We start from the raw sequence: 72,089 nt of genomic DNA, 5'->3' as shown, positions 1-72,089 counted from the left end.
CTATACGGTGCTACGCAACAGTTTAGTCTGGGTTCAGAACTGTCTGGCACCTCTCTACACAGTAGCAAACTAATATGTTTGAGGAAATAAACAATTGCATGGGTGGCCCCAACTGCATGTTCAAACTGGAATTAATATCCCCAGAGTTCTTTGAAGCCCTGACTTTAATAACATAAACAAACAAGGGAAGATATCAGTAGTTGCAACCAATAAAATGTAACTTAATTTAAAAATTACCAAAGAAAGTTAAGCTGTTTCAAGTAAACAAGCAATGAAAATAAACACATGAAGATAAGTGAGCAAAAGCAGTCAAATTAATGTCTCTTTTATAATGGTTTATTATCAAATACAGTGAACACACATACACACTCATAGACATACACACATGCACATACACACATACACACACAAACAGCATTTTTAGCTGAGATTTGGAACAGTCTTGGGTAAATAAATGGCCCACCCAAGAATTGGAAGATTGGGGGATGGAAGAGTTTAGAATTAGACTGGATCATAGATTGGGTCTGAACCTAAGGAACCAGAACCTGATGGAGGTTATTAATTTGAAGTTTAATACAACAAGTAGTGGCCAGCATAGTTAACTTTAGTAGGCATGAAGAAGGTCCAAATTAGGGAAAGCCTATTCAAACAGACAGTGATCTGTAAATTGAGTTCCCACACAGATCATAATGGAGATGATTATCATAAAGTAGCAGAGTGTCAGTTACTTGATAGAAGTATAGGATTAGGACCTTAGTACTAGGAAGATACCAGGAGGAGTAAGATGCTTTGATTCAGCTCAGAGTATACAATAAAAGACCATAGGCAGAAGTGAGATGTACATCTCATCTCTGGAAATAGGCATTAGTATAAGTACTGCAATACAGCAAAAAGTTAAGGGGGACTATATTGCCAAAAATGAGGGGTAAATTTGAATTACTCATCTGACTCCTGAATGGCCATAGTCATTCTTCCATCATAAAGATAGAAGAGAAACAAAGTGTAAATGAAAGCTCAGTGTTTCAGCTGTGGATAAAGAAGTCTGCAGAGACTGGGTGTCAGTCTGGGTCTAAGTGACCAGAAACTAAAATAAAAGGTTTTAATCACTTTATTCATTAATTAATCTTGATAGATAGGAATAGAATTATGGATAAGCATATAGACATACAGATATATTCATTTATATCTTAAGCTAGTTGATTAAACGTAAAGCATTACATTTATCACAGTCTCTCAAATATTAACTGGTATCTTTATGTACCTAATACTTAAAATGTCTCTAAGACAGGAAACAACAAATGTTGGCGAGGATGTGGAGAAAGGGGAACCCCCTTATACTGTCAGTGGGATGCAAACTGGTACAGGCACTCTGAAAAACAGTACGGAGCTTCCTCAAGATGTTAAAAATTGAGCTACCCTATGACCCAGGAATTGCACTACTAGGTATTTACCCCAAAGATACAAATGTAGTGATCCGAAGGGGCACCTGCACCCCAATGTTCATAGTAGCAATGTCCCCAATAGCCAAACTGTAGAAAGAGCCAAGATGTCCATTGACAGATGAATGGATAAAGAAGATATGGTTCATATATACAATAGTATATTACTCAGTCATCAGAGAAGATGAATACTTACCATTTACATCGACATGGATGGGACTGGAAGGTATTATGCTGAGTGAAATTAGTTAATCAGAGAAAGACAATTATTATATGGTTTCACTCATATGTGGAATATGAGAAACAGTGCAGAGAATTGTAGGGTAAGGGAGGGAAAACTGAATGGGAAGTCATCGGAGAGGAAGAAAAACCATGAAAGATTCTTAACTATAAGAGACAAACTGAGGGTTGCTGGAGGGGAGGTGGGTGGGGGGATGAGGTAACTGGGTGATGGGCATTAAGAAGGGCACATGATATGATGAGCACTGGGTGTTATAAGCAACTGATCAATTATTGAACACTACATCTGAAACTAATGATGTACTATATGTTAGCTAATTGAATTTAAATTAAAAAAAAGAAAAAAAATGTCTCTAACATTAATTTTCACTGGTCATGAATCATGTTCTCTTTGGCACTGCCCGGCTACCAGGGTCCTATTAAAATGGGCACATGGTTTGGCTCAGGTCATGATCTCAGGGTCCTGTGGTTGAGCTCCACGTTGGGCTCCCTGCTCAGTGGCGGTCTGCTTCTTCCTGTGCCTCCCTCCCCCCTGCTCATGCTCTCTTTCTCTAATAAATAAATAAAATCTTAAAAAAAATTGGGTACATGGTTTGAATGAGATGTGCATGTGAACACTGTGCAAGAAATAAAAGAATGCATTATGACCATGGCCTAGAGTTACATTCTGAATAATTTTAGATTTTTATAGATAATTATCAAATTTTAAGAAAAATAACGCCCTTGTATTAATTTTTGTGTTCATTTTTGTGACAGAGAATACATGTTCAAACTGGTCTCAGGTACCTTTTTAGTTGGGTGGCTCACATGACTTAGTAGGGGATAGTGAGTGGCCAAAGAATGCCTAGAAATGAAGTAGGATCCTTGCAAGCCCATGAATTTTCCCAAGTGATCCTGCCTTTGTATTTCCATCTTCCAGCTGAATAGAAGGACTGGAAGAATGTAGAGCCAGACAGAGCCAAAGGATGAAAGGGACCTCAAACCCATAATTGCCACTTGGAGGGAAGAGTTGTCTAATATCATGGATCAGATCCATGTTGGACTATTGTGTAAGCAAGAAATAATCTTTTATCTTGGTAAACCATTAAAATTTCAGGGTTGTTCACCCTATTCTTAACCCTGAAAGTCTTAAATTTAGTTATCATCTAAACCAAAGTAGGCAAATATTTTCAAGTTCTTTTTAAAACCCCAATAACACTAGGGAATGTAAAAGCAAGCAAGTCTTACAGTACTTTAGTGGTCTATATTTAAATGTCTAAAAACTGAGCATTGTGTAAAGAGTAGTAGCAAAATACTACAAGAATGATTGAATCTCAAATCTTTATTACATCTAAATTTTATCTAAAATGAGTATGTTATCTATAAATTGTTTTAATAAAAACAAATTCACCTTTTTGTATTTGAAGTGGCTTTTAAATTAACATATCCCGTTGTAATACAGGAAGGAAGTTCCAGTTACGTTAAATAAACTAGCTATAAATTCTAAATGACCAGGTAAGGACTATTTTTTGAAGTAATATTAAAAAATTATGTAGGGGCACCTGGCTGCCTCAGTTAGTAGAACATGCAACTCTTGATCTCGGGGTCAGGAGTTCAAGCCCTACATTGTGCCTAGAGGTCACTTCAAAAATATATAGCATGCAAAAATTTGTCAATAAACACAATGTCAAAGACAAGTGATTGACTAAGGAAAAATTTGCAATTCATGAAATGCAAATAGTATCACCGATAGAGACTTACTATAAGTGGTTAAGAGACACAAATAATAGAAAAACAGTAAAAGATGTTTACCACTACCAGAGACAAAAGGCCTCCAATATATGAAAGCGTAAACCTGCAAAAGTAGTCAAAGAATTAAGTGGAAATGAAACATTTTCAGCTCATCATCTACCTACGAAAAAAAAGTCAGTTTTTCCTTTCCCCAGTATTCTCGGTGCCAGCACGCTATCTTTTATTCATAACACTACTAGTAGTTAATATTTATTGAAAAATATGGGAACATTCCTAATGCCCTAGTGGAATAGAGATTGAATAAATTATGGCATATCTTCATTATGGAATACTGTGTAGCTTACACAGACAGTAACGGCAAAAACAGTGAAAGTAAAATGTATAGTACGATAGAGAGTGGGATGTGCTGTAACAAGGAAGTAAAGCAGCATCGCAGAAGGGAAGCCTTGGGGGAGCTAGGAGCTGCTGTTCTGAATGCAGCAATGAGGATTCATTTCAGATCACATTATAGGGATGGGGCCTTGACAGATGCTAAGGCGTGAGAACTAGGCAATACAAATCCTGATCAATAAAGATATAAAAGCCTGCAATCATCACACACCACTTAAGATTGTGAATTCTTCCTTAAAAATGGAGAACTGAAGGCGCATCTCAAGAAACTGCATGCTCTAAGACCCTTAAAATAGCTGAAGACTATCTGAAACAATAACAAAATTTTAGCAAGAACAAGATTCTATAAATTATCCTTTTGAAAAGAGGGATAAAGAGAAAACAACTAGATCTGTTACAATATTACAAAATAGTAAAAGTGTTATAAAGTAGTAAAAGGAGAGGTGCAATTTTATCCTAAAGATTTTTTATGGAAAATAGAGTATAACTTTAGCAAATGGCTGTCATCTTTTCTTATTTAGATAAAAGAACACTGAAACTCTTAAATGTTAACAAATTAAAGTCAGTAGAACAAAATGAAAGTGATAATATAGCAGAGTAAATAGGTTAAAGTGTTGGAAGTTTCAAGAAAAATCCAATTCAAAGTAATTTAACCTTTGGAGAACATACATTGTCCCACTTGAAAGTTCATTTAGGTCAGGCTTCAGGCAGGGTTTGATCAAAGCTCTTGCTTGGTGTTCCATTTTTCTCTGCGTACTTCTCCCCTTGTTAGTTTGGATTTGGTCTCACCTTAGCTTCTTTCAAGGTAGCAGAAGAGCTAAAGCAGTTGCATCATTCACATTTATAAACCCCAAACACTGTCCAGAAGAAGGAAAAGTTCCCTTTCAGCAACTTGGCTCTAGTCTGATTGAAGTAAGTCAGATTGAGTGTCCGACACAGAACCAGTGATCCCAAGGGGATAATATTTTATGGGTTGTCTCCGAACATTCAGGTTCCATCCATGGAGCTGAGAGAAGAGTGAATGAAACACACAAACCTCATGACTCCAAATCCTCATGACAGTGGGGGGTTGGTGGAATGGATGCCAGGAAGTCAACTAACCATGCCCAATAAAATTACCATTTAGAACCAGTAAGTAGCAAAAGCAGCTTCATGGAAAACACAAATAAAACAGGAGAAAGACTAGAGGAACTCTCCCAGAGAGCAGAAGGAATTAATTGGAAACAAGAGAATATTTGGTACATAGAAAAATTGATCACAAAGAGGCAATCTGCAAGTAAGAAAACAGAATATGCAAAACAAAAATGGCAATCAAGAGCATAATGGAAGAAAACTTTCCACATTAGAAAAGGAATTTAGATAGGAAAGCGGAAACTAACAAAATACAGTGGGGTAATGTTGTTAAAATCTCAATGGAAAGAAATGATCAAATATCTCTAGAAGAAATCATTCCCTAATGAATAGAAATTAGGCACTATACTATATATATTTCCATACATGACCTTACTTAGTTTCAATCCTCACTATTATAAAACTGTGAGATAAGTCCTATCATCTCCACTTGGCGCTTGATGAAATTGAAGCTGCAAAGGATTTAAACAAGACAACTGATAGAATTGCCAAGCTTCTACTTGAACCTAGGCTCACCCAAAAACAAAATCTGCATGCTTTCAGTTGTCCCATTTAAGAAAGTGAAATGAAAGAACAGCTTGCCAGAAGTTTGCATAAAAAGTAGAACTCAGTTACAACACTGTTGCTGTTGATGTGAACTTGCAATGACCATGGAAACTAAATACTCATTATACAGATAAGAGAATAGGAACACTGTCCTCTCCTCTTCCCACTGAGTGACTTTCCACTATCATGAGCCAAAACTGGTTTTTAACTAATCCACACTCTGCAAATGAATAGCGTCCTGAAGTCAAAGAATCCTCTCCTCTGTGTTCCTTATAATAGGTGAACCTAACAGACAGGTAAATAGTCATAGACTTCTCTGCAACTAATAAAAGGATATATTCAGTACTATTAAGACAAGTTAAAACATGGTAGTGGAAAGATATTTTAGCAAAACTATTTCTAACGATTTCCAACTGCCAAACCACTAGCTTCCTTTAATTTGGGCTTTCCCTTGTTAATGCACAACATTCTTAGTGGTTGGAAAATGTTCAAAGAAAAACCAAGAGAGAAAAAATATAAGGAAAACAAAACATGTCTTCTTTTTTTTAATGCCAAAGAGCATGAAAAATGTAGAATAATCTAAACAGACCTAAGTTTTGGTGTGAAAGAAGATGAGCTATTATATTCATTCTCTTTCCCAAATCCACCAGCTACTATACATTGGCTTGGGGAGGAAAGTCTTGGCATGGGATGCAAGAGTTTGCTTGTGGTGGTAGGTTACCTAGTATTAACATTGGCATTGAATGAAGGCTTTTTTCTGAGTTACCAGATTGTGATTAAGTAAATGTTTATTGTACACAGACCATTCATTAAAACCAAAATAAACCAAACCAAAAAACCCCACAAAACTTTATTCAACATCAATTGCATGTGTTGTGGGTTGAATCCTATCCCCCATCCCCCACCAATTCCTTAGTACCTCACAGTGTGAATTATTTGGAAATAGAGTCATTGTAGATGTAATTAGTTAAATGAGGTTGAAATCCTGCTGGAGTAGGGTGGGCCCCTAATCCAATATGACTGGTATCCCATACAAAGGGGAAGTTTTGAATTAGACAAACAGGGAGAACATTATGTGAAGATGAAGGCAAAGATCAAAATGATATAGCAAAAGCCAAGAATGCCAAGGATTGCCAGAAAACCTCCAAAAGCCAGGAGAGAGGTGTGCAGCCAATTCTCCCTCACAGCCATCAGAAAGAATCAACTCTGTTGACGCCTCGGATCTGGGACTTCTAGGCTCCAGAACTGTTGTCTTAACCACCCAATCTGGGTCCTTTGTTATGGCAGCCTGAGCAAACAAATACAGTATTTAACATACTATTCTTTGGGGGGGTTGTTTCTATGAAGATGATTCATAAATGTAAACAACAGACCACAATACAGGTATAACCAACAAATGTACTCCCTGGGTGAGAAAAAGAGGAGCGAAATGGACAGAAAAACTGAGAAACCAGCAGCTGTACACTCTGGCCAAAAAATGTGTTCAGGGGCCCACGTATTCAATCACTTTTAAGATCAGGCTGTTTTGGTTTTTGTCATAATAAGCTTAGTGAACAGCGAAAAGCCAAAGAGATTTTCAGGGGCCTCTAAGTATTTTTGAGATGGTGACAGACAAAACAAAATATCAATCTATATAAGTACCATCACAAATGAAAATCAATAAAATTTTGATTGATTGGGTATCTATACACGTAACACGTGAACTTGGTTAATTATGATGTTGATATGCAAAAGAAGTTTAAAAAAATCGAGAAGTGTTTGAAGGCTAGATTATGTTTGATCCAACATGAACTCCCAAGGTTGTGTGATAATTTTTAAGAAATAAAAAACCAAGCACAAATTAAACATAACTCATTCATAGTTCAAAGAGCAATTTCGAAGGAAAAATTACACAAAATTCTGTCAGCACTTTATGGCACACACTGATATTTGATTTGAAGTGTGGTTGTGTTTTAATATGCATACATATGGTATTACAAAGGATATTTAAGAGTAACAGTGCCTAGAACACAAGTGGCTCTTAAAATGGAGCATATCAGGGGTCAAAGGAAATATTCAGTAATGAAGCTATCATTATTCTTCTATAGATTTGTGAAAAACTAATTAAAAACACTTAAAAATGGTAACATTTTACAAAGCAGGTAAATTACTAGCAAACTGGAAATGGTTCACCTTAACCCTTACGTTAAGGATTTTAATATTTTCAAGTAAAAGTTATAAACTAAATAAGTCACAGCAATGATAAGTAGAACATAGGGGATATAGTCAATAATATTGTAATAACTATATGGTGACAGATGGTAACTACATTTATTGTGGTGAGCATGTTATAATGTACATAATTGTCAAATCATGATGTTGTACACCTGAAATTATTATAATATTATTTCAACTATACTTCAGTTAAAAATAAGAAAAAAGATAGAAAACATAAGATATTTGTATAAACTTTAAATGAAAAAAAGGAAATTTTCATGGATTTTTTTTTTCTAATATTTCAACAAGGCAGCTCCTCAAAATCTCCCCAGGTTTTAAATCAATGCGACATGTGGCAAAAATAAGAAATCAAGATTTGTTTCCTGGAGTGATTTTCAATGAAAAAATGTTGACTTTCCAAATTTAGCAGAAAGGCCAGAAGACAGCCTAGGCTGTTTCAATTGAGTGAACTTCATGTTCTTTGAATGTTTCTTGTTACTAATATTTTCATCAAATCAAGTATTTTGATTTGAAGAAAGTTGTTTTTGTCCCCTTTCCAAAAGTGTTTTCTTTGATTAAAATAATGCTGATTATAAGTATTTATGAGTATTTTGGCCTTAAAAAATTGTCATTGATATTTAGATTGGCTCTCAATCTCCATTTCATCTTCCTTCTTTTGAAGGTTAAGACATGTCTCCAAGATTTCTTGAAGCTTTACTTCTATTGGAAGTGAATTAGGGTCATCTAGACAGAAAATCTCAAGCCAAACCAGAAGGCAGATTTTGACAAATAGACAATCTCCCTGCAACTTCTTATGTTGTTGCTCCTTGGAAAGATCCAAGAGGTAACAGGGTTCATTCTTCAGCAATCTGGGGTGTCAGTAAAAAGAGGCTTATTGATGGCTCCCTTTCTTTTAGAATGAGGCTTTAGAAATTCCTTTTTTCAGGTTCCTAGTGTTGACATGAACATGGCTTCCATGGTGTCCATAAGCACATAGCTTCCCTTTTGGATCCATTTTAGAACTTGTTCCTTCAACCCCTCCAGTGCCCATACATCTACTTCACACCTAGTTCCTACTTATGTCCCTTTGTCCATAAGATACTTCACATGGTTTATGTTTTCTGAAGAATTCTTACTGATACATAAATTTAAATAAAAATACATCAATGTGTATCATTGAAAGACTGAGTATTATATTCTTATTGTCTTATTAATCAAACTTCCAAGTGAGATTAAAGATTGATATGAACTAAAAGCCTTGGACTATGGACCATTGCGTCTATGATGTGGAAATCTTGGATGAAGCTTTAAAGATGATAATGAGTGGAAAACGATAACCAGTGGGAACTAAAAAATACATTTTCTAGAGACTTTTAAAATAGGTTTTAAAAAGCCACTTTTATATCAACTCAATTCATTTTCCAGAAAATTGTCAAGACTTCACTTAGAAAGTCATGAGATTTTGCAGTAGTCATCCTGTGGGGGGGAAGGAAGGAGAGCGGGGAGAAGAGAAGTGATGGTTCACTGTTACCATGCTTCTTTCTTTTAAAGAAACACAATTCAGAAGCACCTTGCGTGGCATCAGTTCCAATTGAGTTCAGGGTCTCATTAAATCTACGTGACTCTTGCTTCACACATACAACTCAGTACTGTATTGATGTTCAAAAATAACGACGTTTATATGTCAATAACATGCAATAACCTAGAAAATGCTCATTCTGGTAGTTGACTATAATGATCATCCTGGTCAAGTCCAGGTATCTAATTAGACCAAACTAGAATCCTGATTTCATCTATTGGTTCTATTAGTCATATTGTCTCCAATGGTCAGCAGACTCTGTTTAATAAATTTAAAAGAGCCTTTCAAGAATGAGCCTAGCTGTTAGGTGCTATTTGGAGGCACAATCACGCTTCCAGCGTTTGGAAAACAATGAGTAAATATGAGGCTAGTAAAAGGAAACTGCCACACAAACTATGGCTGCCCTTATGCTGCACAAGCCCTTCTGTGACTAGACTTGGCTCAGCTCCAATTGCAGGAGGCACCTTAGTGTTCTCCATCAGCATATTCTTGAGTCACTCTCACCTGGAGCTGAGCATCTGAACTTCCCCATGGGCTAACAAAAATAATTTCATCACTGCCCTTCTCCCTTACCAAGTCTAAAGTTCGCTTTTCTAGTGCTCATTTCCTGCCCCTGGATTGGCTGTTTTCCAAAATGACTGGACTTGACATTTCCAACTCTCTTCATTAGAAAACAGCCCTCTCTCCATACAGAGCTTGGCTGTATCTTAGGACTTCATGAACATAATCCATCAGAATATATGAATCCTATATATCACTGCATTTGTCCATATCTGACTTACTTCCTATAAAAGTAACTCCATGAATGGATCTTTAATGTAGATTCTACCATAAACTTCCACAGTCCCAGTCAGGTCATCTTTATGGTCTCTCAGCTAGGATGGGATCCAAAAACATCACAACACCCTTGCTTTCTGTATCTCGAGCAAATGCTAGAAGAAGGCTACAGACACAACACATTTGCCAAGAAACAATAAATGTAATTAGGGGAAATGAAGTCTAAATCCATATTTATAAAAGAAACATTTCTCAGTGGGATATGAATCTACAGACATAATGAATGAAGAGTCTTGTATATTATCAATTAGCACAGTTTAGTTTCTTGGAGCCAGGATGTCTGGACAGTCAGCATCCCAGAATGGGAACTTGCTTAAACATTGCATAATTGAAAGCCCATTAAAGTGATTATCTGCAAATTGAAAGCCCATTAAAGTGATTATCTGCAAACAATAAACTTCCCTGTTCTGAAGGTAACTTTAAGTCTCAAACTCAAAAATCATAAACCTAGTTTATAGCTTTCAAGTGTTTTTTTCTGTTTTCTAATCATAAAAATTAAAAAGCAAAACACAAAACACAAAACACAAAAAACCCTGGTGTCCAAAATCAGCTGTTGCATATGGAAACCTTGAACTTTTGGAAAAGGTGAGGCATTAAACAGGAACAGCCAGGAGGGAGGGAGCAGGCTCAGTCACCACACAGAGACAGCACACATAAAATGCATTGATCTGTAATGGTTTGGTCCTCCCAGTCTTTAGTCATAGTTCAGTTGTCATATGGAGATAGTGATTTGTATAATCAGCAAATTCCCATCGTGCTTATCTTTTTATTTAGTAATTATGTTCTGTATTAGCTTACTTACAAAGTACCACAGGCTAGGTGACTTAAACAACAGAAACTTATTTTCTCTCTGTTCTGGAGGCTGGAAGTCTGAGATTAGGGTGTTAACAGAACTGGCCTCTTCTGAGGCCTTCTCTCGTTGGTTTGCAGGTGGCCAACGTCTCTGTCTGTCTGTCTTCACATGGTCCTTTTTTTGCGCATACATGTCTGTGTCCTGTTCTTTCTTTAGGGATACTAGTCTTACCAGAATAGGGCCCACCCTCACTATATCTGTTTAATTTAGTTACCTCTTTACATACTGCGCGAAATATAGTCACATCTGAGATACTGGGTATTACTCTGGGAGATGTAATTCAACCAATAACATGTTCCTTGTTCCGATTTGTCCTTTATCCCTCTAATTTCCCTAAAAATATCTGTCTTCTTGTAGCCAAATTAATGCATTGAAATTAATAAGATGGTGTATATCTTCTCTCAGTTTATACAGTGCCAGTGTTTAAAATTCATATTCTATAACTCTTTATGCGTCCTGTGATCTTTTCTCTCAAAATGAATTATAACAATACTAAATGTCAAGATCATTGCTCAGGAAATTGGAGTATAATGTGTATATATAACCACTGCATGAGATAAATGCATTGAACATTTTGATCACCCCTTATTTTGACCATGAAGGATGTACATACTATTTTCTGCTATTACAAATAACATAATGAATATACTTACACAGACATACTTGTGAGTACATTTAATTAAAGATTAATTCCTAGGAAGGCACATTACTATTTCTAAGAATGTGTCCATTTCTAAGGCATTAAAAACATTCCTCCAAAGTTGCTTTTCAGAGTGAAGTTATACATATCACAGCACAGTAAATCACTAGTAACAAAAATAAATGAACATTATTTCATAATGATATACAAAAGAGAGTGCTTATTGTTCAAGTTGCATTTCTTCATTTAACTTCATAATACTTTGCCATTTTATTTAGTTTTTTTCATCTATACACATCCTTTGCCAGTTTTTCCATTGACATATTTATCTAATTGATCTGTACAAAGTTACCATAAAGGTCCATTTGGAAATTGATTACAGTGGTTTGTCCGCACTTGCATTTCAGTAACGAAAATTCACCTACTTGAGTTATCCATAGTTTATTTTATAAGAAAAGGCATCATAGAATTTTTGAAACACGTTCTGTAAGAAAGAATTGCCTCCATTCATAGAGTCCGTGAACCTATTTTGTACATATTTCTGCATGAGACAGATTTCAGGACAGTTCAGTTAAGTCTTTGTCTCCTTCATTTGTTATTTTAACGGAAAATAAATTCTCTCTCTCCCTCGGCTGCTCTGCCTGCTTGTGCGCGTACGCTCTCTCTCTCTGTCAAATAAATTAATAAAATCTTAACAAAAGAGGGGGACAGCGCCTGGGTGGCTCAGTGGGTTAAGGATCTGCCTTTGGCTCAGATCATGATCTCAGGGTCCTGGGATTGAGCCCCACATTGGACTCCCTGATCAATGGGGAGCCTGCTTCTCTCTCTCCCTCTGCTGCTCCCCCTTTTTGTGCTCTCTCTCTCTGGCAAATAAATAAATAATATCTTTAAAAAAAGAAAAAGAAAATAAAAGCTCTCTCGTCATTTCATTTTCTTCTTCCTTGCTTTATTTGAATCAGGGAACTCTACATTTCTTTTAAGAAAGATAGAGAAATGGAGTTGCTTTACTGTCATCCTCTTAAATGAGGGTAGGTCCACTTAACTGCTGACATGGGAAAGCTCCTTTATGGGATAGTCATGGCTACATAGTATCAGGACAAGGGAAATATAGAAAGATGAGCTAGACGCAGTAAGAGTATGTATCCCAAGGAAAATTAAAAAGGTGTGTGACAAGGGCTGGAGTCCACAAGAAGTCTGTAGAAGTATTGATTGAGATAAGATACTTATGGAAGGAAGTGATGGTCCTTAATCTTGGAAGGGTTGTTGTTCAGAAAGGTCAAGCTTACACTAAATGACTACATACTGTTTTGTTTCTTTAATTCCACATATAAGGGAAATCATATGGTATTTGTCTTTGTCAGTCTCTGACTGACCTATTTTGCTTAGCATAATATATTCTAGTCCCATCTACTTTGTTGCACATGACAAGAGTTCATTCTTTTTGATGCCTGAGTGATACTCCATTGTAAATATACCACATCTTCTTTATCCATTTACCAGAAACAAAACAGATGAACACAGAGGAAGGGAAGGAAAAATAAAATAAGATGAAAATAGACAGGAGGCAAACCTTAAGAGATGCTGAACTCTAGGAAACAAACTGAGGGTTGTTGGAGGGGAGGGGAGTGGGGGGATGGGGTAACTGGGTGACAGGCATTAAGGAGAATAGGCATTAATGATAGAATGAGCACTGGGTGTTGTATGCAACTGATGATTCACTAAATTCAACCTCTGAAACTAATAAAAAAAAGAAAAAAATGACTGCATGACTGGTAATACAAACCATCAGTAAAAATTAAAGGAAGGTAGGACTTGGTTTAATATAAGATGCTCCTTCTAAAATTAGAGCTTTTAAAATAACAAAGTGTAAAGGTTTCTTTCTGGTGTAATGAAACATCTGTCACTGAAAGAATTCAAACTGTAGCTATAGGACAGTCTTTCAGTGCTAATTTAGGTTTACTTACAGTCCATAGCATTGGCTATTTATCCTATCAGGATAAATGGCTATTAAGATCATTTGCAGTTCATTGATTCTCAGTTCATCCTCAGATAATTTGGCTGTGTTTTTCTATGGTTTCATGGAAAATAACAGGAAGCATTTTATTTATTGCAATATATTAAAATATAGAAATTTGCCAAAGGAAAAATTATAATATGATTAGACGAACACTTGGGGACATGTTTTTGTTAAATCTGAGGATAATGATTTAACTGATGATAAGACAATTATATTAAGTTCAAAGGAAGCATATAAAACTGGCTTTTGTAAAATAAATGTTTGGAGCATGCTTTTAATGGTGATATTTTATTAGAAATCATATACATAAATAATAAGGTGAAAAAAGGGGATAATATTGAGTCTTTGTGTGGCTCCAAGAAAACTAATTGTTACAAAAGAATGTATCTTAAATATTAAATTATTTCACTCTGTTTTCTCCTAACCCCATGTTCCTGTAAGCTGTCCACGTGCAGAGTAAAGCTAAGTGTCCTGAGTATTCCAGGATGACAGGGAGCAAGTAATGGATCCCTTTACCAAGCAAACTACTGAAAAACAATTAGGCTTGAAAATCCAGGTAAGGTAGATAAAGGTTCTTCCTAATTTCCTTTGAAATATCAAGAACCAAGCCTAGAAGTTACAGCTTGTATGTGTGTTGTTGTTTTTCTCAGTATGAGGAACGTACTGTTTTCATAGTGACATTAAAAATAATTTTGTTGGGGTGCCTGGGTGGCATAGTCAGTTATGCAGCCAGCTCTTGGTTTCGGCTCAGGTCATGATGTCAGGGTCCTGAGATCAAGCCCCAACTCGGGTTCTGGGCTCATCATAGAATCTGCTTCAGATTCTCTCTCCCTCTTCCTCTGCCATTCCCACTTGTGCTCTCTCTCTCTCTCAAATAAATAAATAAATGTTTAAAAAAATAATAATTTTGCAGAATGACCTTTATATTGGTAGAAAATTATAGACAGTTGGCAATGATACTGCAACAGAAATCGGGAAAAATTGTATCAATATTCAGATTAATATAAGGAGATTTTTTTTTAACACTACTGTTACAATCCAGTAAAGATTCTATTCATATAAGTAAATGTTCAAAACAACCATTTATTTTTGATGGTGCTACTATTTAAAGTTCCATTTTTGGTTTGGTGCCTGCTGGTGGTGGCCACATGGCTATCGGCTAGAGGCATGGGAATTGGTGGCTGCCGCCTTTGGGCTGGGACTAGCCGTCCTCTCAGGCGAGGCTGAGGAGCTGAGCCAGAGCCACGGCCAGTGCACTGGTCATGACTGCTGCACGATTTGCAGGCTGTTACGTTTTGCAAGCCATGAAACATAGGGAGCCTCCAGTAAAACAAGTTTTTCAAAGCCCACCAAAATCTGCCTCCAGGGGTGGTTATTACAGAGATGGTTTGAACCCCAAATGACAAAATGAGGAGCAGTATTGATGCTAGGCATAAGTCCTGCTGCCAGTAAAGGAACAATATGAAATACTCATCAATGGATTATGCTTTTAAATCACCTGGACAATTTTGGCTCCTTGTACCACAGCCAAAATCAATGAAGCTAAAGATTTACTAGCAGGTCGAGATAAAAAACATGAAGTAAATGTGTGATGAATTTTAAATTCTTATTAGTTGATATATTTAAGTGCCAGCTTTTTATAATAAAATGCCTCAAAGCTAAAAAAATAAAAATTCCATTTTTAAAACTAGATGTGCATTTCTTGCTGTGGCCTGGGAAGGTCATAATCTGGCAGATTCAAGGCCCAGATTTTCACCCAAGCACAGAGAGCATCACTACTCGATCATTTTCTTAAAATCAATTACAAAGCTTTTCTAAGCCAACCTTCTCCTCCAAGCTTTACCCAAGCATCCTCTCCACTTCAAATTTCATGACAACACTACGGTTTATAGAAATTTGTGGCTAAAATAACTTAGATATGAGCTAGGCCATCTAGAGGTAGAGAAATCTTGGAAGAGGAGAAAAAAATCCGTGCAGATATAAGGTGGCGAGAAAAAAGGTAAGTGTGTGCACTCCCAAAATGTTTCACGAGAGTGGTCAGGTTGGGACACAAGTTGTACGAGCCTCCATAGGAAACAAGTTTACTGTTGAATGAAATAATAAAATTGGACTATTGTCATACTATTGTAACTAATGGTACTAAGTTGAAGGTTTTCCCCTTCTGTCTTTCGCTCTTCTTCCTCTTTCTTTTTTTGATAAGAGCTACCAGACAATGTTTTAGACTTTGCTTAATATTGGTATTATTTAATATTAAAAGAATTTATATGCTACAAAATGTATTTTCTTGTACTTTCCTTTGGAGGAATTTTTTGATAAATTCAAATGCATTAATATAGAAATAGGTATAGAGCTTTCAATTCTTTTTCTCCAAGTTTTTATTTAAATTCCAGCTAGTTTACACACAGTGCAGTATTAGTTTCAGGTGTACAATTTAGTGTCTCATCACCTACCACTTATGACAGTATTGATATGTTTTATTTTTCAAAGAATTGTCCTTATCATTGAAGCCTTCGAGCTCGTTGGAATAAAGTTGTTCATATACTCCACTATTACACATGTATTCTTGATAGGATTTTCATGAGAATCCTGCTATAATTCCTGATTTTAGCGATTTTCTATTTCTTAATTTGCTTTTTCCTTGACCAGTCCTGCTAGTTGTTTATCAATTGACTGATCTTTAAAAAAAAAAAACAGGTAACTTTTATATTTATTAATTTGTCTGTTTTCTACTTATTTAAAAAATAAATCTATGTATTTTTAATACCTGTTATCTTTATTATTTCCTTCTTTTACTTAATTTGGATATAAGTGAGTCATTTTTTTTCTAGCTGCAGAAGATGGAAAATTCTATCACTAATTTTAAACTTTCTTTTCTTCTTAAAACATTTATAGCTATATATTTCCTCCTCAGCACCATCTTAGTTGCATCCCACACATTTTGATAAGTTGTGTTGTGACCAGAAATAAATTCAAACACTTGTGGGGAGCACAGCATATTGTATAGAGAAGTTGAATCACTATGTTGTACACCTGAAAACGAATGTGACATTGGGTGTCAACTATATTCAACTATACTTAAAAAAAGAATTAAATTCAAAACCTTCTATAATTCTCTTAGGATTTCTTGTTTTATCATATTAATTATTTAGATGTGTGTGGCTTAATTTCCAAAATTTTGGGACTATTCTGGCTAACACTGTAACAGATTTCAAATTTAATCTCATGGTGGTTGTCGAAAACTGCTTAGTATGACTTCGGTCTTTTGCCATAGGTCATTGCAATAGGTCATCTTTCACTTACCACAGGAGAATTACAATTAATCTTGTACAACTTCATGTGAAATGTGAGAAACTTGAAATAATGTTATATACTCATCCCCATTCTATGGATTAATAGATTTTCAATCTACTTCTATTATAAATCTCAAATTTCAATGCTATAGTTTTAGCATTGAGCCATCACTTGTTTTAAAGACATTAAGAAAAACATGTGTAGTCTCATTTCTGATAGTCTTCATTCCTTCCTGTAGATGTGGATTTCTATCTGGTGTCACTTTGCTACAGCCTGAAGAATTCCTGTTCACATGTCTTATAGTACAGGACTTGAGAAAGGTATCTTCTTGGCTTTTGTTTACCTAAAAATATATTTATGTGGCTGTTGTAAGTTATTTTGACTGGATGTGGGAATTTGAATTGAAAATTTTGTTTTCATTTTCATTAACATAAATGTCATTAAAAGCTACCTACTTTCACTGATTCTATCTGCAGTCAGCCATTGATTGTATCTTTGTTCCTTGAAATATGCTGTGTTTTTCCCTCTGGCAAATATATATATTTATCTTTGGTTTTTATCAGTTTGACTGTGATGCATCTAGGTATAGCTTTTATTGTTCTTGTCTTGCAGTTTGTTAAGATCCTTGTGTTGGTAGGTTAGTGTTTTCTCCAAACCTGAAATATTTTTGGCTGTTACATCTTTAAAAATTTTTCATTTTCTTTTTTCTCTTTTTTCTCTTTCTGGGAATCTAATTACCTGTGTACCAGGCATGTTGATATTGTCTGATAAATCCCTGAGGCTATATTTTAAAATTCTTCTTTCTCGATTTTTTTAAGATTGGGTCATTCTTATTGATGTTCTTCAAATTCATTAACCCTTTCTCCTGCCATCGCCAATCTGTTGCAAAGTACATCCAGTATATTTTTTAAGGGACTTTGCTTTTTAAAGCGGTTTCAGACTTACAAAAGCAAATTGAAAATATAGGACAGAGAGTTCCTGTATAACTTTTCTCCTATTATTTACATATTAGATTAGTATGGTACTTATGTTACAATTAATGAACCAGTATCAATATATTATTTTAATTAAAATCAATACTCGATTCAGCTTTCCTTAGTTTTCACCTAATATTCTTTTTCTGTTCCAGAATCTCATCCAGGATACTATACTATGTGTAACTGTCATGTGTCCTTATGCTTCTCTGGGCTGTGACAGTTAACTTGTTTTTGTTGGTTTTGACAGCTTTCTTCATTGTATATATTGTCCTTTTCTCTGAAGTTTCTTGAGGTTTTTTGATTCTCCCTTGATACCCACTCTTCATTAAATAATTATGATAATTACTTTCTTTATATCTTGACATATTTATACAATAGTTGCTTTAAATTGCCTGTCATCTAATTCTAACATGTGCATCATCTCAGGTTCCTTTTATATTGTTGATTTGTGTCTAGGCTATGTGTCACTTTTTCCTTATTCTTTGCATGTCCAGAATTTTTTATCGCTTAAGTAATATTGCCATTAATATTTTTAGAGACTCTGGATTCTGTTATTTATCCCTGAAAAGTGTTAATTTTTGTTATAGTTTGCTAACTCAGTTACTGAATCATTGGTAAAAGACTTGTCACTTTTCTTCTGGAGACTTGGTTTTATATTTTGGCAGGCTATATCTTTTTCAAGTTTACTGCAGATCTCTTAATTCTGGCACATAGTATTTTCCTACCATATGACCCTCCTGAGATTTTAATGAAAAGGTTGAGATTTATCCAGGATCTTCTTACTTAGCAAGTCTCGTACTTGAAACTTTATCTCTCTTCAATGGGCAACAAAATAATTTTTTTTTTCTCCGTTTTCACTTTCTAGTTTGGGTTGTCACTGATCTGCTTGATTATTACTGAATTCCTCTGTATATATTCAGTCCAGGGTCAGTCAAGAAGTTGAGAAGAGTTTACACACGGATTTTACATAGATTGTCAGCCTCCTCTCTTCTGTGACTAACTTCCTTTCTGGGATTTTTTCCCTCAGTTTCAAGTCATTCAAGCCCCAGAACTGTCCCCTGGTACCTCAATCTGAAATAAATCATCTAGCTTTTGCCCATTCTTCTTTTGTCTCCAGGGCCTTCAAATACCTGTTTTTGTTATATTTGTTTGGACTTTTTAAATTATCTGCTTCAGAAGCAGTCTGATACATTTTACCCTGCAATTTCTGGAATTAGAACTACCGTTTGGTTGCTTTTTCAATGATATTCAGAAATATTTTCTACAAACTCTGGAATACACAGTGCAAGTGTGAACAATTAACTTTAGTCACAGAGGTTTATAGTAACAAATGTGAAGTTTTTGCAAGGGAATAAAATATTCTCGGTGAAAACTTCTAACATATGTTTTGCAGAGGGCTCAAAAGAGATGCTGGCAGATTTCATAGCTCTGCTATTGGGTTTACTCTTTTTAAGAAATTATACATCTTTTCCTGTTTTTACTTAAAATTACCAACTTTGCTACCTTTGGCTGATGTAAGGTCTTCAATATGTAAAGTGCTATAGGTTCAGAGAGAAAAAAAATGGACACATGGATTTGAATTATTGATCTGTTCATTGCTAGCTAGCTTTGTAGCCTCAGAAAACTTTTAAAATCTCTTTGAGCTTTAGTTCATCACCTAGAAACAGGAAAAATGCTATTAATGACACAGTTTTGAAGAGAAGGCTCAATCCTGGAATATAATGGTTACCCTATAGTTGCTCTTATTCCCAAACATATGCCATGCTACCCTCTTCTAAGCCTACTTTAAGTCATCGAAAGAATTGGAAAGTTTTTGGTTCTTAATTTATATGATTAATTCCAAAGAAGTTTGACAAGCAGTGTATTTACTGCCTGAGTTGCTAGCCTTGTTGATAAAGGCTTTAGAACTAGGGGGGCTTCATCCTCTATCTGGGTCTCGGCCAGCTGCTGAGGAAGCAGGAAACAAAGTCCAGCTCCCAAATTGGGGGGTTATCAAGTGCTAGGCAGGGTGTCAATGTCTACTACTTGGTGGGGAGGTAGGAGCTGGATAAAGAAAAGTCTGGGCAGATAATGAATATTGAAAATGATTCAAAATTTAATAAACATGTAGCTTTGTCACGCATTTTTGTTGGAAATCTAATTTAGGGTGCTCTTAAACAATGAGGTTTTTAATTGAAGAGGAAAATTGGTGAAAGTATTTTAAAAGTTAGACTTCACATGGCATTACTCACACACCAGAATTACTGAGGCAATATCCTAAAGTAACCCCATTATCTGCCTTTGGTGAAAAAGTAAAATCAAATAAATAAGAAAAAAAAATCTGGATATGAGAGTCACTTAGGATGTGATACAGCTGTGGAAGACAAAGTAAAGTGGGATCCCCAGAAAATTCTAGGATAAAGCAACAATTCCAAACTACATGGAATTATTTGGTAAATTTACTAGAAACAGCATGCATTAACATATTAATACTCCACATGAGCTTCTTTTCTATATATTGCACATTCACTTGTTTAAATAGAGTGAGACTTGTGTATCTTGTGTTAGATTTTTGTTGTTGTTGATGTTTTAATTTTTGCAGCCATTTGAATGTACCAAAGATAAAAATTCTGTATTATCTTAAAAGGAATTTGGTTTGAAATACATATACTTCTTGGTTTGAAATATTACAAAACTAGGGAAAGCCTCCTACTCTCCATTTAAAAACATTTACTTAAAAATTAAAAAAAAAATGTTTTAAAAAACATTCTTACAATCATTGGAAGAAGACATTTAACGGAAAAGAAGGGAAAATCAATAGCCTAGTAAGTTGTAAGTAAATGAGGATGAGGTCATCCCTATCTTGATGGCTATGGAATAGCAATCATTACCAGAACGCTGGAAATATAGAAGTAGGTCAAGGAATACTTACAAAATGAAAAAAAAAAAAAAAAAGAATGACTGCAATATATATGGTTTCTCTGTGGTAGAACCTAAGTATTTATTGGTGGAATATTAATTCCTACCTATTTCCCTGTATTATATTTCTATTCTTTCATTATGTTGGCAAAAAAGAAACTATGACTATTGCCCTATAAGCAAAGCTGCCAGATATTAAATCCTAAATTGAAAACACACCAATCTGGAGATGAGCTTATGCAGATTTGCATGGTGGTACAAACAGACACAATGGTGTATTCTATCCCAGAGGACAAGAGAATTGAGAAAGAAAAGAGGTGGGAAACACTTTTTTTCCCCAAGCCTGGAATAATCCCTACAGAGAAGAGGGAAGCAAATATTTGAGCTCATCCTGTTGTCTGAGGGATATTTGATAAAGGGTGACTCTGTTTGCTCACCACTGCTCACAGCCAGGTTAGGACTGTTTGAATCAACAGACTGATAGATGTGTAGTAAACCAGAAATTGTATGATTTGTGTACAGTTCTTTCTACCTCTCCCACATGGCTCATTGTCAGTGGAGAAGATCCTTCACTTCATTTATTTTGGTGAATTGAGAGATGAGAGGGATACAAGAAGGTTGCAAAGTAAGCTGAGGCAACAGTGAGGGGATCTCCAAGGCAAGTTGAAAAGACTTGCATCCAGGGAAACAGAATGGGAGCCATGATGGGAATCAGAAGAGAGATACGTTAGAGCAGAATATGTATCCCTCACTTATAATTCTAAAGTGGTTTGGAAACTTCCATACTTCCCAGGAATGTGGAACGAATAAATATAGGTTCTTCTTATCTCTCACTTTTCTTTCTCAAAAAGAAATGGTATACAGACACTGTCTGGGTGAGACTGGGAATTAGAACTTATCTCTGAGTGTGAATCTCATTCTGGGTTCTTTCTGTTTTAGCTATGTCTGTCTAGTATCTTCTTCCTCATTTCAGAATACAATTGCTGGCTCTGAGTTTTTGGGCAGGTAAATAATATCCAATGGAGTTGCATAGTTGGAAGTCCAGTCTAGCCTAGAGTCACTCTGATTTCTCCAATAAATCTTATCTATAAGAAAAGATAATATTTTGACCTGCCATCTGTTTGACTCATTTCTACTTCCAAATGGGATTTGAATTTGAAAGTGGGATTTACAGAGGAAGGATGATTGAATCTGACCTTTATGTTGTCATGTTTACCTACTTTTTTTACCCTGACTTTTGCCATACTTTACTGGACATGGAGTGTACTTTACTGCACCATTTCAGCTATGCTTGGCCATATGACTACTTTGGTGAGTGAATAGGAGAGGAAGAGATAGTGAGTCAGTGAGAAGACCTTAAGGGCTATCATGTGTTTCTTATTCTCTTCCCGGATTTCTGCCATCCATTATGATAAGAGCAGATCCCAGTGAACTGCTGGGCCCTGGCTGCCATTGGAACAGACTTGAACTCAACACACCTCCTATAGCTGGACTGCCCTGCTTGAACCTACACATTCATGAGAAAAATAAATGTTTGTGTTGTTTTAAGTCTGTAAGAATATAGGGTTGTTCACGATGCAATTAAAACTCCTACAAAGAGCCTGGAACCTCAGAGGCGATGCCAAGGAGTTGCTAGGGAACCGAATGTGTACCAACAAGTGAGTTCCCATGTTGTTCCTGCCAAAAAGCAAAAGAGAACAAGAAGCAGGCCTCTCCCTTCCCACCACCAGTGGATGAACAATCACCTAGAAGAACTCGTCCTTTTTTTTGGCAGCCTGCAGACTTGTAAACCTTGAGGGTTGGGACATAACTGGGAGAGGGGAAGGACAGATTAACATGGAGTTGTGAGCCAGGCTGCCAGACAATTCTGATTTGATCTAAGAACTCACAAGAAAAGGACAAATGGAAGAACCATAATGAGCTAGTTTAAGAAATTCATATTGGGCAAACAGGCCTCAAGTCAGAAATTAAATTCAGATCTAGAAATAAAGAAAATATATTACTTCGACACACCCAAATAATAAACGATGAATCATATGCCCAGCACATTTTTAAGCAAATTACAATATCCCAAATCTCATGGTCTTTAGGTGCCCCAAAGAAAGGATTTCCTAAAGTCACTTACAAGGAAAAGAATTTAAGGCCAACTACCTTGGCCATGACTTACTGGTTTTCAGTGGTAACTGCTTCTGTGACTGGTTCCATGTCTGTTCACATGCTTGGCCATCTTTGTCTTCTTGGTATACAGATTCACCGCCATCTTTCAGTGAGCCTGGATATACTCAGGGGTTCTGGGGATCTCAGATATTATTAGGAAATGTCAAAGAAAATTGTTCCCATTGATCTGGTTAGTGATCATATTTCTCTCAGGTAAATCTATAGGTTTAGGAGTCACACCTACATAGAGATTTTTGATTTTCCATTTTGAGATGTATTCCCTTTCTCTGTAGTTTTGTTAAGGAAACATTCTCCTAATGGTATGGAAGGTAGAGTTTCTTAAATATTGCCATATTGACTATTATGGGCTGAATGTGTTCCTCCTAAAGTTCTTGTGTTAGCATCCTAATGCCCAATATAATGGTATTAGAAGATGAGGTCTTTGGGAGGCTCTGCCATCATGAACAGATTAGAGCCTTATAAGAGGATTCAGAGCCTTAGCTCCTTTGTCCCTGTGAGGACACAGCAATAAGACACCAGCTATGAACCAGGAAGAGTTCTCACTAGAATACAACCATGCTGGCACCTTGATCTTGGACTTCCCAGCCTCCAGAACTAGTAGAAATAAGTTTCTATTGTTTATAAGCTACCCAAGTTGTGACACTTTGTTATAGCAGCCTAAACTGACTATGACATTGACACGGCCCCATTCTTTGGAGTTCATGTCTCCCTGTTTTTTTAGTGAGATGTCAAGTCACTAATCAATCCTATTTTCAATGACCTACATTTTATCTTACATTTTTTATGCTCTGTTTAAGGAAAAAAGAAAGAAAGTAAGCTCTCCTTCCCCAGATGAATCACATTTAAGCCTCTGGGCATCCGAAAACAATATAAATAATAGTCAATTTACTCCCATGAGGCACAGGGGCTCATTAAGAAAATTAAGAACACACACATGAAACAACCTCAACAGTCACCATATGCTATGTTGGCAAAATTAAGCCTATTTATCATTCTATCATCAGTATAATCTAAAATATTAAGCAGATCAAGCATTTTAGAGTTTCACAAGCTAAGGAAAAGAGAGAACATAAAGTGCTTAATAGAGCATAATTGAGAAATTTCTATTTCCAGGCAAACCTTGAAGGTAATGCCACCATGGGCTGAAATGCTTATGTTGTTGTAACACTCATTTTACATGTCAATGTGTCTGAACAATGTCATTGCCAACTCCAGCCCTCTAGGAATCCACCTAGGTGTTGGCTTTGGTAACTTCAGAAGAAAGGGCTGTCAGCACTGCTGGCTGAGCAGATGAGGACAAATAAATATTCATACTCTGCTCCCTGCATGTGACACTTGAGTTGCGAAATCAACGTCCACATTTCAAAAACAACATCACCCAAACTTACCTCTTTTACTCCAAAGAGGAAGCCATCTAAAAATATTCTTTTCTTGGTCATTTAAGGTTTCGAAGAAGAGAAAGGAGAAAAATTGGGGCTTATGAAATGATAATTTTCTTGTTCTTAATGGAAATGCAAGGAAGTCGAATGAGGATCCCGAAGATCAGTCATCAAGTGTCAAAATGTGTCTATAGCATATTAAGAAGAGTTTAGAAGGAAATAAACATTTGTTATAGACCTTCCACTGTTGTACTTTTCATTAAGTTGCCTCAAAATACTTTGCTGTGTTCTATGGAGTATTTTTAGTAATCTTCTTTTCAAGTTTCTGTTAAGAACATTTTGATGAGTTGAAAAGGTATGTAATGTGTATTCTATGATGTGTAGTATGGCATCCTGAAAACTACCAACAATGCTGATTATGTAAGCATAGCTAATCAAGGTATAGAGAATCTTAGATGCAGTAGAAAATAAGTCAGTGTGTCCAAGAGGGGGGTCAGATCTGTCTGATTCACTTGAGCTTGGAGTGTTTGGAATATAGTCTTTAATTTCAGTCAGAGTTTAAAAAAAAACCCAACCCACAACAGTGTAAAGGCCAGGACTACATAGCCCTTTCTCCAACACTTCCCATTTACAGCTCTTTAGAAAGAACAGGGTTAATGGGTTCCCATGTGTGACAGACACTGCAGGTGTGCATGTGCCTGAGAGACTGCAAAAGGATGGAAAGGTGCCCTTGACCTTGAGGATTATTTCACCTTCTTCTCTGGGTAGCCATTCAAAGTGGCAACTGTCATAGAGCAAAGCCCACTAAAATGGTTTCTGCATCCAGGGAAGGTAGGGGGGAGAGAAATACAGAAGGAAGAAAAGAGAAGGGGACACCATCTATATAGGGGTATTTGCTGTCTCTCTCACACATCCTAATGATTTAAACCATTCATTTTACCTTGATAGATCTGTGAAGATATTTCTTCAACAATGGAAGACAAGGATTTCTTCTATCACCTTGTTACCTTTACAGTAGAATTCGTCCGCCTAACTCAATTATATAAGCTCATAATATTTGTGTTCTGATATTTACAGCTGGTGGGGATGCCTTTTGGATGGAACTTATGGAGACTTTCCAAGAGGTAGTAAATTATTATTACTGTCACATAATTCCTCAGGGCCCAGAAGATACATCTAAAGTAGTTATTGATGAAATAAGGAAAACTCTCTATGACCACCTGTGATCAACCCCATTAATCCATAGTGCTGTCATTCAGGCCATAGACACTGGATGACAAAATCCACTCCAAAGAGCACAGGATGGGAAAATATTATTTTCTTAAGCAGTTGATTAATTAACATGTACTCACTCTTCAGTCCAAAAATACTATGGAAGTTTATAGAAATACATATAATGCAAAAAGTGAAAATAAAATGCAAAATAAGTGTCTGTGTGGAGTTGGTTTACTATTTGATGCGGTCAGATACAGGAATTGGCCTGGATGAAGAAAGGCATGGCTATCCGTGTGTAGTTCACACCACCTGGATGAGCCACATGCCCAGACTTCAAGGAAGCCTGAGGTGAAAACAACTGTAAGTAGCCTGGGATGTATGTACCATTATGATATCCTCTTACTATTTTTAATGAGTCAAATGTAATAATTACACATTTGTAAAAAATCGTATATTCTAAAATGATAAATTTTATTAGTATCACCTATCAGATTACATTTTTCAAGACAGGAAACTCATAAAAAAATCAGGGATTTTTTTCTTTTTACACCATTTTGCAAATAAATAAATAAATAAACAAACATTTATTTATAGAAATAAAGAGCAGATAAGGAAGAGGATTGTTCACACTTATTTGACCATAAACCTTTCTGAGCTATATATGAGGATAGACTTTGTTGAGTTTCTGTGTACAGAAAAGCCTCATTCAGACCTTTAATGAATTTGGTTTTTTAAAATTTAATATAAAATGGTGTTCCCAGTCTAGTTCTAAAATAATTCTAACAATTTAAACATTTGTAAGCCTATGCAATATAGTTCAAAAATGTTTTATCAACATTGCCAATTTTTTAAGAACATAATTTCGATTTCTTAAATTCCTCATGCTTGGTGCTAATTTTATCTCTTATGAAAATGTAAATGAAGACAGCTAAATTGTGTAGAGGAGATTAAAAATTTTCTAAGTTAACTCAGAAAGTTCAATATATGACCTACTTAATATTTTCCTCTTTTTAATTACAAGTGTAGGAAGGTTACTGAACTGCATTAGGACCTTACACGAAGTAACTGTATTCATTTTCAGGGTTCTTAAGTGAAGCCACACATTCTTCCTGTCAGGTCCTTCCCTTGTTGAACAAGTTCACATATTCTGGCTGCTGAGTTTCATATCGGAGGTGCCACATACTTGCGTTGTGTACATCCTTGAAAATTTCCCCTTTTAAATGGTGTCAAACAAAGATAAGGGATTGCATAACATTTTCAAGTATATGAATGACGGAGATCATTTCTAGAGCTTTTTTTAAAGAGTGAACAAAAACTCACACCTACAGTTTTGTTGGCTTGCTAAAAGTCACACAGCTGGTCTGCAAGCAAGGATAGAGCAAAGGGTAGGAAGCAAGTTCGGTAACTCGTAGTGATTTGTCTTTTCACTGTATTATCATCTTTTATCTTCCAAATTCACCCCTTTGAGAAAATGTATCTTGGTGAGAAAATACACAGCTTTAGGATTATTTACATTATGATAGCATTTTATACTTGGAGGTGTAATTTATTTTATATTGGTAAATTAAGTATGCATGAGCACACACTCACACACATATACACACTTTGCATGGTTTGATGAGAAATTTCCAGAGAGAATCATTTTTCCTAGGTAAAAATCACACTGCAGTATTGGAGCTGGATAAAAAACTCACACACACACTCAGATGTGACCTGCCATAGGAGATAACATTATGTAGAAGAAAGTGCTCTGAATTTGGAGTCGGATGCTCCTGGATTCAAATTCTGCGGCATTATCCTAAAACTTATTGACTTCCTTCTCTCTATATTTTTTTTGTCTTCTACTTCCCTTACTTCCTCTCTACTCCTTTCTATCTCTCCCTTTTTTCCTCCTTCATTCCCTTCTTTCTTTACTTCTTTCCATTCTGGATAATTTAGCCAAAAAGCTGTTAGGTACATGAAATGAGAAATAGGACCTGGCCTGGCAAGGGCCAGGGCCTGGAGAGAGAAGTGGCTGAGCAGGGAGGGGTCCAACAAGATCAAGAGATTCATATTACCAGAAGGACTGAGCAGTAAGTAAATGTGTTGAGGATAATGGGAGCCAGGCTTCTCACAATCAGAGAGGTGAGTTTAAAAATAAGGTAGGGAGATTGCTAAAATGAGCGTTTGTGCTATATTGGAATCAGAGATATTGGCTTGAACTCATAGTTTTCAATACAGTTAGATAATAAGACAGACATAGAAATAGATATAGATGTAAAAGGTGTGTGTGTGTGTGTGTGTGTGTGTGTGTGTGTGTGTGTGTGTTTCTAGCTCTGTTCACTAAGGGAGCCCTTGTGCTGTATTGGTCCAGTAACAAATAAGCAAACCTAGACCCATGACCTTGATTTCTAAATACTAATCCTTACTAACAGAAACAGGAATTTCGTGGAAAAATTGCTGGTTCTAGGGCTAGGTCAGGAAGAGTATGAGAAGGAATTTCTTGTTTGACATGAAAATAATAAAGTACTCGAAGATTGTGGAGACATGTCAAAAGACACAAAACCAAGCTTTAAGGGGTTCCCACTGGCCAGATTTGGGAAAATGTATGTGATCTTATTATATCTCTTTGAATCAGATGGAAATCTATGAGTATACTATGAAAAAATAAATAAATAGATAAATGGGAGAAAAAAGTTCTTACTTAAAGTAGAATGACCATTATATACAGAGAAGGGATGATGAAATTAGAGTATCACCATTTGGAAATAATCGTAGTTTCTTTTTTTTTTCTCCAGTTTTTATTTAAATTCCAGTTAGTTAACATACAGTGTAACATTAGTTTCAGGAGTAGAACTTATAGATTCATCACTTCCATACAACACCTGGTGCTCATCATTACAAGCACCCTCCTTAATGCTCATCACCCATCTAACCTATCCCCCATCCACCTAACCCATCCCTCTGCCCACCTCCCCTCCAGCAACCCTCAATTTATTCTCTATAGTAAAGAGTCAGTTTCTTGGTTTGCCTCTCTCTTCTTTCCCTACTATGTTCATCTTTTCTTGAATTCCACATATGAGTGAAATCATAGTATTTGTCTTTCTCTGACTTATTTTGCTTAGTATAATACTCTCTAGCTTTATCCACGTCATTGCAAATGGCAAGATTTCATTCTTTTTTGATGGCCCAGTAATATTCCATTGTATATATACCACATCTTTATCCATTCATCAGTCAATGGACATTTGGGCTATTTCCATACTTTGGCTATTGTTGATAATGTTGCTAAAAACATTGGGGTGCAGGTGCTCCTTCAAATAAACACTTTTATTTCCTTTGGGTGAATACCTAGTAGTGCAACTGCTGGCTTATAGGGTAGCTCCATTTTTAACTTTTTTGAGAAACTTCCATACTGTTTTCCAGAGTGGCTGCACCAGTTTGCACTCCCACCAAGAGTGTAAAACTGTTCCCCTTTCTCTGCATTCTTGCCAATTAGCATGTCTTTAAAGAGTCATCTATGTTGTAGCATGTCTCAGAATTTCATTCCATTTTAAATCTGAATAATATTCTGCTGAATGAATATACTACAAACATTTCATTTATTTATTCATTTGTCAATGTATGGTATTTGGGCTGTTTCTACCTTTTGGCTATAGTGCTGTGAACATTAGTGTAAAAGTATCTGTCCTAATCCCTGCTTTCAATTCTTTGGGCTATTTACCTAGAAGTGGCATTGCCGGATCATATGGTGATTCTGTTTAATTTATTGAGGGATCATAATACTATTCACACAGTACCTGCACCATTTTGTATTACCACCAGCAACACACAAAGGTTTCAATTTCTCTCCATCCTCACTAACACTTGTTTCTTTTTTTTCTTTTTCACTTGAGATAGACATATTTAATTGTTTAATCTTTGTAATCCTTAAAATAGAAACATTTTGTACAGAACAAAAGAAATTAAATAGTCCATCTCCTCTGTGATTACTACCTTCTGTTGTTAATCATTCTGCAATGTATTGAGCACATGCTATGAGTCAAGTACTTCCAGCAGTTGTAAAAAGAATTAATGATTTGCTGGCCAAATGCTCATGAGAATCTGAATCATCACTATGACTCTTTTATCAGGATCTGAGCATCAGTGTCAAGTTTGACGCCAAAGTGCATAACAAAATCCACTTCTGATTAAAAAACTGTAATTCAATTTATTTAATAAATATTTCTTAAATGTCGGATACTGGCTTTGGCATTAGCAAAAAATAAGTAAAAAGAAAATAGTCTCTACCATCATGGCATTTATTTATTTATTATTTTTATTTTTGTAAAGATTTTGTTTATTAATTTGAGAGAGAAAGAGAGAGCTGGAGAGAGAAAGGATCTGAAGCAGACCTCTGCTGAGCACAGAGCCCAATGCTGGGCTCAATCTCACAACCCTGAGATCATGACCTGAGCTGGAACCAAGAGTCAGATGCTTAGCTGACTGAGCCACCCAGGCGCCCCTACCCTCATGGCATTTACAGGCTACTGGAGACAAAATCAATGACACAAATAAGAATGCAATTGCAGCCATAGTGAGTGTTATCAAGAATAATTATCCAATAATTCATAATTGATAACCTGGTATGAAAGGTTTTTTCTTTCAAGTTAATAGAAATAAGTGTTTGTTAAGTCACTTTCAGTATTAGGAAAATAAAACTCTTATAATTCTCTTTATAGCAAATATTTAATATCATTGTTTGGGCCACCTTAAGTAAAAGGCCCTTTATTATAAAATAATATTTTAACTTTACTCAAAATGAATTTACAAAACCTATGAATTCTCTTCATATATACAATGGAAGAGTGTAGTAAAATTAGCAAATACTAAACTGTATTGATAATTTATCTTCTTTAGTTTGTGTTGTTTAGAAACAGTACATGCACCTAATATATGTCTATTCCTTGGCTTATTAGCTACAGTATCCAGTGCAGTAAAATAAATGTTTGGTGAGCATTCATTCATATCTATAAGATGGCAGCTAATATCAGGTTTCAATACTGACCTTTAATCATTCTATAAACAATAGCATTACATCATAATATGCCATCAAGGCCATTTTTTTATACTGAAAAAATCAAAATAAGGCTATTATTTATGAACACTTTTGCAAAATATAACTCTTCAAGTGGGAATAAAAAATTGTCTATTTGCTATTCAGCAACGCAGAGTATTAACTTTTGTTATACCGAGAAAAAAGCTGCTGTGTGTTGGGAAAATAATACTTTAAAAAATAATTACTAGAAAAACCCATCAGTATAACTTATCCTTTAAATACCAGCTGAGATCAAACAAAGCTTTCCTAAAGAAGTGACATCAATACTGAAATCTGAAAGACAAATAGAAATACCTGGGAAAAGAGAGAATGGGAAACCAAGAAAAGGGGTTTGCAAGAAAGCAAAATTCCTCTCCATGGAGGGCACATGGTGGAAAAAGCTAATCTGAGTGGGGCACAGAGTGAGTCGGTGTTTAGTGCAAACGTCCTCTGAGTTTAGTAAGGGTCGAATTGTACAAGGCCTTGCAGGTCATAAGGTAAGTTTCTGCTCTTTAATTATAAGATGATAAGAATATATTCATGGATTTTAAGCAAAAAGTCTTTTAATGATCAAAGAGGAGATGTCAATTAGGTAGTTGGAGGGACATGTCTGGTGCTCGGAAGAGAGGTCTGACAGGTAGGTGTGAATTTGGGAATACTGGTTAGTATGCGCTTTGTAGGTAAAGCCATGTGTATAGTACCAGATTGCCAGGGACAGAGCTTAGAATAAGAAAAAAAAAGCCAGGGCCCAAACCTTGAAGAACTCTAATCACTAATGGCCCAGATTAGGAGGAGAATGGGATAGAAAATAAATCACCAGTAAGACAGGTAACAACAAAAACAAGGCAAAAACAAAGACGAATCCAGGAAAAGGTGGAGGTTGAAAGTAAAAAGAATGGAGTGTTTTTAAAAAGGTGCAGCAAATCATGTAATAAGGTTGGACATTGCTGAAATCTTAAGAGAGGTAACAACTGAAAACCCTCCCTCCACTGAATTTAGGACCACACTGAAGTCATTGGTGACTTTAGCAAGATCTGTGGGAAGAAACTCTGAGAGAGGACGTACATTGTACTTGATCCAAAAGCAGGTAGGAGGTGAAAAAAAAAATACTAGCAAGACACAATTGTTTTCAAGACATTCGGTTATGAACATGTCAGGGAGGTAGGGCAGTGCGTGGCAGAGTGTACTTGCTGGAGGGAGAGATTATTTTCTTTTTGTTTTAGATACTAAAGACTTGGATTTATTTAAACACAATGGGAGAAGGATCTAGGTAAAGGGTGAAGGAGGGAAAACAACAATTAAAGCATCTAAGACCTAGAGAGAGCACAGTTTCAGTGCACAGGTAGAAGAACAGGCCTTTGATGGATTGGTGGACTCTTTTTTTAAAATTTTATTTTACAAAGTGAGTAAGGATGAGATGGGCAGATGCAAGAAAGTTTAAGGTTGACCACTCATCTCCTTTCTGGCTCTGCTTCTGTCTCCATTACTGGAAACCACTAACATGTTCAGGGCCTATTTTCTTATACGTAAATTAAAGAAGTAGGGTGAGATAACTTAATACTTAAATTCCTTTCACCCCTAGAATTCACTAAACTGTTTCTTATTTTCGATTCTGGCAATGCCAGATAAGTTTTACGTCTTGTATAGCTCTGGATTTTATGTGAACTGTTAGTTGGGTCTCATTTTTGGCCAAGTGCATAGTTCATAAACATCTTGTGTGTGAGCTGCAGTGAACTAATAAGATTTTTTTTTCTTTTGTTCCGCCTGTTTGTACTCACTGATGTAAGCAGTAGCTTGTTGTGGTATTTTGATAACTATGAGGGCTAAAGCTCTCAAGAAAATAAAGGACAAGTTTAGAGAGGCTTTCCTTTTGCTTCTAACCTCACTTCTCCGAGGTTGGAACTTCAGACCTTGTTTCTTATAAATACTTTCCAAACAGCTTTCTTGAGGGATAAGAGGCAAAACCCTGGGGTGCCTGGGTGACTCAGCTGGTTGAGTGTCTAACTCTTGATTTCAGCTCAGGTCGTCATCTCAGGGTCATGGGATCAAGCCCCCATGGGCTTCCCTGCTCAGAAGGGGAGTCTGCTTAAGGTTCTCTTCCTCTTCCCCTGCCCCTCCCCCCTGCTCACACACTCTCTTTCTAAAATAAATAAATAAATCTTAAAAAAATAGACAAAACCTTGCACATGTTCAATGTACACAATTTGATGAGTTTGGACGTCTGTTACCATGACTATCAAAACAAGAAAAAGTACGTGGTGGCAAGGATGTGGAGAAAAGGAAAGCTCAGTATACTGTTGATAGGAATGAAAAATGGTGCAGCCTTTATGGAAAACAATAAAAAACTAAAAACTAAAAACAGAAGTAGCATATGATCCAGCAATCTCACTTCTGGGTGTATACCCAGAAGAACTGAAACCAGGATTTTGAAGCAATATCTGGACTCCCATGTTAAATGCAATCATACTCACAGTAGCCAAATTCTTGATATGTAGGAACACACAGACCTTTCACTGATGACTTTTAAGAGTCCCAAATCAAATCTTATTAATGATTGTTTAAATTAGCTCTTCTAGATGACCTCAAGTTGTCCATGGTATTTTTGGAAAGTAATATTAATAATGTTTAAAATTCATTTTGTGACACAATCATAAAACGTAACACTCTGGCTTTAATATTTCAGAAAAGGATGAAATTACATGGTTCATGTTGACATCCATAAATACATTTAAAGCCATCACAAAAGACATACAGTGATGTCAGTGTGGACTGGGCATTCGTACTTTTGCCTCTCAGGGTGTTGTTGTTATTGTTGAGTCCATTTCTGAGCCATCTAAACTGAGTCCCTGTAGGCACCAACCTCACCACATGCCTTCCTGGCTTCCTTATGTCAGTATCAGGACTGCCTCCTATGGAAGAAGAAACATGTTTTCCTATCTTAACATAATAACTACCCTATGATCCAGCAATTGCACTACTTGGTATTTACCCAAAGAACACAAAAACACTTATTCAAAGGGATACATGTTTACAGCAGCACTATCAACAATAGCCAAATTATGGGAACATACATGTGTCCATCAACTGATGAATGGATAAAGAAGAAGTATGGAATATTACTCAGCCATCAAAAAGAATAAAACCTTGCCATTTGCAGCAACATGGATGGAGCTGGATAGTATTATTATTATTTTTTTAAAGATTTTATTTATTTATTTGACAGAGAGAGAGACAGCCAGCGAGAGAGGGAACACAAGCAGGGGGAGTGGGAGAGGAAGAAGCAGGCTCCCAGTGGAGCAGGGAGCCTGACGTGGAGCTCAATCCTAGGACCCTAGGATCACGCCCTGGGCCAAAGGCAGACACTTAATGACTGAGCCACCCAGGTGCCCCTGGATAGTATTATATTAAGTGAAATAAGTCAGAGAAATATAAATACCATATGATTTCACTCATATACGGAATTTAAGAAACAAAGCAGATGAATTCAGGGGGAAAAAAAAGAAGAGGGAGGCAAACCAGACTCTTAAATACAGAGAACAAACTGATGGTTACTAGGAGGGAGGTAGGTTGGGGGTTGGGGAAAATAGGTGATGGCATTAGGGGTGCACCTGTTGTGATGGGCACAGGACGTTGTATGGAAGTGTTGAATCACTATATTGTAGACCTGAAACAAATATTACACCGTGTGTTAACTTACTGGAATTAAAATAAAAACTTAAAAAAGTAAAAAAAAAAAACCAAGCAGCATTGATGACAAGATTTTCCCTTAAAGCAAGGGGCTAATGACTAAGAGCTGACAATGACTTTATAGTCTCATTTCACATCTCCTCTTTCAATTCCCCATTCTATTTATTGTTTCTTAGAATTACACACACAAAAAATTTTGATTGACAAAATACTTTGATGAATTGACAGCTTTTTTATGTATTTTACTTGATGTTCAAGACTCATAGACTTTCAAAAAGATGCTTACACAACTTTCATGGCACCTGGTGAATAAAACTGATCATATTATTTCGTATAAAGGATTCTCCTTCAAATTTGCCAAGTCTATAATTCTTTATTTTCTAAGTTAAGAATATTTTATAATTTACCCGAGTAATTCAGTTTTCTACAGTCCCATTAGAACTCATGTTACTATTTATTTTATCATTAAGCATGTGTGGTGGTTTTGAGCCACCAATGGAAATGCCTGGGGCACTACAGGAACGTTTACCCTCAGGATTATCATATTTTCATTTACAGGTTACTTCTGAACAGTTTTTGAAGAGGGCGCTGCCTTGTCAGGCTAGGAATTTTCATCAGCAGGTACAGATCAAGCACCAGAGGGCAGGCTTGGATCACAAAAGTTTGTCAGCATGCCCTTCCCTTGGAGAGAAGTGAATGGCTCATACATGAAACAGTAGTGCAATCACTTTGCTTTACAAATTGGATCTTTCATAAGAATAAGCTACTTGTTTCATTTCCACAAATTCAAGAGGTTATCATGCACATAAAATTTCACATTTTTGTAAAATAAAAAATAAACTCTCTCAATTCCAATTTCCTATTTAATTTTACTCATCACACATATCTTGGTAGGGATAAGGAAAAAAAAATTTACAGATAGTACTGTACTCTAAACATTAATCTATACGTCAAATTTTTTTGTAACCCTAACCAAATAAGTAGAAAATTCTTCATAGGGTATTGACAAAATAATTTGGAATCTTAGATTTTTAAAAAATACTTACTTTTCTCTTTATCGATGCTATTATGGAAAACTTTGATATTGCTTATGTGCAAAAAGGAAGAAAATCCCCAGACCCAAAGAGAAGCAATGTTACCATCTAGTGTACTTCTTTTAAGATGTATGTTCTCATCAAGATGTTCCTGTCTATCCCAATCTACCTGCTTCTATTTTTCATTTAAAACTTATTGTGAACGATTTTTCTGTCATTGAGTATTTTTCTGCACAGTGATGTGCAACAATTTCATAGTATTTATTGTATCCATGTGCATAATTCATATGCTCAATACCTTATTTTAAGTTATTTTAATCTAAATAACTATTCTAAGTAATCTCTTAGAACTTTTGAAAAGATCTTTTAAAATAAAAATAACATATTCTTTGGTTTTCTAATAGGGGAACCACAGTGCATATATTTTTCATATTTAGACATTTTTTTATGTATTGAGAAGAACAACATAGTTCAACTTCAGTGTGAAAGACGAATTTCAGATGAGGATAGTACACTAACTTACAGCCTCTTAAGAAAGGTGAATCACAATTAAGAGGCCAGTTTTCACACTCATTCAGGTGTTAGTTATCTAATTCTCTTCCTATGGCATTACGTCAAACCACATTTAATAACCACTTGCCAAAGTAAGTCATTTGAAATGTGGTTCCTCACTATGACTAAGAATATGATCAATTTTTACTCCCATTATATAAGTCATCCTTATTTAATGCCACATCACAACACTTTAGTGGAAGTCTTTCCCACATTGCAAAGGATGTTTCTGCATCAATGCATGTATATGCCATTGCCAATGACAACTACAGTGCTTAGGGCCATTCCTAAACATACAGAAGTATAATTGTAAGACTATCCTAAATAAATAGTTTTGGAAACTACAACTCCAAGGTTTTTGTACCGCTATGGATTGTGAGAATAATTGTGGAATTATACCATCAGTGATGACAATCAGTACTTGGGTGCATTGTTACATCTTTATGGCCCAGATTCCTCTTCTGTAAAGCCAGATTGGCCAGAGCTATTTTTGCAAGATTATCATGAGTAGTAGAAATGTTTGTTATAATGAACCTGTGGCGCTGGGTTCCCTTAATGGACACTGAAAGTAGGGGAGGGCATCATGCTGTGTAACATTCAATGGCTCTAAAGTCTTATGTTCAATAACAGGGGTCAAGGTGACCTGACTTTTGATGTAAACCCTTCCCTTCCCCATAAGGATAGAGAGTAAACCTAGGCATTCTGTCTAAAATGATGTCACTTCCAGATTTTCAAGACCTCACATATGGCTGGCAGGGTGTAAAATGGGGCAGTCACATTAACATACAGTTTGACAATTTCAAAGAAGATAAGCATAGTTACCATATGGCCCATCACAATTCCACTCCCAGATGCATGTCCCCCTCAAAATAAGAACATACATCCGCACAAAAATTTGAACATGAATGTCCATAGCACCATGATTCATAATAGCACAAAAGTAGAACTAACCTAAATCTATCAGCTGAGGAATGGATAATGAAAAAGTGTTAGATCCATAAAATGGAATCTTATTTGACCATAAGAAGGAATCAACTACTGATACAGGCTGCAATGTGGACGAACCCTGAAAACATTCTGCTAAGTGAAAGAAGCCGTACAAAACACCTATCTTATGATTCTATTATGTGAAATGTTCAGAATAAGGAAATCCACAGATACAGAAAAGTAGATTCAGGTTGCCTATGGCTGGGAATGGGGAGGTAGGGAGGGAGAATAGAGAAGGAGTGCTAATGCTTTTAGGGTTTTTTTCTGAGGTAATGAAAATGTACTGAAATTAGATGTGGTAATGGTTGCACAACTCTGTGAATATATTAAAAACCATTGAATTGTGGACAATAAGTAGGTAAAATGGGGGCGCCTGGGTGGCTCAGTCGTTAAGCGTCTGCCTTCGGCTCAGGGCATGATCCCAGGGTCCTGGAATCTAGCCCCGCATCCGGCTCCTTGCTCTGCTGGGAGCCTGCTTCTTCCTCTCCCTCTGCCCATGCTTGTGTTCCCTCTCTCGCTGGCTGTCTCTTTCTCTGTCAAATAAATAAATAAAATCTTTAAAAAAAAATAGGTAAAATGTATGTGATACTAATTGTATCTCAATAAAGTTGTTTAAAAAGAAAAAGGTGTCCAAGTTAGCCAGCCCTTTCTGTTTCTCATCCCAGATGCTCAGGCCTTCACCCAAACGTTCTAGTGCTATTTCCCAGGACTGATTTTATTATGTCCATTATCCCTGTTATTTCAGGCACCGTGACACTCTCATAATCCCGGGTCTCCCTTTACCTCCCCACCCTGATCACTGGAAGGCTCTGCGTATGGCCCATTCCTTTACCTCCCCTCAGTCCTGCCCTACTAAATACCCCCTTCACTTTCTTGCATTAACACAAACTTGTTTCTCTCCTAAGAGCACTGCTTTCCTGAAAACTCTCTCAACTAGTAGACTTCATTCTGGTGGGTCGGGAGGGGATATGTTGTCTTTGCTACTCATTTATATTTTCAGATCTTTCACTCTTTGTTTCCTGAAAACGCGCAACCTTGAATCTTCTGTCATCAGATTATTTTAATTTTCTCTCTTATGTTGTTATGTTCCACCAAAGTTGTTGTTCTTCTGGGTCTCTCAATAATCTTAGTTCAGTTTCTTTCTTTTTCTAAGATTTATTTATTTATTTCAGACAAAGAAAGAGAGAGGGAGAGAGAGCATGAGTGGGGAGGGGCAGAGGGAGAGGGAGAGAGAATCTGAAGCAGACTCTGCACTGAGCTGGGAGCCTGATGCAGGGCTTGATCTCATGAGCCTGAGATCATGACCTGAGGCAAAAGCAAAAGTCTGATGCTTAACTCACTGTGCCAGCCAGGCATCCCTTAGTTCAATTTCTTATCTTAGGTCTTGATGATTTGAACAGCTGCTTTCAAATAACTAGCTTCCAGGTTCTAGAATTTCTTGTCCAGTCCCTTACCCCAGCTACCCATTCACAGAATAAATGAGTTAATGAATAGGGGCACAGCGGTTAAGTGTCTGCCTTCGGCTCAGGGCGTGATCCTGGCGTTATGGGATGGAGTCCCACGTCAGGCTCCTCCGCTATGAGCCTGCTTCTTCCTCTCCCACTCCCCCTGCTTGTGTTCCCTCTCTCGCTGGCTATCTCTATAAAAAAAAATGAGTTAATGAATAAAAATTACTTCCCAAATGTAAAACTACTGTTCATGTCACCAAAGTCCACAAGTGTTTAAAATAATGTGTGTCTATTTTAGAGCAGTGGGTCCACATTTAAAAAAAAATGCTTCAGGAAAATAAGCAAAGATTTATTGATTTAATTTTTTCAATTTCCTTCTTTGACTCACAGGTATGCACAGTGATTGAGGTATTTCGAGACATCGAGGGGGCCAGATACAGAAAATATGCATTGGATGATGAAGTATGATTATACATTTAAGGAGCAATAGGCCAAAGATGTATTAGTAATGTGTTAGTATATATTCAATAAATTGATTGAAAAGTATATTTCTTTATAACATTCAAAACTAACTAGAGGATAAAACATATGCTTTTCATTTGGAAATTCTAAGAATTCCAGAGCCACAATTGTACCCTTTGGTAAAAAAAGCTTTATAAAAATTTTCCGAAATTTTCAAGGGGATTTCTATTCACTAAACAATTCATTAAAAAAAGAAAAAATATATATAAATTGTCTGTTATAAAAATGATAGTATTAAACATCACTCTTGCTTAGAATGAAGTTTGTAAGGGGCAAATACCATTGCATTTCTTTACTGAGTAAAGCCCGTTCATGCCCTTCAACACCTATAAGACAGACTCCCTTGAATGATATTCCTGCTCCCTCGGTGTGTCCCCGGCCTAGGTCACCTGCACTCACAGTCCCCTGCTCTTAGGCCATGAGAAGTTTAGCTTTCACTCCTATCTCAAGGTCTTCAAGTATTTTTAAGTTCCAGGACAATCCTGGGAACTTTGAGATTCACCAGTTTTGCCTGGTACAGAAACCCCATAAATGGAAATGCCTTACAGATGGGAGATTTTCTCATTCTATCATCAGGACTCGAAAGAGCTTTATTTGAAATCTATAAAGACAAGGAGTTGGTGGTTATGTGGGTATAAATCAAATAATGTGACCTGTCAGCTCAGTTCCTTGCATTCAACACTCTCTTAACACATTCAGTCTTAGGGGAAGAGGTTCCAGCTTCATAAAGTCATTGCTTTTATTTTAACCATTCAGAGTAGCTGACTTCTAAATTGGGAAAGACCTGTTAAGACTTAAAAAAAAATTGCTTATTTTGTTATTTGCATTCTCTGCATGGAAAAAAAGACTCCTAATGGGTCATTTTTATTAAGATTTGCCCCGTTTTATCTTTACAAGAGAAATAGCTGATTACAGGGTTATCTTTGCATTTCCCCCCTGTTAAAAATTATGAAAAATTTTATTTAAAATGATGAAAACAATATTGAATAATTATGGTTGTTTTGCAACCGCGGACATGTAGGCAATTAATATGAGAATTATTAAAACAAATTAAAATATTTATGTTACATAGTTCAGCAGTTATATGTTTAATGTCAAAAATGACTTTATTATTTTACTTTTTGATTGATGTGTAAGTTTATGGCAGGCTGATTTCCTTTTCTTTTCTTTTCTTTTTTTCTTTTTTTTAAGATTTTATTTATTTATCTGACAGAGAGAGAGAGACAGCCAGAGAGAGAGGGAACACAAGCAGGGGGAGTGGGAGAGGAAGAAGCAGGCTCCCAGTGGAGCAGGGAGCCTGATGTGGGGCTCGATTCCAGGACCCTGGGATCGCACCTGAGCCAAAGTCAGACGCTTAATGACTGAGCCACCCAGGCGCCCCAATGGCAGGCTAATTTTCTAACTTCATATTTTAGTATTAGTAAATTCACAAATATTAATTAACAAGTAAACTAAAAAGAAACCCTCACATCCAGAATAATGCAAAAATGTTATCTTTCCCACTAAAAATGTGTATTAAAATGTCATATACTCAATAATATATATCTACTAAATTTTATAAGATACAAATAAAAATAATAATGTACCATAAATTTTTATCTTTCCCTTTGAAGAATTATGTTTGTTATTAAATATAATTTCTGCTTTTTACAATATCTTTCGAATCCCATGTCTTCCCTAGCAGCCATCCCTGATCCCCCTCTCCAACACACACAAATAATAAAAATCTTCCCCGTCCATGAATTGGTCCCTGTATAATACTGTCTGATATAAAAGGGTCAGAATACTTCAAGTTGTTCATGGTAGAAAAGAATTAAAAATGAAGCACAAATAATTGAAGTTTCATCAGAAAGAATTTTTGCCCATTTCCTAGGGATCTAACTATCTCTTATTCATTTTCACTCACATCCATCAAACCGAGGGCATCCTCCAAGTGAGGTCACCACAGAAGTCAAAAAACACGCTCCAAGCTTGTGAGGACCTGTCTGAATGGTTTTATTAGTTGGATGTGTCACCACCAACTTTTGGTCTGATGTAAAATTGAGTTTTGAAATGACACATATTTCCTGTGTTCTCCAGTTTACCAGAGATTTCTTTCAGGCTTTCCCTTTTTTTTTTTTTTCTTTTTCCTAGTCATCTGTAGAAGAAAACAAGGGACTCCAGAAGACCCTGAAGAAGGAGAAACAATTGTCTCATTTTATTCTAAATGCATTCTCTCTGCTTTTCTAGTTCCTTGGCTCCAAGAAAGTCTGCTTCATTCTCCAAATAAGGAAAACTGGCTGAGGAACTCTGGAGCAGGAAAGGGCATTCAAAGGCCATTAAAAGTCACAGAATAGTGCTTCAGTCAGAGGAGGGCTCACAGAGATACAGGCTATAAGAGTATAAAGAAATGAGGGAGAGGGGTAGGTGGGGAGGAGACCGACAGGATAATGAAAATGATTGATTGCTAGTGCATGAAGACAAACCAAATGGCCAGTCAAGAGAAGAAGGAGAGCTGAAGATTGGTTGTTTGTTGAGGGGAAGATTGTATATATGAAAATGTATTCTTGTATCTATTGTTGATTTTTGATTTTGTGATTTATACTTATCTAAAAGGGGAGTGATTTGAAGCCAGACTTCCAAATGGTGGATCCCTGCTCTCCTGCCTTTTGAGAGAAATCAAAATTGTCACCTTTTTATAGGGAGCCACACTGGTTCACCTGTCTGAATCCATCCCCTCAGGATTACTTCTTTCTAGTGAAATATTATCTCTAGAATAACACACATCTCCATTTTCCTCAGTCCTATCACACACTCTCACTCACATACACACAAAGTGACGAAACTTGAGTGAAGCAATAGAACAGAAAGCTAGGAGTGTGCTGAAGTAGTGAGGCAGGAGGGAGATTCATTGTACAGGGAAGACAAGAGGCAGAGATTGCCAAACTTAGGACCATTTCCTGTGTCCATGCTCTACTCAGATAGTTTATACCTAAAGAGAACACCGTTGAGCAAACCAAGGCTCTAGACTGGAGCTGGTGATATGGGACATCAAACTAAGCTGTGATTACTTCATCAGAAATTACATTTCTGGAAGATTCTGAAAAGGTATCTGGAAAAAAGCCAGTGAAAAGTTGTTTATTATCATTACTTTTCTGTATGTCTAGTTGACATGCTTGTAAGGGTAAGCATCACCTCTCTGTAAAGAGGGATGGTCCAAAGTTTATATTAAAGACTTAGTTGTTACATTGTTCTTGCAGTTAGTGGAATGAGGATGGTATTCATATAATTGAGACAATCTACACTTTTTTGGGGTTGACTTTTTTTTTTAAAGCAAGAATGAAACATTTACCAAGAACAATTTTGAAGAAATTTTAAAACAGCCAGTAGTAAAAGGACAGCATCACCATCACAGTTTTATTATCTTTGTAGGTGGGAGATAATGAAATATAAATTTCATCTATCCACTTCACAGTAAGTTATTCTTTGGTAACAAAATAGTACTGATGAGAAAGTTTTGTTTTACAATTTTTTTTTTCTGAATAAGAGGTGAATCACTGGGTGTAGAAACAAATGATTAATTACCACCTACTCACTACCATCCAGTTATTTTGAAAAACCATGATATTCCCTCCCATTTTCCAGATTTTCCACACTGGAAGGAAATTCCATCTATTGACATGAAAGAAAGTCATATTCTAAATAAAATTCTCAAGACAGATGCCAACCGATCCATTCATTTTCTAAATTTGCTTTCCAAGAGAATTTACCTGCCCTTACACACATAATATACCTTATTCTAGAAATTGGGAGTATGTGATCAAATAATGTATTGGAAGATAAAAGAATTTTCAGGACCCTATGATCAGATATTAGACTAAGCTGTCAAATAAATCTACCAGGACAAATTGTATTGGGGATTTCCATAATTTAAAATATGAAGTCATGGTATAAAAGTACCCATTAAACATTTCCTCACCTTTTAATTCCATTAAAAGTTATATTCCCCGTATGCTGAATTTATCTGCTTTCTAATAGATTTGATATATGCTGCAGTTACGATTCTAACTGGAGTTAAGTCCTGAGGCTGGGAAGACATTGAAAAGTTCAAAGGAGCCTTGAATTCTTGTGAATCACAACTACAATGCTGAGATTCATCTTGAAAAGACAATGTATTGCTGTGTGTTTCATGCATCATCTAACAGCGTTTGGGCTCTTATTACAGGCTACACGTAAGTCATAGAACATCAGTCACTGACTTCTTATTTCTTCCTCTTAAATTAAAATATAAGTGCATATTACAAGTATTAAGAGGCTAAAATTTGGACATTTTTTCCATGTACATGTTGCAAGAAAAGACCATTTCCTGAGTACCAGTCAAACTTGATGTTTAATAGCACTGCTTTAGTGTTAACAAACATTCATTAGGGGAAATTCAGCCATTACCTTAAAAAGATTTTATTTATTTATTTGAGAGAGAGAGCAAGAGATGGAGGACGGGCAGAGGGAGAGGGAGAGAGAGCAGCAGACTCCCTGCTGAGTAGAGCTCTCACTGCAGGGCTTGATGCCAGGACCCTGAGGTTCTGACCTGAGCAGAAGTCAGATGCTTAACTGACTGAATTTAGTGATTTTTATAATGATACTTTAATATTTTGGGTAATTTTTACTTAATGGGCAGATATGTTTATGAAAGATGTCTTAGGGAATGGGTGTCGTAGGCAACAGTGAAAAATAATAAAAAGCTAAAGCAATACATAGAAAGGTAATAGAATATTTCATTTATTTCTACAATAATAATATTGCCTCCACTCCAAAGTTTTTATTCATAATTACATAGGTAACATGATGGTTTGATATAAAGTCCTTTAGGAGGACAAGACATATTTATTTAAATTTAGCATTTCTATCGCTATTAGCAGGAGTTAGCTACACAAAATGATTCATCATTTTCTTTTGAGAAACTATCTAAAAATCTCTGTGCCATGTGAATACACCCCAAATCTGCAGTTTATACACATATCATATTGATGTTACATTGTGTCTTACTTATCCTGCTAATTACCCTCCCAAACTGAAAATATATAAAGTTACTGTCTATGGAAACACGTTTTTATCGTCTTCTTCATCAAGTCTCTGAATGTTGCTTTAAACAATCTGCAGTAGATCCTCACATTTTAAAATGTAAAATATCTGCTTAGACCCTTTCTGAAAATGACGGCTTCCTCGTCATTTCTTTGGATTTTCTTTTGTGAATGAAGATAAGTAGAAACGGAAAGACATTGGCACTGACAAAAGAAAAGTAAAGGTACAGTCTTCAAACGTTTTTATTCAACTAATGGAATTTTGTGGATTATTTAGTGACCATGAGAATTATGTAGTTTTTGAAATCGATAGGCAAGTGCATGGGATGGCAATTTTCACCAGCTTTTACTTCCCTTGCTCCAACCTATGTTGATTTCACTAAAAAAATGCCACAAAATTCTTGGAGATGTTTTTGATCCCAATATATAAAAACAGTATGGAATCTACTCATTGTTGAATGTCCAGGAGGTACGTGGAATGTTTGAATTATATTTGCCATCAGTCTCTGATATTTGACATCTGTTATCTAATAGGTTAAATGATTCAACAAAATGTATTTAACATCCATTTACTAAACACATTTTGTTAGTGATAAGTCATGTGGATTTCTTAGTCCCCATCATATAATTACAAAAAAAGAAGTTTATTGCATAACAATTACAATTTTAACAAACCAAAGCTAGAAACGAATTTCAGCTATTTAGCATAAAATTCTTCAGAAAAATCACGGTGCAAATACCCACTTTGAAATAAGTAACAGAATGAAAATACTTAAAATTTGTTCATATACCTTTGACCATGTGATATTCCTTCTAGTCTCATGTGACAGGTAGACAGACAGGTATTTTTCTTCCCCTTTTAAGAATAATAAAATTGAAAATTTCTGTTTGAAGACACACAGTCATTATGTGGCAAGAATAAATCTAGAATATATGTCTCCTGAATTCACAACCAGGCTTCTTTTCATTACAACTAACTTCAGTTTCTGGAGATTTACCATCCTTGATATTCAGAGGATGGAGTTACTTTATAGGTATGACTGGAGTGTTTCAAAGGTGACATATATTTTGATTGGGATGTGCAGTGTATTTTCTTCATGCAATTACTTCTATATAATGAATTACATGAATAAAAGTTCATTTTAAAGAGTAAACAAGAGGAGGAACTTCTGGAATGGAGAAGTAAGGAATTCCAAAAATATACTCTCCACAAAACCAATTAAAACATTGGCCAAAATCGCCAAAATAACTTACAGAACCCTTAAAGGCTCAGAACAACCCAAAGAGTACTTATTCAAGTAAAGTGTTTGAAGCTTGTAACTCAAATCAACTATATTCTTTATTTTTTGGCTGCTTCATCTATCAATTAGTGATATAGAGGTGTTGAAGTCTCCAACTATCATAGTTGACTTGTCTGTTTCACCTTCCAGTTCTATCAGCTTTGTCTCATGTATGTAGACACTCTTTTGTTTGGTGTATACATATTTAAGATTTGATGTCTTTTTGAAGAATCGACTCCTTTATAATTACATAATGTCCTTTTTTATCCCCAATAATCTTCTTTGTTCTGAAGTCCACTATGTATGATATTAATATAGGTACTGCAACTTATTTTGAATATAACAACAAATTGAAAATAAACCAATGTAATCTACCAACAGGCTAAAGAGGAAAAATTATTGTATTAGTTGATGCAAAAAAAAAAAATCACTTGACAAAATCCAACACCCATTTACTATAAAGAAAATATCAGCAAAGTATTGAATGGAAGTGTCCTTCTTCAACTTAATTTTTGAAATCCACAGAAAACCTATATTAACATCATCCTTAGTGGTGTAATACTGAACTTTTCCAACTACTATTGGGAACAAGGCAAGAATGTTCTCTCTTATAACTCCTATTTAACATCATACTGGCAATCATAGCTAGTGCAAAAAAAGTATTAGATTAAAAGAAAAGAAATGACATTATCTTTACATGCAGATGACATGATTAATAGTAAGGGAACCACGAAGAATCTACAAATAAACAAACAAAGAAACAGAAAAACCTCCTGGAAATCATAGGCAAGTATAGCAAGTTGAAGCATTCAAGATCAGTACAAAAAGGCAATTGCTTTCCAATATACCAGCAATAAAGAAATTTAGAATTTAAGAAAAACCCATCATTTATATTAGCATCAAAAATATACAGTACTTAGATGTAAATCTAACAACATATTTTCTGAGTCTTTTGCAACAAACTTAAACACTGACTAAGATAATCAAAGAAGATCTAACTAAATGGAAAGATAGTCTATACTCATGGATTGGAGGACTCAGCCAATCCAGTGTTTCCTTCTCCCTTTCATATTTTTCTCATTTATTTTTGGTGAAGCTTTTAGAAACCAAATCATATCTTCCCAACTTGATCTATAGAGCCGTGTAATACTAAACAACATTCTAGCAAGCTGTTTTTGAAGATACCAAAAAATGATTCCAAATTTCTTATGGAAATGGGGAGGACCCAGGATACTCAGCACAGTACTAAAGAAGAGCACAAAGTTGAACAAGTCAAACTACATGATTTCAAGACTTATAAATCTAGAGTAATCATGACAACATGAAATTGGCAAAAGAATAAACAAATATGTCAATGGACCAGAACAGAGAGCCAAAATAGACCACATATACATAGTCAACCAAATTTCAACAAAGGAACAAAGACAGTTGAAAGCAGAATGGATAACCTTTTCAACAAATTGTTAACAATTGGACATCCATATGCCAAAAACAGACAAAAAAACATGTGCCTTGAACCTTCAAAAAATTAACTCAAAATTCATCGTAGACTTCCATGTGAAACTATAAAATTTTTAGGGAAAGAAAAGGCCAAGATATAGAAAATATATGTGACATTGGTTTTGGTGATTAATTTTTAGATACAACACCAGATTACTCTTTTAGGTACATCAGAGAGAAAAATGGGCAAGATAAACTTGATTAAAATTAAAAACTTCTGCTCTGAAAAAAACATGGTTGAGAAAATGAGAAGATAGACCATACACTAGGAAAAATATTTGCCAAAAACATATGTAATAAAGGACTTTTAATCAAAATATTCAACGCACTTCTCAAAATAAATAATAAGGAAATGAAAAATCCAATTAAACATGGGCAAAATATTTGAATAGTTCAAAATATCTGAACACCTGTTAGGTCCTTGGCAGAGAAGCACGTATAAAGATGTTCTACATCATTTGTCTTAATGTGATATCACTGAACATTTAGAATATTAACATTTAAAAAACTGATGATATCAATTGCTGCAAAGAATATGAAAAAAAAGAAACTCTCACTGCTGATGGGAGCGCACAATGGCACAACGCTTTAGGAAGACAATCTGGCAGTTTCTCACAGAGGTAAACATTGTCTACCATACAACCCAACAATTATGCTTCTAGGTTGCTGCACAATTGATTTGAAGATGTATATTAAATATGGTTGTTTATAGCAGTTTCAATGATATCTGGTAGCAACCAAGAGGTAGGTGAATAAAACAAGTATGCAATGGATTATTATTCAGCAATCGAATGAAATAAACAATTAAGGAATTGGTCTGTTAGAACAGGTATGTGACACAGATTGAAAGCGTACCTGTATGGCATTAAATTAGCAAATGTTCTATAATTTTTTAAAAATTCATGTCTAATTACAGGAAAAATATCTAATATCCTTTATAATATCTGTTTTGGGTTCTTAGGTATCTTTAAACCATAGGCTTGTTCTTACATGTGTTTTTTGGGTGAAGGGTCTTTTAGCTTTCATTCTAACCTCAGAGGTTTCCACAACTCAAAAAACTTAATGATAGTTAAAACTGTCTTTACAAGGAAGGCTTAGCAATGTCAAGAGAGCTTCGTCAAGGTTAAAGAAGAATCCAAAAAATCTTGAGTTATGAAGTGAGCTTTCCTCCCTCTGTATCTAGTGCCTTCAGCCAATTTCTATCACAAGTCAGCAGTTTAAAAAATGTGTGATCATTATTTTGATAATTTTAGGTAAAATTATAGAAAATGATATTTTTTTTTTTACCGATTTCTTCATGGAAACTAAGCCCCATGAATGTCAGCCAGTCTTAGCTGTAGAATCACAGTTTTTGTTTCAGTTTGCTCTTTAAATTTTATTCTCAAGATCATACTGCAGCTACTGTTTGCAGGAAGCTTTGCATATTTTGCCTTTGGACAGGAATACAAATTCTTCCCCGACCAAGTGGGTTTTCTATTGTATATGGATGGATATACAGATAATATAGAGATAGAGATATCTAACCCCAGAAAATTTATTTACACTATTAATTGGGAAATCTGATTTTCTTTAGTTGATTACACAAGGTTTGTCATGCTTCTATCTGAATTGTAGTAATTGCAAGTGAGTTCCTTTTATGTATCTAAAAGAGTAATCTGATTTCCATCACACACGACTTCATGTTGTATTAGGAGTTACTCACATAAAATAGTATGTCACCAGAAATTGGTTTAGCCATGAAGATAACACCCACATAACTAATTGTTTCTGCTGGGTGTTTTTTAAAATTATTTTATTTTAATTTCTTATTTTATTTGGAGTGGGGGGCATTTGAATAATGGCTGCATAACTAAGATGCTTTTAGATTCATAGCTTCTCCCAGCCTAAGGGAATGTGCCAATCATACCGATATTTGTTAATATTACTTTTCACATAAAAAAGTGAAGTAAGGCACAGGAATTTGAGAGAATATCAACGTTCTACATTCCCTTTCTAAGTATTATGACATAATGTGAAATTTCCTCTTGAGTAGAATGCCAGATGTAGTCATCCTTGACAACTGATTTATGGTGAAGATGAGATTGTCAATAAAGTGAAAGGGGATTCATAAGCCAACATGCACTGACTAGCAACAGGGTGTATGAAATAACTAGAACTGCAGTTTTCATTCATTGAAACATTCCCTAGCCTACATGTGTCATCAAAGAAAGTGCCATACGCTGAATGAAGAACAGGAAATGACTGTGCCCCGAATGTAGCATGTAATTAAAAAACAAAAAACCCAACTGTTGTGAAGTAATTATGCTGAAAGTTAATTAACAGTAAAAACACAATTGTATAGGTTCCTTTGATTTTTAAGGTGGTTAATAGGTCCTAAGATTAATGGATTCACCAAATATTTATTGTTCTCCATTTCTTATTTTGCATATTTTACTTTTCATGTGAATTTTATTTTTTAAGTTTTTTTATTTGAGTGTAGTTGACATGCAATGTTGCCTTAGTTCATTTGAATTTTCTTTCTTTTTTTTTTTTTTAAAGATTTTATTTATTTATCTGACAGAACAGAGAGAGAGACAGCCAGCGAGAGAGGGAACACAAGCAGGGGGAGTGGGAGAGGAAGAAGCAGGCTCCCAGCGGAGGAGCCTGACATGGGGCCCGATCCCAGAACGCCAGGATCACGCCCCGAGCCAAAGGCAGACACTCAAGGACTGAGCCACCCAGGAGCCCCTCATTTGAATTTTCATTCTTAGTCTTTGGGAATAGCAAAAACAGAAAAACTTCAATTCCATTTCCTTTGGTCATTTCCTATGAAAGAATGAAATAGTGATATAAGTACAAACCAAACCTTCCCTCACTCCATTTCTTTCTTTCTCCTCTTCTAGTTATTCTTCCACCATGCCCTTGAACATTGAATATCTGGTCCACCTTTCATCTCTGGGACAAGCTACAGTGCCTTTAACTAATTCCAACTCTATGAACTTCTAGCTTCAATCCCAAAAGAGGTAGACTAGACTTTTTCTCTTTGGTATGTCATGAATATCAGCCAATCATAACATAGAATTTAGCCAAAATTTACTGTCCCCCTGTGTGCTTTCTCTGGTAATCAACTTTATAGTGGCAAAGAGAACATTTGACAGAAACGACTCCTCATGCTTTTTTGAAATACCCTTTTCCTTGGTTTCCAGTATAACACATTCTTTTGGGTATTTTCCTACCTCAGTCTGTGCTCATTTTCAGTTTTCTCTATTTGTTCCTTCTCTTCTCCTTGACCTCTAACTTCTAGGGTGCCTAAAGGCACAGTTTTCAGAACTTATCTCTTCTTTGTTAATGGTCCTTAAGAAATTTCATCTAGGGAAGGCTGGGTGGTTCAGTCGGTTAAGCATCTGTCTTCGGCTCAGGTGATGATCCCAGGGTCCTGGGATTGAGTCCTGTGTTGGGCTCCTTCTCATTGGGGAGCCTAATTCTCCCTGTTCCTCTGCTTGCCACTCCCCCTGCTTGTGCTCTCTCTCTTTCTGTCAAATAAATAAATAAATAAATAAATAAAATCTTTTAAAAAATTAAAAAAAAGAAATTTTATCTAGCCTTACACCTTTAGATACCATCCACATGCTGAACACTCCTCCTATGTTCATCAGGGTCTTCTTGGCCTCAACTACACATTTAGACTCAAGACCCTATCATAAACAACATTTGACATCAATCTGCTTAGAAGGTTATCAGACAGGAACCACAGCATACCAGCAACTCAACATCAAATATTTCTTTTTGCAGCAGTCTGTGGAAAAGTTCACAAAGCCATCCAGAAGATACTGAATCAGATGACAACTCAGGTTCAAGAAGAAAGACCATACTCAGCCATACTCGGAAGATGGGGAATCTTCTCTGGTTTAAAAGCCTCATGTCATACAGGAGCCAATACTCCTATAAGGATAGCTTCTAGGTCCCTGCAGGGTACAAACAGTTTTAAGAGTCATTGCCCTCAGGAAAGCCCAATATATAACCCTATTTGATGTTCATAGCTCCTTGTCCAGATGTAATTTGCAAATCAGGGGTAATTTCTGTGTTAAGTAATATGTTGCCTGGAGATGGTATTTAACTCTTATCTTGTTATCATGGAAACAGAGCCTGCAAACTAACTGAAGTTCCAATCTCTATGCAGAATTAGAAAGTTTGGTTTCTCTTTGCCTATAACTCTCAAATTTCTATTTTCTCTCTAGACTTTTTCTCTGAACTTCACACTCATATATCCTGCTGTCTACTTGACATTTCACTTAAATATTTAACTAATGATGCCAACTAATAATATCCAAATTTGTATTCTTGATTTTCCCCACCAAACATTCTTCCAGTCTCCTCAATGTCACCAAATGGTAATATCTTTCTAGGTGACAAGGTCAGATTCTTGGAGTATCCACAATTTCTCTGTATTCCTTTTACCCCACATCAAATCAACAGATACAAATACCCAAAATCTAAACATTTCTTCCAACTATCACTGTTACCTTTTGACCTAAAACAGACACCATCTCTTGCCAGTTATTGCAATAAATAACTTTCTACAAGGTTATTCCTCTTCAACACTTCCCTCTAAACTACTCAGAACATAGAAGCATGAGCCATCTTTTACAATTGAAGTAAATTTTGATTACTCCTTTACTTAAAGCCCTCCTATGGTTTCCTACCCCCTTGGAATACTATGACCTTTTTATGATTACATGTTCTTCATAATCTAGCCCCAGGTACTTCTCTGCCTCAGCTCATGATACTCTCACCTTTGACATCTCCACTGGCACCAGATTGGTCTGCTGGGTGATCATTAAATCTATGAAACATGATATTACAGAACCTTTGCAAAAGCTGTTTATTGTCCCTGGAATATTCTTCTCCAAACCATCCTCATATTTTGGTCCTCACAATTTTAAGTTCTTACTAAAATGTCACCTCATTAGAAGGCGTTTCCCCAACATAAAACTGTCCCCTGCCCTGGAAATCCCTATCCCCATTGTCTACTGTAGTCATCTTCATAATGGGCATCAGTATCTAACATAGTATGCATTTACATGGTCCGTTTGCTTGTTGGTGTTCTGTCTTGCTCACTAAATGTAAGTGTGCCAAGGTAAGAAACTCTGTGTCTTTTCTTCATGGTTGCAAATGTTATATCTAAATCAGAGCCTGGAACAAATAGTTTCTTAATAAATAGGTGTAGAATAAATGATGGAGGAAATGAATGGATAAATGACATGGAATGTGTATGTGTATCTGTGTGTGTGTGTGTGTGTGTGTGTGTGTGTGTGTGTGTTTTGAATTCATCACTAAGTATGAAAATATTTGGCACTACCTTTTCCCTCAAGTGTCATGACTTTGTAGAAGGAGACTGAGACTGGTAGATAACAAATGTAATTTCTTATGCATCTACCTCATCTGGTAGTTACTTAATCCAGGCATTTTAAGGCCCAACTCTCCTCCTTACATAATTCCACTGAGGTTAAGTCAGCTTCTAATAACATGAGTTGACCATCTTTCAAAAGAGCTCCTGATGTCCTGGACCCACTGATTTTTTCTCCTCCAGGGTTCCAGTATCTCATATTCTCTTTACTAATGCAAATTCCACACTTTTCTCTCAGAATTCCTTCAGAGGACCACCCATGGCATTGGACCTTCTGATGATCTATTGGCAACGTGGATATTGGGATGAATTTCATATGTAATGGGTGACTTTGATGGCATTTGTGCCTGGAAAACCACCATCTGGAGTGGTGTGCATGCCTTTCTGTCCTCTAAGATACTAATGTTTATTTTTGCTTAAAATCATGTACATGTATTGTAAGAATGTACTCAAGAGAGGCACCCAAGAAGACATTTTGTATTCTATTTAATAATAAGATTGGAATGGAATAACTTCATAATATGATAGAACTGTTATAAAAATTCAATTTGAAGAAAAAAGTTCCCAAATGTGTATTTAGCATACTCCATGCATGTAAAGTACATTTTCAGGAGCATGTGTATGTCCTATTTACTTGCTCATTTGTTTTGGCTTCAACATTTACTCAAAGTCACGTGGAAGTTAAACCAGACAAAAGTGGAAGAACTTTTCAGTTTAATTTCACCTTTACCTCATGCTGGAAGAAAAAACATGTAAAGGAGATGCTCTAGTCTGCTTGGAAGGTAGCCTGGGCCAACTGAGGGTGTGTTATGCCTACTGTGTAATTAACATGATGGAAGCGAACTTTGCCTAATGTAACACCAACTCCCATGATTGTTTTTCTGCGCCTTGGATTCAGGCAATTTTCAGGTGGGAGAGACTCCCAAAGGGAATTGATTTATTATCCTTCATGAATTATGTCATATCCAGGGCAGAAAATAAGGTGAAACTTGAACTTGGAGAGAAAACAATGTCCTTTTCCATTGAAGAAGATTAGGGAGCTGAAAGAAGGGATTCCTGACCATCAGGCTAAGCTGGGCACTTCTGCGGAAAGCTTCCAGGAGCTACTCAAGGATGATGAAGTAGAGCCTAGAACCATGGGCTTTAAGAATGGATAATAGCAGTTTTAAGTTACTTTACCTTTTTATTTCCATTTTCTCCAAGTTTTTCAAATCTTATTAGAAGGCACATTCCTATCTCTTTTGTGTTACAGAGGGTAAGAGAACATAATGTCTTCTTCCTTCCATTAGAAGTCATTGAGGGGCATCAGAGGTGGTTACTATTGGTTGTAAGTCTCAATTCTGTGTCTATATCACGAGATTTGCCAGCATCGAAGGAAGTACCAGAGGGGAAAAACTTGAGTTTCATTTTTTCTCTGGAAAAAACTGAGGCAGTTCCTAGGAAGTTAACAGAAATAGCTGGGAAGCAAGTTTCTGAAATTCAGGCTGCTCTGGACCTTGACAAAATTTGATAGAAAACAGATGCACAAGTTCATTGTATAGATATAGGATAGTGAAGTCCAAGGACAAATGGCATTTTTATACAGAATCTATTTAATGATCCACAGAGTCGTCTTATGGAAATTTTTTTGTAACTCTGTAACATCTACTCTGCTAACTGTTCTTTTAGTTTCCTTGGCATAGGGAATGAATTAGAAATCTTCCCCTGGCTTAGGGTTTATATTTATTTCTACAAGGGCTATTTCAGAGAGATTTTCCTTGTACCGCTTTCTCCTTTAGGAAGATGTATTTGGAAATCTCCCTGAGAATTGGCAATAGCTCTTACATTTCCTAAAAATGTTCAAACTATAGAACATTCAAACTTACATGCAAATTTACTCTTGGGGACAGTACTAGAAACCACAGATTATCAAGGAAAAGATAAACAACTCTAAACAGGAATTCCACTTGAAGGTACCATAAACAGAAATCAATCTAAACCATTCTAGTACATTAAAATTTATTAGAATTATTTTAAAGGTAATTTTTAAAGTTTTAAATTCAGAATCATAACTCAGCCATCATTTTATTTGATTCATCTAATTGTATTAAATGAATGCAATATGTAAGACAGTCTATGAAAAGTTATATATAAGACTGTCATGGTACAGTATTGCATACATATTGGAGAATCTGCCAAAATTCAGTTCTAGAAGTCCCATATTAAATTTATAATAAAAATCAGATTATAAACTCACCACAAAATTGTCTTCCTTTACCATTTCTTTTTCATTGAAAATATCATGATGGTAGTCATATTAGTCAGATTTTGTTTTGTGAAAACAACTCCAAAAATTAGTGGCAAAAATGCTAAACATTTATCATTTATTTGCCTCTGATTCTGTGGTTCAGCTGGGCGATGTTTCCTGGTCTGCATTTACTTGGCTGATTTTTGCAGTCCGTTGGTGGAGTGGATGGATAGCTGGAGCTTCTGTCCTATATTCTCTCAACCTCTGGAAGTGTTGCCTAGACTTATTTTCTTGGAGGGGAACGGTTCCCCGCACTAGGAGAGTGTGTGCCCCCCCCACCAAAAGTACTTTTCAGCTGTTTTGTTCCAAATCGTCCAGGGAAAGTCACATGGCCAAGCAAAAATCAGTATGGGAGGGGACTATCCAAAGGCATGAGTACAGAGAGGGAAATTTTGACCACCAACTTGCAAACAGTCTCTTAGTAGACATGTTTAACATGGATGAGATTCTAATAAATAAATAGAGAAAAAAGACAAAAGTACTAACACAAACAGACTTATGGTAGAAGGTCTTCCTTCAAGTTCGGAATTATAGTATTTTCCTCTTTGTATTATTTCTTTTCATAATTATATTTTTTTGATGTAATAAAATCTATGGTTTAATGTTGGCTGATGTGCTCCTGAACCACACCTAGGGAAAATTAATTCCTTAATCAAATAACAAAAACAAGGACTGATAATTAATATGTATATTTTATTTGACTTGCTTTCATATGAATCCAAAAGTAATTAGTTATTATATACAATAATTGTAATTAGTGCATCAGTTTTAGATGTTATTTGAATAATCATTATTCCTGAATATACTGGTATACCTTACTTGGGTGTCTCTGAAGCTATCTTAGAAGCCAAATAAGTCTGAGCAAAAGAAGAAGCAGGAATTGACCAGTAGTTTGAATTGGATAGAATCACTACCTCTGAAAATTCCAGCATTCTAGAGAGAATTCTGGGTTTCTTTTCAGCCCTGCTTCCGGTTGATGCTGTTGCTAACCTCTGCTTAAGGAGACAGTCTTATGAAATAGATAAATAAAATAAATGAAACCACAACTGTCAGGAAAAAAAAAAAAGAAGGTAATAAAGGAGAGAAAGTTTGGGGCATGTGGCCCATTTCCATTTGTAACCACCTATAAAGCCTGCAGACATAGCTGCAGGACTGTGAATAATATCGTGCTACCTGGAAAATGGTGCCAAATGATATCGTACCATATGGGTTGATCACTATAATCCAATCAGAATCTCTTAAGTAATGTGAGAAAAGTTTGTGCTGGGGTGTTGTGTACCGCATTGTTTTTCAAGTTGAGTTTAGTTGAGGCTTGAGGGCTGGCATATACAGTGAATATAAAATTCCCTCTCAAAGTACTGAATTATTTCAGGAAAATATTTCAGCAATGTATGAGGTATAATCCTGGCCAGAAGCCTGTGATATTAAAACAAGATTAAATTGTTACTAACTCATGCTAAATCCATAACCTAGACTATAACTTCACAAATTTTATAGCATGTAGATTTTTTTTTAATTGAGAACATTTAATTTCAAAATGGGTGCAGCATAAATTTAATGAACTCAATGGAAATTTCTTCTGGGCCTTCTATCTGACACTGATGTTGCTTTCTCTCATTTCCGCATCATATATTGCAGGAATATTAAAACCCTAGCATTTCCAAAATACTTTCCCATTTGATTTTCATACAACTATGTGATATGTAGTAGTTGGGGAAACTAATTTTGGTTGAAAGAAGTTACCTTCTAAGGTCATCCAGCAGATAATCGTGATTTAAAAGGGGTTAGAATTCAGATCTCTGTATATTTCAAAACATTAGTATTTGTTTATGTAAGCTTGCACAAGCACAATTTTGAAAGATTTTCTTTTAATTTTTGTTTATAAAAACAAATCAGAATGCTTGCCATGAGAATATAACAATTTGAAAGGGTTTAGATATTTGTTTTCTTCTTTTTTAAAAAAAGACTTGATGTTCTTTGTGAACTTTCTACTCCAACATGAAATGTAGAGAGATCTGAATTTTTATTCATGGACTACTGAAATAGTATTTTGTTATAATTATGTTTTATAGAATATTTTGTCAATGTGAGAAAAAAATCCTAACTGCCTTATTTTAGCATTTATTTTGATAACTATATTTGCATCTTATAAAATTATAAAAGTTTTGTCACTAGAAATTTGGAGCTAAATTTTCAATTCTTGATTGTTTAAGATAGTAGTGACTAGACATTTTCCCAAAAATGTTTCATGAATTGCAATACTGAAAGCTAAATAAAAGTTTACATGCCAGTAACTGTATAAACCAAATGAAATTAAACATAATACACAAAAATAGTGTACTTCCAGCAGATACTTTTGGAATGAATCAATGTAAGAAGACTAAATATTATAATGAAGGAAAAACAAATCCCAAAACCTCGATCCTTCTGTCACCTCTGTTTGGGTGCTTTAAAACTATCTCCTAAGGATTAGTAAAGAGTGCTATAAAAAGCTATGCTTCTTGGGGCATCTGGATGGCTCAGTTGGTTAAGTGTCTGCCTTCGGCTCAGGTCATGATCTCGGGGTCCTGGGATTGAGTCCAGCATCGGACTCCCTGCTAAGCAGGGAATCTGCTTCTCCCTCTCCCTCTGCTGCTGTCACCCACTCCTGTTTGCTCTCTCTCTCTCTCATTTGCTCTCTTTCAAAAAAAAAAAAAAACAAAACCAAACAACAGAAACCCTCCAAAACTATGCCTCTTTACCACGTTCATTTGCTTTCCTACTACAGCTATGACACATAAGAATAAGTTTCTAAGGGAGACTAGTTTCCAATATTGCATGGTTCAGGATTTACATTTTTGAATGTGTCAAAGTGGCCTGCAAGAATTCCATCCATAATTACCATTGAGGATGTTGAGGAAAATGATTTCTTATGTGTGGATTGGTACCACGCTAAAATAAGATGATGATTTGAAACATGGATCCCAAGTGTCCATTTCATTTTGAATTTCTTCCCAATAATCTCAACACAAGCAATATTATGGAAAGTCTAACCATATGAGTCATAATTTCATTGTGGTTTATTAACTTGTATAAAAAACTTGAAGAGTTTTCAAGTGCATTTTACAGCCACAGCTTATTTTGACATTTACAATGTGAATTCAAGTCCTCGACATGAAAGACAACACTATGAAGTGTTTTTAATGGAACCAGAAGAAAATTGTATGCCTTTGTAGTATTTAAGGCTTTCTTTTTATTTTATTACTTATTATCTATATTTTTATTTTATCCTTTTATTTTTAGAAGATTTATTTATTTGAGAAAGAGAGAGAGAGCAGTGCTTCCGTGTGGGGGGAGGGGCAGTGGGAGAGGGAGAGACAGAGTCATAAGCAGACTCTGCGCTGAGCGCGGAGCCTGACATGGGGCTGGATCTCATGACCCTGAGATCATGATCCTGAGATCACCACCTGAGCCAAAACCAAGAGTTGGATGCTTCACTGACTGCGCCACCCAGGTGCCCCGAAGGTTTCTTTTTAAAAGGAACAAAGGATAAGGAAAACTTAGTAATTTCTATGTATTAATAAATATCATAACGAATATGAAAAGAGGTGCTGATACCGTGCCAATTAATATGCGATCCACAAAGAATTATTACAGAGAACATGTAAAGAACTCCCACAAATCAGTAAAATAGCACAATGTATTAATGGGTAATATGCATAAACAGACATTTCAGTGACTGGCTTATAATTGTATGAATAGATTTCAACCTCTTTTGTAATCAGGGAAATTCCAATTAAAACCACAATGAGATGCCATTTCACACCCACCAGACTGGCAAAAATTAACAAGTCCAAGTACACGAAGTTTTGGCAAGGATGTAGAATAACGGGGACTCATACAAAGCAGATAGACTGCACGTTAGCGAAAACATTTTTGAAAGCAATTTGGCATTATCTAATGAAACTTGAAAATGTGAAGCGTGAATTCATAATCCCACTCCTGGGAATATATCCTAGAGAAACTTTGACCTGTGTTTGCCACAAGTCATGTAATGGAATGCCAAATGCTCATAACAGTGGCATTGTTTGTACTCGCCAAAGGGAGGCAAACAAATGAACAAATTAGCAACACACCAGAACCAGAAAGATGCATTGAGAAGAAAATAAATTAATAGACTGTGTCACATTCTTATAATGCAAAATGATTCTGTAGGAAACAAGATGCACTATCACTATCGGTAGCATTGTAGCTAAATCTTGCAAACATTAGGCTGGTTGATAACAAGCAAGTTGCAAGAGGAACATAGAACTGAAAAATGAATACTTCAGGTATGAGGCCACTACCTGATTTGGGGGAGAGGTAGACAACAGAGAAGGAGGGGAGGAAATTAAGGATGGATATAAAAGAATTTAAGTAGTATCATCAAAGTTTGATTTTTCACACTCATTGGTAGGTATTAACATATGCATTATATTTTTAATGTGTTGCCTATATCAGTATTGATGTCTATTTATAGTTTCAGAATTTAATACAAATTTAGACCAAGTTAAATAGATGTTCCAGCAGTTTCTTGCCACACTGCAATAGTTTACCTTGACCAATCAGCATATTGATAGATTTAGGAGACCACCTGCTATAAAGGGGTAAAAAGAGGGTTAGTTATCAGTAGTTATAAAGGAGAAGACATTTGTAATCTCTGTTCCTTTCACTCTTCGGAGCCCAGGTCAGTTCAGATTTGGTCAGAAAAGCAGAAGCCACTCGGCATACTTTGAGTTGGAAGAGACAACCTGCAGATAATAGAAGGACCTGCAGTTGTGGGAAGAGCTGGGGGAGTGAAGGGGAGCCAACACCAACGATCCCCGGTACGTGCAGCTAGGGAGTGGGTGGTTCTCGAGAAGGTGCTCAGAAAACATTGGCAAAACCCTCACAGTCAAATGCGATTAGGGAGCTACATTCCCAGAGATTTTTGTTCATTACACATGATTTTCTAGTTTCCCATGTGATTCTGAGGCAACACGTCTGCAGTTAAATCTTCCAGAAATTTTTAGAGGTGATTATTCTTTTACGACACTCTTGATCCCTTCTAAGAAATTAGAAAACAGTATTAATATAAGTAGTAATGCATTGCCTTCAATAGTGGCAATAATCTGAATAGTTTCATTGGAAACCAATGTTTTTGGTGTGGTTGACCATCCCTCAATCATAAGTGTCTGCCTTTATGTAAAGCCTTCCCTTTTTTCCTTTTTCCTGAGACTGTGAATTAGAAATAAGGCAGAATTATTTTGGCTGCCCTGACCTATCAGATTTTCCACAGAGCTTCTCTAGATTAAACCAGTCTAAGCCCTATATACGGCTCAGAATAACTACTGGAATTTACAAATTGTTCCAACATGTCTCTATATAATTTAAGCTATTGAGAAAATTATGTTTGCACTGAAACGTGCCTCTGGAGTTTCACCGTTTCATTACAATGTGGCAATTCCACCAGCCACTCTTGTCTGATCCCTTATCTTTCAGGAGCACAGAAAATTACTATTTTGAGGTTTGGGATCAATCTCTATATAAGCCTATACTGATGTCACACTGATGAATGTATCTGTGAATCAATAGAATATTAAACAAGAGTGCTTTTCAAACAGCATCTCTCCTAGATTAAAGAATGCCAGTGAAGTTTACTAGTCTACTCTTCTATTCATTGAGTAAATTTAACCCAGCTAATTGATAAATTAACTTATTCTACTCATTAAGAAATAAACTCTAATAAGAATAAAACAGTAGAGATGATTCAGTTTCATTTTTCTCTAAAATTGTCAGCATACTTAAATTTTTCTAGCTTGAATTCTTATAAAAGAACAAGGTGATGAATACAGGTATTTAACTAGATTTTTGCTAATCAAGATAATGATTATAACTACTTGGAAAAGCTCTGTGTTCAACTTAAGTTCCGAAAGATATTTATCATTTCATCCATCCCTATAAGGCATATTCTTTTATTATCCCCACTTTTATTATCCCCAGCTTTCATTGGGACTATGTCTATTTGCCTCTCGACGCACAATAGAATATCTGGGGTGCCCCAGAGAGATACACCCTCTGTTGTCATCATCACATTTTCCCCCAGCTTCATTCTGGGGAGCTGCACTTTGCGGCAGTCTCTCCTGGGCCAGGAAAGCATCTCAAACCAAGACAGTCTTTGTTTAAAAATCAACTAGTGAGTAGAGAACAAACTGATGGTTACCGGGGGGAGAGATGGGTGGGGGGATAGGGGAAATAGTGATGGGAATTAAGGAGGGCACTTGCGATGAGCACCGGGTGTTGTATGGAAGTGTCGAATCACTAAATTCTGCACCGGAAACTAATATTACACTGTATGTTAACTAACTGGAATTTAAACAAAAACTTAAAAAAAATCAACGAGTGATACCTCAATATTAGCTGTGTAAACCCACACATTTTTTCTGTACCCGGAAACCTCTGTTTTCTACAGTCCTGTCTAAACTCACGCCTACCTTCTTAATTTTGGCAGCTTAAAAACAGAACAGTGCACTTCATGATCCCTCACTTGGACGGAATTCTTTCTTGTACTCCCTGCCCTGTTCTGCCCTCTGTGATCCATGTCCCAACCTGTAAACCTTGACCATACTTCACCCCTAATCCCTTTGGCCCTCTGAACACAAACTCCAACCCCCTACACTCTGCCCCTGAACATTCCTTTATCCGTTTCTTGGCTGGCCACCAGCTTGGCCTGACCTCCAGGGCTGACTTTCTTGGCTTGGTTTTTCTGGTGGTTGTATTAAATCTGTTATTGATATTGAAAGGATTAGTATTCTGGGAAATTTTATTTGCTATTTGAATGTCACACACCTAACACACGGACATCACTTTTTAGAGTAATTTATACATTGTGGCAATGTGGCTGGGTGATTAAAGACATAGAAAGAATCTAGATTCAGACTGGCAAGGTTCAAACACAGCTTGTTGACTTTCTAGCTCTGTAACCTTGGGCAAACTTCTTTGTCTTTCTTTCTTTCTTTCTTTCTTTCTTTCTTTCTTTCTTTCTTTCTTTCTTTCTTTCAAGACTTATTTATTTTTTAAAGAGAGAGAGTGAGCAGGGGGAGGGGCAGAGGGAAAGAATCTCCAGCAGACTCCCCACTGAGTGCGGAGCCTGAGAAGGGGCTCAATGTCAAGACCCCCAGATCATGACCTGAGCCGAAACAGAGTCCGTTGCTCCCCAAGTGAGCCACCTATGCACCCCACTTTGTCTTTCTACATAGTTCAGGTTCCTCCTCTGTAAAATAAATTGGTAGGAATCATACCATTATTGAGATTGTTGAAAGGAGTTAATTTATGTTATACTTAAAACTCTTCTTGGTACAGGATCAATGTTATATATTTTAATATTATTTGGAGCACCGGAATGTTACAATGATTCCAACACATATTTCATTTTTCATTTACATTTGCAGTTGCTTCTTTTGCAAATTGTATTGAGGAGCATTCTTCACAGTAATCACTATATTCAGTTGTGTGTGGTGGGCACACGTAAACCTCTCTAGCAAGTGTAGACGTATAGTATGTGATCTCTAGACACTGTAACATGTCCACTTTTTTAACAAGATTTTAATATGGCCACTTTGATTATTGAGAAAAAGACATCTGCATCAACAACGACCACCGAAGTCTGCGTTTTTAATAAAAAACACAAGTGAATAGAATAGCACTTTGCCTCGGCAGCAGTAAGGAAATCAGGTTGCCTGAAATGAAGTGTCGGTGATGAGAAATGGCTGGAGAAGGGAGAGACTTGCATGATAATCTAAGTCTCATCTTTATGTGGGGAAAATGGTGAGTAGGGATGGGCAATGCATCACTGTGTGCAGTCCAGGAATAGGGCCTGATTTGCATTTTAGGAGTATTTCTCAAACAGAGTGTGAGGATGGCCAGAGTCCTTTTGATGAGGTGGGTTGAAGGCAATTTCTGTAATTTACAGCTGCGATAATGGTGGCCAGAAATTAGATAGAGAGAGGACTGAGAAGAGCTATAGTAAAGAAGTGGGATCTATAAATTAGTGACTATTTAAATGAATAAAAGGAAAAGTCTAGTACCAGATTTCTCATAAGGGCTACTAAATGGTTAACATTGCCTTTTATTAACATGGGCACTATATAAGGGAAAACCAGTTTGTAGACTTCCAGCAGATTAGTAGATAAACCATTCTTGTAGTAGGCAGTCACTCGTTTGGTGAAAGGCAGAGCAGAGCAAACTGAATGTATTCTGCAGAAGCATTTCTAGTCTAATTCTGACTAATTCTGCCCTCAGTCTGATTATGGCATCCCAGCAATGTGGTGACTGATGAGTGGGATGTCTTGGAGCCACCATTAATATCATCACTGCCAAAGTCCGTGGGGCTGATGAGCAATCTAATGAAACTACTGCTGGGGTCCCTGAAGGACCCAAGGAAGTAATAGAGAAGGTTGCAAAGCATGGGCACCATTGTGGTACCTACATCATTGTGTCCATGTGGGGAAGCCCTCAGTATATTTGAAAATGATGCTTTGATTGTGAGAACTGATAAATCCACCTTCTCTATCATGTTTTAAGTCTCCCTTTAGGGATAAGAGTCCCAGTCCTCCTTACCAACTTAACATTTGGAGAAGGGGTATTGTTGTTATTTGATCATATACCTTTCATCAAGAAATAATAGTACCATGTTTCCTTATGATGTTTTCTGCTGGGAAAAGAAAAAAAAACAATAACAAAGCACAACCTTTTTAGGTTTCTTTTCCCCCCCCTTATCGAGCAGTTCACATCCAAAGATTATATGGAGTGGAGGAAAAAATGCTAATTTCAAATACGCAACTTAGAGTCTTTAGTATCATGCTGAAGCCTATAATATAATGATTAAAGGCAAAGGCTTTGATCCCAGATTGATTAGGGTTAAAAATCTCAGTTCTATCACTTCTAGTTACATAACAAGCAACTTACTTTGACTTAATTGGGCTTTAGTTTCCTCTGAAGTAGAGTGGAGCTTGTAATAATAACTCATTAGTGGGATTATTGTATGTAAAACATTTAGAACAGTGTCTAAAAATAGTAAACATTGGAAAAATATTAGCTTCTCATGTGTTGATGCATATTTCTATATATTAAGTACATGTATTTTAGCAAATGCAATTTTCAAGTGGCTACTCACTTTCTATATATGACTTGTTACTATTTTAGATGGAATGAATTGGAATGCTAACATCATATCAATAGATTAATTGCTATAGAAATTCATTCAATTTGTGATGATTATAAAATTTTCATAATTACTGTTCCTCTGAACATTTGTGTCTGCTGAAAGATTTAGGGTTTAAAGCTAAATCCCTTTAAAAAGAGAGTTAGTCAGGAAGTTGGGATTAACTCTAAAAATGGTGACTATACTTCTCAATCTCTTTATAAACCAAGATTTGCTCTGTCCTCTATTAAAAACCACAGGGAGCATTTCTTCTGGAGGCTTTCAGTGCAATGCTGAATGTTGTACAGCCATGAACTGAATGATTAGTGTCCAAAGAGAAAAACACAAGAAAAGTTGTTGGAATCAATAGCAGAGTTTCATGTCTGGTAATTATACAAAACTAAATGCCTCTACTTGTCCATAAATCCTTTCACAGAAATGCCACGATTGACTTTTATGGGCTAGGAAGAAATTCAAGGGTGTTTTTCGAAGGATTATTATAAGGGGATTCCCAGATCCCAGGACAATTTGAGGAGACAACTATTAAAAGAGGGTCTGGTTGGAAGAATATCAAAAGGATTGAAGTTATGCAAAGAGACATAGATAAGATAATTCCCAAGGTACAGGTTTACAAATAAGGAACTAAAACAAACAAAATTAGCCCATCTGACTAAAATACATTCTGGACTGACAGGATTATTAGCTATTACATATATTGTTATCAAGTTATTTTTATAGAAATTTTTCTCATTAATCAGACTCTCCTTTACTAATGGGGATTTTTGCTCCATCCTCATTAGATGCAAAATTTAAAATTTTACTCCTTTCTATTTTCAGGGAAAGCAGGATGTGGTCATAGAGCATGGCAGTAACATTTGTTGATTCATTCAACAAACACTTATTAAACACCTAAAATACAGAGGTACTTTCCTGGGCACTTATACTGGTTTGCATACATTTAAATTATTGATTTTAACAGACATATGGGCTGGCAAAGATGATAATATGACTCATACTCTTTCACAGTAACCTACTCATTAAGTAATTTTAATCTGAAAATGAGCTATTTGGTATATAATAAACAATAAAATGCGCTCATTCTAAGTTCACACTTTGACAAGACTTGAGAAATGTATACATCTATGTTACCACAAATATAATCAAGACGTAGACTATTTCTCATCACTTCCGAAATGTTTACTTGGCCTTCTTTTCCCCATCTTCTGTTCCAGGCAAACAATCTGCTCTCTGTTCCTGTAGGTTAGAGCTGCCTTTATAGAATTGGCAATTATGTATTGTATATGTATAATAATTAACAAAAGATAAAATACTAGAATATTGAAGTATGTCTTTTTCAAATTAGGATTAAGAATTTTAAGTTTCTGACAAAATGGTTGAATCATAGCTACAACCTTACAATCATGAAGGGGAGTCAGTGACTTCCTGCAGGACCTTGTATCTCTTGGGAAGGCTCAGACCGTGCCTTTCCCTATGTGATTGGCTACGCAAAATAAGCCCTGCTGCAATGCATGAGAGGGAGAATCCTAGGAGATTAAAACAGCAGGGCATTTAAGCCAACAGATTTAACAAGTAGACAAAGAATCTATAGACTCTGAGGAGTTCCCAGACACCTTACTTAAAGTCACCTAGAGAGTGTGGGGAAAAAATGGAGGAGATCAACTCCAGTAAGAGTCCCCAAACTGACAATTTGTACTGTGAAGAGTAAGATAAATGCTTGTAGGCTTGTCTCAGTCAACTCTAGGCCATGACTTTAATATATTTCTAATGCTATGGGGTTTCTTTCTTTCTTCTTCCTCTTTTTTTTTCTTTTTAATAATCTGTCATTCCTAATCTCCCATTGTAGTCACTTAAGTAAACTTGAAATGTTTTAACTTGTTTAGCTAAAATAATCATAGCAGTGCTTTCATTATGGTTTTATCCTTTACTGTAAGGAATTCGCACAGCTTACAAATGACTCTAGGCTGACTAGTGTTTATTGGCAGTCATATTGCCATTATGATACTCAAAGCCAATTTTGGTTGAATTCAGTAAACATTTGGTAAGAACATTAACCCCAGGCTTATGTTTACGGAGGGCTTAAAACCTTACAAAGCACATGAACATACATTGTCTCAAAATATTGTCTTTTTTCCAAGATGGAAACACTGAAGCTGGAGATTGGATGAACGGTTTTCCTGAGATCACAGAGGTATGAGAGGTATAGTGAGGATCAGAACTTAGCTCTTCTGACTTCTGGTCTAGGACTTGCTTCAAGGTTGAGGTGGAAGTTTCTATCACTGTCAGTTAAGTCTATTCCCCTCTCCCAGACTCTCCCTCCCTGTCCCATGAGCCTGCCAGTTTTTTCTTCTCGCATCTCTACGTGGTGGCAAGTGGATCCTCTGTCATCCATAAATAATATAAATATGTTTGAATAATACATATTCGTAAGTATCAGCCTTAATTTCTGACCATGCAAACATGTTTTCCCCCTTTCTCTTTGTAACAGGTCTTTGAGATTAAGACTACAATCCTTAGCCAAAAAAGGCATTTATTTATGTTTTTAAAGTCTGTAGTGATGTCTGTGGGTCAGCTTGATCCAAGTTAAATTCTAGGAGTAGGAGAGAATTACACTAAGAGTGGGGAAGATCAACCCTGGCTGGTGTCTCTGTCTCCACTTCTGCAGGGGTGAGGGGAGGCTTTCCATTCTTATTTTATCGAGGGTCCTTGAGTACTAAGCATATTGCATTTAAGCAACAAGAGGAATTTCCCTCTGGCCCTGTCCAGAGACTACATGGAACTTCCAACTTTCTGTTTGACTCCTAAATAGTTCCTTAACTCACTTGCATATAATCAGATTTTTAAAAAATATATTTTCATCCTTTCATTTGTTCCTTCTTTAGGAGACTAAGCACCCTACAGCAAATATCTTTGGGTTGGCTGTAAGAAAAACTTTGAATTTGATATAGCTTTCAACAGCTATGCTTTTTGTTAAGACCATTGCAAGTAATGTATTTAAAAATTGTGGGTTTTTTTTTTTTTAACTTTCAGGTATGTAATATAGTATTATTAATTATAGTTGCCATGCTGCACATTACATAATAAATTGCTGTTTTCTTATTAAGGTAGACACAGGCCTAATAGACTTTCTTTTTGCAAATATAAGTCATACCTTCCCTCCAAGTTTATAATTTTCAGAAGATTTCCTAATTACTTTTGTGTTTAATCTCTTAGGTGACTTTTAATAGTAGGTTTTTTTTATGGCCATAATATGTAATTTAAATTTTTTAATTTGCTACCATATGTGATTATATATATGTGTGTGTGTATTTATGGTATGTACACATATACAATAAACTAAATTTTTGTGGAAAATGTTGCCTTTTGGTCTGGGATATTTCAAACTGGCTATCATATTCATGCAGTAAAATGTTGAATCTAACATATATTAATTTTTAACTATTCCAATTACTGAATATTATTTCTTATATTTCCTTTTTATGTGATTGTCTTTTATTTCCAAGCATACAAATCATTGTTTAAAAAAAATGCTTGTAGGTCTCCACATTTCAAATAATAAATTTTAAAGTTTTGACTTTATTTTTTTTTTAAATTATATTGATTAGGACATCCAGGGCAATATTAGTTTATATTAGTTGAAGACACATATTGTAATGCCTTTAAAAAACGTTACCAGTATTGCTCCACTAAGAATACATTTTATTATGGTTTGTGTGTGTGTGTATATAAATATATGTATATAGATATGGATATGGGCACATATAAGAAGAAGATACACTCATATATACAGACAGACAGACACAGGCATTTCTCATATAAATAACCTCATGAGTCTGGTTCTTTTCACTCCCCAGCTAACATAAGAGTTGAATTTTTCACCTCCTTCAAGTCAGGTATGGCCAGAGACTGGTTTGGCTAATTAACTCTAGGTAAAAGTGACACATGAGTATAATAATTTTATCATCCAAACTGTGTCTCTCTTTCTCTCTTTTGGTTCCTCTCTCTGAAATGGCAGTAGACAAAATGCATATTGATATCGGGTTTCTGTAAGACTGAAACAACTAAAAAGGCTGAAGCAACTTATGGAAGAGAATTATTCTGCAGAGTGGCTTGAACAACCAGCAGACTTTATGGGAGCAAAAGAGAGCTTCATGGGGACTAGAACACTGAGGTTTGGGAGTCATTGGCTACTGCAGCTTATCCTAGCCTGTCTTGACTAATATTCTTATTTTAATGCAATTTTTAAAAAATAGGTTTTTAATTAATGGTGTATAAAGTAATTTTCTTCTTTCTGATATATTATTATTCATATTAATATATTCTATAATACTGAATCAGTCTTGGAAAATTAATAAAGTTTTAAATAAGTTGAATTGTCTGCGTAAGAAAATATTCCATCTTATCAGTTGAAGGTGTTCTATAGTAACAAACCTGGTTATGGAGTAAAGCAAAGATTAAAAAAATAGAAAGAAAAGAAAAAAAGGATAGCAAAAAAAAAAACCCTTAAGATTTTATTTATTTATTTGTTTGAGAGAAAGAGAGCGCGTCTGAGCACGATTGGGGGTGTGGGGAGGGGCAGAAGGAGAGACAGACTCCCTGCTGCGCAGGAAGCGGATGTCAGACTTGACCCAGGACCTTGGGATCATGACCTGAGCTGAGAGCAGATGCTTAACCAACTGAGCCATCCAAACTCCCTCAAAATATGTTTTTTTAAATATTGACAGACTTTTCATGGACTCTAAGGCATTAATAAATATTGTTCAACAAAGGATCTTGAATGAGGCTGAACCCAAGAATACAGAACATATTTGTTAAAATTTGATTCTTCCAGAATCATATAATGCGTACAATCTTTTTGTTTTGCCTCAAACAAATTCACCTCGTTTATTTCCATGTTTAATATTTTTGTTTGTTCTCAAGAAAAATAATTTTATTGTCATTATCATTATATGTGGTAGAAACTGTTCTTTTAGTCCATACAACTTCCATCTGCCCTCCAGTAGCAGAATGACTCTTTTTAAAAAAATTATGTTAGTCACCACACAGTACTTCATTAGTTTTTGATGTAGTGTTCCATGATTCATTATTTGTGTATAATGCTTCTTTCTTGTGAAAATTCATTCTGTGTGCCATTGGTAGGGATGACCCTATCCAGCCTCACTCCTTCTGTTGGTTATGTTCATGACCTCCTTGAGAGAGTGAGAGAAGATATGACATTGTTCATGGTAGAGGGGTAAGAGGGAACAGAGCAAGTGGTTTTTCATCAATGTTCCAGTTCTAGAACAAAGATGACCTCTCAACTGTGATTGTTGACCAATTATTTCCTAAGTTTGAAACTGTCTTCTGATAACTGTCCTAAACTGAAAGAGAACTTGAAGAGCAGGGCAAAGGCAGATTTCTATAGAAACCACTGTAATTTTAATGAATAAGTGAAACAATGATGAGCAGGTTAAGGCCTTTCTAGCATCAGCTGAATCGTTGGAAGGAACTACAACTTAAACCTGCTCTGTCTGAACTTCCAAGATAGTTCAACTAATTAACTGCCCCCCTCCCACAGTAAATATATATATATATTTAGGCTATATATATATGTATGTATATATAGGCAATACATATATTGGCAATGGGGTTCTCATATAGTTGAGATGAATTTTAATTGTTTGTTATGGAAGAGTCCTGACTGATAAATTATTATCATAATTACCATCATGATTATTATATGCCATATTTACTTTGTACAGATGGGAAAAAATGGGAAACTTTCTTTATTACATGTAAGCTAGAGATCAAGGAAGGGTTCCTTGGAAGTTGGGTGATATGAATAATGTTAGAGTAAAGCTTAATGACCTAAAGGGAAATAAAATCTCAGCAGAAAACAATAGAGAACTAGTTTGACAAAATATTGTTCCTGACTAGAATAATTTCCTCTTTTTATCTCTATTGCATTCATTTTTGTTGAGATATGATTGTGTTATAGTACACACACTTATACTCTGATATTTTTAGCTGCCATTGATTTAAACAGTTGATAAATTCAAATTCGAATTTCAAATACTGTATCTCTATTGTGAGTGGGCCAGAATTCAGTATAATCAGATACTGCATATATGTTTGAGACAATATTCTGTGAACAACGTGCAGGAGCTTTACCCATGAACTTTGTTATAGCCCACAAAGCTGAACAGAGATGCTGTAGTTCATTTCCAGGTTGAAGAAAGTTGAGATCACCCAATAGGTAGAGTGGTGTTTGTATGCATGAAACACACACACACACACACACACACACACACACACACACACAGAGGATGTGTGTATACATTTATGTGCATTATTTTAGAACACTGTTATCATATCTAACATAAGATCAAAATTGTTTTATATAAAACCAACACACGATTTTATTCTTATTATTTCAATAGTTAAAATTCCTCAATTAACAATACATATAGGCCAATTTAATCTCACATTGTCACTGTTTTTCAAGAAGTATCTAAAATACCATTATACTTTATCTTTTGCTTTAAAATACTTCTAATATGTAAGATTTAATTATGTTAACCACTTACATTGACACTGTCAGTTTTATCATAATTATACTTCTTTATCTTTTCTTAATGTAATAGTAGTAAAGCTAGCTCAGTGGTTCCATGATGGCATTAAATACATCTATGGAACACTCCCGAAGGTTTGTTTTTAATTAAGATTCCTTAGGAATTACATAATTGAGCATAAGCTCATCACGTGGACACCTGCCAAGAATTAACAATAGTTACATTAGTGAACTATGTTACCTAGTAACAAAAGCAACATAACATTTTCATAACATTTTAATAATATATTCAAATTGTCCCAAAGTTCTCATAACCAGATATATGGCAAAAAAACTCACACATATTACATAAACACCCTTGTGAAACGTGCATTATGTCTTTTGTCTCAATGTTCCTTTTGTATATTATTCTAGTTTTCTACTTTGTATTAGAAATGTGTTCCATGCCACAGTGAGTTCCAAATGGGGAAACAGAAACAATAAGAAAGAACCAATTGATAATTCTAGAACTGAAGAATAAAATTTCTGAAATTAAGAGATGTCTATGGATGAACTTAATAGCTGAATATACATGACAGAGGAAAGTAATGAACTTCATGATAAATCAATAAAAAATTATCTATGAGAAAAACAATGAGAAAAAATTTAAAAACTAGGTGAACAGAGACTTGAAAACTTGTGTGGATGATTTCAAACATTACAGCACGTGGAACTGGAATAGTAGAAGGAGAGAGAATTGCGAACAGAAAAATATTCAAGAGATAATGTTAAATATTTTCCAAATTTGGTGAAAAACACATAACAGTAGATAAAAGATACTTCATGGATATCAAGCAGAGAAAGGAAAAAGAAGCTTAAAGTTATGTGCATCATATTCAAATGGTTGAAAGCAAAAACAAAGAATAGATGTTGAAAGTAACAAAAGAAAATTAATGTGTTACATATATGCAGAAAAATTCCAATTAATGGCTGGCTTCTCACCAGAATCCGTGGGGACAAGAAAAGAGAGAAACCATCTTTAAAATACTACAAACAAACAAGCAAACATATAAACTCTGGCAGCCCAGAATTCTATATCCATCAAAAACATTCTTCAATAATGAAGGTGAAATAAAGATATTTTTAGGTAAAAGGGAACCACAGGAATTCATCACCAACAGATCTGCCCTAAAAGAAATATTAAGAAAAAAATTTCAGGATGAAGGGAAATGATAGTAGAGGAAAGACTATGTTCTGAGAAAAGAAGAAAGAACATCTGAATTATCTGGGTTTTATCTATTTTGAAAGATTCTTTACATATATTAAACAACAACAACAACAACAACATGTTGGGGCACCTGGGTGGTTCAGTCTGTTAAGCATCCAACTCTTTATTTTGGCTCAGGTCATGATCTGAGGGTTGTGAGATCGAGCCCCACATGAGGCTCTGTGCTGGACGTAGAGCCTGCTTAGGATTCTCTTTCTCCCTCTCCTTTTGCCCTTCCCCAACCTGCTCCCTCTCTCTAAAAAAACAAAAACACAACAAAACACTGTCTTGTAAGTTCGTAAGAATGTAAGTGTAACGTAATCATTGTAACATAAGAGAGTATATGACATATGACATAAATACAGGATTTTGATATTTTAGACAAAGTAGTACATTACTGAATAAACTATGTAGAATTAAGTTTGTGTATTGTAACCCTTATGTCAATCATGAAGAAAAGTGTAGCTAAAAAGCCCATAGGAAAATTTAAGTGGAATTATAACAACTATTCGAATAATTTAAACAAACGACAGTGAAAGAGGATCAGAGGAATAAAAACAGAAAAGTAGTGAACATAAAAAATGAGAATCACAAAAACAACCATATTGATTACATTACTTGTTAACAGATTAAAAATCTAAGTAAAAGTTGTATTTTCAGAATGGACTCAAAACCAAACCAACTATATGCTATCTGCAAGAAACATACTTTTATTTTAAAGGAAAAAATGGTTTGAAATT

At 35.8% G+C, this 72,089-nt stretch overlaps 1 pseudogene; it reads left to right on the top strand.

Annotated features, from left to right (window-relative positions):
* The first annotated feature begins 14,903 nt into the window (after positions 1–14,903).
* LOC148110282 (mitochondrial import inner membrane translocase subunit TIM14 pseudogene) lies at positions 14,904–38,769 on the top strand (annotated as a pseudogene).
* The last annotated feature ends 33,320 nt before the right edge of the window (positions 38,770–72,089 follow it).

The sequence above is a fragment of the Ursus americanus genome, chromosome 4 (assembly GCF_024610735.1).
Source record: "Ursus americanus isolate L20-20 chromosome 4, mUrsAme1.1.p, whole genome shotgun sequence".
Lineage (NCBI taxonomy): Eukaryota > Metazoa > Chordata > Mammalia > Carnivora > Ursidae > Ursus > Ursus americanus.
The sequence above is the reverse complement of the archived record's forward strand: the minus strand, read 5'-3'. Positions and strand labels throughout refer to the sequence as shown.